Source organism: Arvicanthis niloticus, chromosome 11, assembly GCF_011762505.2.
Source record: "Arvicanthis niloticus isolate mArvNil1 chromosome 11, mArvNil1.pat.X, whole genome shotgun sequence".
NCBI lineage: Eukaryota > Metazoa > Chordata > Mammalia > Rodentia > Muridae > Arvicanthis > Arvicanthis niloticus.
The window spans coordinates 9,903,358-9,964,305 of NC_047668.1; the positions used below are offsets into that span (position 1 = coordinate 9,903,358).

The window sequence follows — 60,948 nt, forward strand, 5'->3', positions numbered from 1 at the left end:
TTCTGATCTTTCCCAGGGGCATCAAGAGCTCTTGATCACTGAGTCAACTCTCCAGCCCCTTGGCTTGAGTTTTTGAAACACTCTCACTAAAGTTGTAATCATTATGCTTCGGCCTCCTGAGTGAAGATATTACAAGCATGTGCCACTGGTTTAGAGGATACAATATGACTTAAAATGATATATTACTTAAAATATTCTTTGCTAAATAAAAAAGTGAAACACCTCCAAATTCATTTAATGAAACCAGTATAAACTTTATTATAAAAAAATAATTTAAGAAAAATAAACCTTAAAAATGCAATTACTTCAGAGGCAGGTGAATTTCTGAGTTCGAGGCCAGCCTGGTCTACAGAGTGAGTTCGAGGACAGCAAGGGCTACACAGTAAAACCCTGTCTTGAAAAACAAAACAAAACAAAAAAACAAAAAAACAAAAAAACAAAAAAACAAAAAAAAAAAAAAAAAAAACCAAAAAAGCAATTACTTGTTTTAGTTTAGTTTTTAGTCAACTTAACACAAACCTAGACATATCTAGGAAGAAGAAATCTTAGTTGATAAATCAATCCCATAAGATTGTCCTGTAGGAGCCGGGCGGTGGTGGTGCACGTCTTTAATCCCAGCACTTAGTTGGGAGGCAGAGGCAGGTGGATTTCTGAGTTAGAGGCCAGCCTGGTCTACAGAGTGAGTTCCAGGACAGCCAGGGCTACACAGAGAAACCCTGTCTTGAAAAAAAACAAAAAAAAAAAACAAAAAACAAAAACAAAAACAACAAAAAAAAGATTGTACTGTAGGCAAATCAGTGGGATATTCTCTTAATTAATAATTGAGGTAGGAGGGTCCTGCCTGTCGGGCCTGACATGAGGTCTGATCTCCATTCAACCTGCACCCTTCAGTCACATACACAGGTGGGCGTGATAAACAAGTCCCAGGCCCTAGAGAGATTTACATACTAATAAGGTACCTGAAGGCCAGAGTGTGGAGCCAATTAAGCATTCTTCCCCAGCCCCTCCCCCTTCTTCCCCTCCCTATTTAACTCAGGTCTGCCCTGGGTTTTGTGGGGATGCATCCAGATCCATCCACCATCCATCATGCCAATAAACTGGTTTTGGAAAACCAAGGACTTCCTTGTGTGTTGGGGCTGCGTGGTGAGGAGCCATGGTGAGGTCTTTAGTGAGCAGCTGGGCCTAACTTCCAGCTAGAAGAACCCAGGGCGTTCCCAGACAACTACCCACAGCCTGGCGTGAGGAAACCTGCAGTTCCCCAGCAGATTTTTACCTACACCTGCCCATTGTTGGTGGTGTCCCACTCTCAAGGGCTGATGGTCCCGAGTGGTGGAAGGAAGCAAGCTGATCAAGCCTTGGGGAGCAAACCAGTAAGTCAGTGGTTCTCAACCTTCCTAATGCTGAAACCCTTTAATATAGTTCTTCATGTTGTGGTGACCCTCAAGCACTAAATTATTTTCTAACCATAAAATCATAACTGTAATTGTGCTACTGTTATGAATTATAATGTAAATATCTGTGTCTTCTGGTGATCTTAGGTAACCCCTGTGTAAGGGTCATTCATTCCAAAGGGGTTGTGACCCTAAGTTGAGAACTATGCATGAGCAGTGTTCCCCCATGATCATCAGTTCTTGTCTCCAGGTTCCTATCTTGAGTTCCTTCCCTGACTTTCTTCAGTAATGGACTACAAGATGAAATAAACGCTTTCCTCAACAAGTTGCTTTCAGTCATGGAGTTTTATCACAGTGATGGAAACCCTAATGAAGATGTTCCACATATAAAAGCAGTGGAATATAATTCAGTGTTATAAAGAAAAGCTACAAAGCCATGAAAGACAGGGGGGAAGCTAAGCACATCTTACTATTGGAAGCTTTCTGCTATTTTTTTAGCAGAAAGCGGCTATCAGCTTTGCAGCCATCTTGAGCCATATACCCTGACATGAGATTTAAATTACAATAGCCTACAACAGCTGAGAACACTCGGATAATCTTGGTTTAGATACCTTGAGATTAAAGGTGTGTGAGATTAAAGGTGTGTGAGATTAAAGGTGCGTGAGATTAAAGGTGCGTGAGATTAAAGGTGCGTGAGATTAAAGGTGTGTGAGATTAAAGGTGTGTGACTTAATAGTATACTTAGAAGTATAGAGATCAGAGTTAGAGACAAGACCTAAGGGCATGATTAAAGGTGTAACTTAGAGGCGTGGCTTAGAAGTGAGACATATAAAAGGCAGAGACAGAACAGATCAGAATTGAGACGATAGAAGACATTAGTCAGATTATAGAAGACAGAACCAGAGATCAGAGAATATAGACGGAGATCAGAGACTATAGAGGGATCATCAGAGACGAATCTCAGACATTAGGTAGAATCTGCCGTCACCCTCGCTCTTGCTGAACCCCCGACTTGAAGACCGGAGCGGCAGCTTGGGCAGGGATACAGTGGCCACCCAAACGTGGGTCGGCCCAGGCCTCAACATTTTGCTCAGGCCAAGACATTTTTTGGCCACCCCAACGTGGGACTAGTGCGGTCCCCAACATTAGCTAGGGAGATGGGAGGTATAAGGGGGCAGGAGAGTGGGGGGAGTGCAAAGGCCCTATGGAAACCTGCTACTTTGTAAGCCTATTAAAATTGTTGATGGTGGGGGATGTATTGTTGATTCTTCCTGGTAGATCCTGCTGCTCCTAAGAGCCACAGATTATTAGACAAAAATCCCAAACCCTTTCAGTATGGAGCAAAATCACTAGCACTGCAGGGTATTCTGTCCAGATGCTTTTTATTAAGGAATAAAATTACAAAATTTGAAGACTGAATTTGCCATCAAACCAGATAATCTGAGTTTGGTTTCTGGAATCCATGGTGGAAGAAAAGACCTGACTCCTGCTAGTTTTCCTTTAACCTCCACATACATGCTATGGCACGTGCATCCCCCCCCCCCAACACACATACACACATATAAATAAATGTAATTTTAAAGGTTTTTAAAGGGAAATGATGTAAGACAGTGTAGCTTTCTTATGACTCAATTCAATCCACTTCATTAGACAAAATCCAACTTATAAATGGACAGTTAAGTGTTGGAATCTCAAGATAGATCCTGTAAGAATGCTTAGAGATAATATAAGGTCTTAGAAGACCTTTTGTTTAATAGAGGGTCTATACTAGTTTGGTTCTCTGGTGCTATGGTAAGTGTAAGGCCCACCAGGAAGGGAGAAACTTTCTCAGCCCACAGGAATTCACGGCCACCCCAATAACTGCAAGACACCAAACTTGATGCAATTAACACGAGGTATATTTGATTGCAACACGTTGAGGCCGCACTTCAAGCCTGTCCTACACAGAGGCAAGCAATGAAGTACAACCCCCTTAGAGAAGAGGAAGAGCTTTTTAAAGGGAAAAACCACAACCCAGGAAGACGAGGGGGGAAATCATGATTAAGTACCTATAGAAAGCATCTGTCCAGTGTTCAGCTTCTGTGACAGGTTCAAGAAGCGGTCATGGGGAATATCAAACCCTGTCCAATTTGTCTTGTGGTCAGTTCTGTTCCTGGTGTCCAGGGTGCACGGGCACACTGACCTGAACTCCCAGCTCAAACCCTATTCAATCTATCTTGTGGTCAGTTTTTAGTTCCTGGTACCCATAGTGCTTGTCACACTATCCTGAACTCCCAGCTCTGAACTCCTAGCTTATCTATTTTGTCTTGTGGATAGCTAGTATCCTAGGACCCAGAGTGCAGAACAAGTTGATCTGCACCCTTGACTCCATCTATGGAAAGTTTAAAAATTTTTAACTCTTTCATAAGCATCCTTTGGAAGGAGTTTATCAGGGGAAGCCAGGTCAGGAGCTCACGACAGGAACCTAAAGGCAGGAAATGAAGCAGAAGCCATAGGTTGTGCTGCTCCCTGCTTGCTCCAAGGCTCACATTCTTTTTCTTTCTCCTTTAAATTAAAATGTAATTTCATCATTTCTTCCCTTTTCTTCTCTTCTTCCAGCTCCTTTCATGTCCCACCTTGTTCTCTTTCAAATTTATGTCTTCTTTATCTTTTACTGTTATTGTTATAAGTATATATATATATATATATATATATATATATATATATATACACATATATAAGTGCATACACACATGCATATGTGTGTACACATGCGTGCATACTGGTTAACCTATTTACCATTGTTTCTTTTTTGTTGTTTGTTTATTTGTTTTGTTCTCTCTTTTTTTCTTTTTCTTACTGTTGTTTCTATGTATATTGATTTCTGGTCTAAACAATTGGTATTGGATCAACTAGAGGGCTCATCCCTATTGAAACAGGAGAGACTATTTCTCCTGCTCTCAGCAGTCTGTAGTTACTTTGCCTAGAAGTGGGGTCCTGTGAGATTTCCCCTTCTGTATTAGCATGTCTTCTCTAGGCAGCCATATTATTGAGGTGTCACAAGTAAATCATCCTCATTATTTCTAGAAGATACAATCTTACAGCAAATCTCCATGTCCTCTAGCTCTTAAAAGCTCTCTTCCCCACCTTCATCTATGTTCTCTGAGCCTTAGGTGCAGGAGTTGTGTTGTTTATGTGTCAAGTAGGGCTGGGCACCCAACAATCACTTCCTCTCTGCATTTTGACCACTTGTGGTTTTCTGCAATGGTCTCAGTCTGCTGCAAAGAGAAGTTTCTTTGACGTGGGTTGAGAACTACAATTATCTGTATGTATAAAGCTAAATATTTAGGATGCAGTTAGGCATTCTCTTCTAAGACATAGTTCCCTAATCCTGGATAGTTGGCTAGGTTTCCAATTATCAGGTATGACTTCCCTCTTGTTGGGAAGGCCACTTAGACAGCTGTTGATCACTGCCAGGACAGTGTCACTTCTGTACCTTTGGGGATATCTTGCCATCCTGGTCATTCATAGGCATCATCACACCAGCTATTTGTCTTATTCACTCCAGACCCACCTTCTTGGATGATACCCACAGTGGTCTGGGCCCTCCTATGTCAATTAACAATTAAGAAAATGCACCCATAGACATGTCCACAGGCTGCTTTGATAAAGGCAATTCTTCACTTGAAGTCTCCCCTTCCCAGGCTTGTCAAATTGACAACCAAGATTAGCCATCAAACATGCTACTCCCTAAACATCTATTTTTAAGATTAATTTTTATTAAAGTGTGTATGTATGTGTTTGTGCTGTGCACGCGAGCGCGAGCGCACACGTGTGTGTATGTGTGTGTGTGTGTGTGTGTGTATGTGTGTGTGTGTGTGTGTGTGTGTATGTGTGTGTGTGTGTGTGTGTGTGTACATGAGTGCAGGTAACCACAGAAGCCAGAGATATTGGAGCTCCCTGGAGCTACAGGCACCTTTTGGATATGAGCCACCTGACCTAGGTTCTGGGAACCAAACTAGTGTCCTCTGAAAGAGCAATGCATGCCATCTGAGCCACTGCTCCACACCCTCCCTAAACATCCTCTCGTGTCTGGGTGAGGTCTTAACTAAGGGCTTACAGTCACCCTCTAGGCTTCCTATTATGCCATAATTTCCTGACAAGACCATAGATTAGATCTTCCACAGCCTTTTCTTAATTTTAGAATTGTCTTGCCATCTGGAGGAACTGGAAAAAAAGAAAGTTTTATTTTCAAACCCCACCAAGTCCCAGCTCCTTTATATTTAACAATTCTTTCTTTAGCTCATCCCTCTCTTCCTTAGCTCATCTCTTTCCTATATTTTTTTTCTGTAAGCAGCAAGAAGTCAGACCCCTTACACTCTCTCCCTGGAAAGAACCTTACTGAAATTTATCATAGCCACGCCCTGCTTGTCACATCACCACAGTGGGATGTCGCTGAGCCTTCTGCGTTGCCATAGTCACCTGCTTCTGCCCACTCTCTTGTTCTGTCCAGCCTAGCCTTGGTCTGCCTCGAGTTTAGGGTTCCAATACAGAGCATTGCAATTTCAGATACTGACATCTATTTCAGTTTCTGTGGCTACATGAAAATTGTCTCCCAAAGTTTTATAGTTGCAGTAGTTAACTTTTCACATCCTTGCGGTCAAAATACGTGACAGAAACAGCTTGGGGGGGGGGGTGGAGATGGTGCAGCAGAGATGACTCAGCAGTTAAGAGCATATGCTGCTCTTTCAGGACACCAGGTTCTGTTCCCAGCACCTACACAATGGCTCACAACCACCCGTAACTCCAGGCATTCACGTAAGACACAAACATTCGTGCAGGGCCTCACAAATAAAATAAAAAATAAATCCTTTTTAAGAGTTGAAGGAAAAGGTTTATTTGTCTAATGGTTTCATACGGTCTGTTGTGGTGAGGGAAACACAGCAGAGCAGCTGTCATCAGCAGTGGGTGGCCAGAAGCATGCAGAGGCTTATCCACATCGCAGCATGCAGGAAGCAGAGGAAGCCAGCCAGAACCTCCAAGGACCCGAGCGACCTGTTGCCCCCCTCAGGCCTCATCTACCAAATGGCAAATCACATTTCCAAACAGTAAAATAGCTGTGGACCAAGTGTTCAGACCCATGAGCCTGAGAAAGACATTTCATATTCAAACCGTGACCTTAGCTCAAAGAAATCCTATTTATTTTGGTTGAGGATTTGCAATTTCAGTACTCTTGTAATCCAAAAGTCCTCTTCAGGACCAGAGTTGTGACTGCAGCACCCTAGATCCCACAACAGGCCTAGAGCTTGAACCACAGGGGCCCCAGAGTTCATGGAGGGTCTGAAGTTTTGACTGGAATGGCCCAGAGTTTTCCAAAGGACTAGAGTTCTGATTCCAGCCCCAGCCAGTACACAAAGTTCAACATGTTACTGGGGTTTGACTTCGCAAGCTCCTATGGTGACTAGCGTGCACCTCTGCTCATGATCTCAGTGTCACCCAGCCAACATCAGATCACCCCACCACAGAATCCGTGATGAGCTTCACCAGTCTCCACAGATGAACTTCACAAGACATCCCTCTGGGAAGGCTCACAGGAAACAAAACAACCAACTAGAGCAGAAGAAGTTAAAACTGGAAGACAAATCAATCTCAGCAGATGCACAGAACATAAAAGAAACCCAATTGCCCACCAGACCTATCCTCAACCTCCCAACTCCGCTCTAATGGGGTTAGCTTATTGTTTCGTGTAGCTTTGGCTACCCCGCCTCAACTCCACAAACGGACTGTGCTCCCGCCCAGAGAATATTGGATCCATGGATGAAAAACACAGACACACACAGTTGTTCAATTTCAACTTGCCTTGACACAATTGCTGGGCGCCCCCAGTCTACCTCGGCTAGAGTGTCCTTCCCAGAACTCCCAGCTCTTCACCCTAAATCTGCACTCAACTTCAGTTGCTCAGCCTCCCTCAGTCCCAGCTCAACATCCCCAACCTTCCGCCTGTAGGAGTTTATAGCTGCTCCCCCTGAGATCGCACATGCCTCTCACGCAACATCTTATATATCCTCTTATGGATAACCCATAGCTCTCTCTCCCTTCAGCTTGTATTTAGCTTGTATTAGAGAGCTTTCCTAACCATGTTTCCCAAATAAGCAACTAACCTCCAAGCGTCTACCGTGTTCTGCTTCCTCCATACTTGGGGCCTCCCATGCATTTGCTCTCTATCTGCTCTCGGGGGAGCAACACTCTGTGAAGGCCAAGATGTCTATTCACTGGACGTTCACTAACTCGTTGTCTTTAAAATGAGAGAGAGAGAGAGAGAGAGAGAGAGAGAGAGAGAGAACTAAAAGCTAAGAAATAAAAAAGATGAATGGGATGTTGAACCACAAGGACACAGTCTTTCAAGCAAGGAGCCCATAATGCCCCTGTGTCCAGTCCCCATTTATTGCTCTTGGAGTGTTCTTACTATAAACCCATTGCTCACCTCCTTTAAACAATGTTCTTTATGATTAACGTATTATGTTGCATGTTAATGATGTCTACTTCAATACTGTAACACACAATGCGCTGACCAAATTCTGCATCTCCTTGTCCATTCTCCCCAGCACACATATATTTTCCTAATCTCTAGGAAATCTTAACATTAGGTTGGCTGTCCCTGCCCATATGAGAAAAAAAAAAAAAAAGATGCAATATTTATCATTCCCTGATATAATGTCTTCCAGGTTCCTCCATTTTGCTGTAAAGAACAGGATTCTCTTCTTTATGACTAGATAATCTTTCATTGTGAGTATACGTCTCGGAGCTGAAACACAAGTGTGATCACAATCCCTCTTTCTCCCTGTATATTTATCACAGTTCATCAAACAGTTTCATACTTTTTTTCCACGTGATCTTCACAAAAACACGGGGAAGTAGATCTCAAGGCTTTTCCAGATATATCAGTTGTATTCAAAAAAATTAAGTCGCCCAGTGTTCTGACCACCACTTCTCTACCACTCCAGGTATTCTTAATTACCTTTGGGTCTGAAAACTCACACAGCCATGTTCCAGCCCATAAATTCTAAGTCATCCAATCTGAATGAGAACCTAGCATTGTTATATCCTACAAGGTTGGCGAAGGATCCTCGTACACACACCGATTAATGACTACTTCATTACAAAGTTCTACCAAATATTATTTCCTTGCTTGGAATGTTATGTTGGCTTTCAAATGTATGCAAGATGCTGCTTGGCATTCAAAGCCTTTGGCCCATGCTCCCATATTGTCTTTCCAGCCACTAACCACAGACAAAGCTGTGCTGTGTACCCTGGCTCCTGGGCCATGCCCCTTCCTTCTGCTCCTGCAGCTCCGAGTGAGGTAATACTCACTCCTCCCCCACACCTCAGCCCAGGATCACATTCCTCCAGGTGTCAAGGGCCAGTTCAAAATCAGGACATCCAGAAACACTTTACATAATTTCTCCTACCCTGTGTTTGGAGCTAATGTTTCTGTCACATTCACCAACTTGTAAACTCCTGTAGACCGGGGGCTATGCTTATGCTGTACTTCCAACCATAACTAGCACCTGCATTATGTAACCAATACATGTAAAATTAAAATTCTGCTTGCTTGCTTGTTCTTGGTAGAACACTACAGCTACCCTATGGTCTGGCAGGACCTGATCAAAGCTCTCATTTACAAAGGGTTTTGAAGGCAGACTAAGCTACCCAGCCACCAGGTCAACATGTCATTCAGTCAACAAATTCTTACCTGTCAGGTCCTATGCTTGCATTGAACAAAAAAAATAAATAAATTTTTTTAAAAAGACAACCAACCAACATATATAAGTTGCAATGGAAAAGGGCCTGGGGGAGAGTTAGTTGCTTGTTTTTTAAAATCCCAAGGAATAGATGTTTTGTATGATCCTGACAGGTGAATGAGTGGTGCATGGCTGAAAAGGCTATCACTGGGAGCAGCCAGAGGGAGTTCCCCAGGCATTCTGTATTTCTAACTCACAGCCACACCTTAGAGAGAAGAAGGGTTGTCCCTAATGTCTATTTCGCAGGTGAAGGTGGTACCAATGTAAAAATTTCCATACACATCTCCTTTAGGAAGTCAACCAAAATTCAGTGAGGCCTGCACCTATGTGAAGAGATTGGAACGGTTTGCAAACGAAGCACTCAATTAATTAATTAATTTATTTATTTATTTATTTATTTCCTCCTCTTCCTTCTTCTCTTCTTCCTCCTCCTCCTTCTCCTTCTTCCTCTCCTCTCTCCAGCCCTCTTCTCTTGACTGTACATTAATCTTAATCTCTTAGTACAAAACACCAAACACCAACAATATGACCTCTGTATTAAAACTACTACATGTTTTCTGCTTGAAGAAACTTTTTATTTCACATCAGCACTTTTTTAGAAGAGATAGAGACAACATTTAAGGAAAGATTGTTACTCTGTAAAATAAATTTTCATACCAAGTCTTTCTTTCCTGTCAGATAAATCTAATGAGACTCCTGTATCTGAAAGAGTCACAATGCTGTCAGTTACTACGACTCAAGCTTCCAAAAGAATCACTGGTGCACAACCGAAGACACACAGAGAGGATCTCAAGCAAATACATGCATAGATAATGGGGGTGGGGGGTGGGGAATAATGTTTTTCTCACAAACTCCAAACATTACTTCCAACCACATAAACCTTGCTCATATCTAAAAACAAGCTTAATGAAAGTTGAACATAATCTGATTTGGTTTAGGTTTAAGCTACTGTCTGTCTTATTATGATTTTACTGATGTAAAAAGATACCAAGACCAAGGCAAGTCTTATAGAGGACAACATTTAATGGAGCTGGCTTATAGGTTCAGTGATTTGGTCTGTTATCATCAAGGCAGGAACATAGCAGCATATAGGCAGGCATGGTGCAGGCAGACCTGAGAGTTCTATATCTTTATCTGAAGACTGCTGGTAGAAGACTGGCTTCCAGGCAGCTAGGATGAGGTTCTTAAAGCCCACACCCACAGTGACGCACCTGCTCCAACAAGGCCACACCTACTCAGCAGGACCACACCTGCTAATAATGCCACTCCCTGGGCCGAAAATATACAAACCAGGCTTGTTCAAACATATGAGTCTATGGTGGCCATACCTAAATATAACATAATGCAAAATACATTTAGTCCAACTTCAAAGTTCCCCATAGTCTATAGCAGTCTGAACAATGTTAAATGTCCAAAGTTCAAAGTCTCTTCTGAGATTCATCCAATCACTTAGCTGCAATCCCCAAAGCAAGACAGGAAACCAGCTGGGCAAACTCCAAAATCTGCATCTCCACATCTGATTTCAAGGCGGTCTTCAGATCTTCAACTTTTTTTCCATCTTTGTTGACTGCAACAAACTTCTTTCTCCTGTGATGGTTCCACTCCCTGTTAACAGCTTTCCTCAGCAGATAACCCATGGCTCTGGCATCTCAAACATCTTGGGGTCTCCATCGAAACTTCAATGTTACAGCTTCTTGTTTCAGTGTCTGGGATCCACACATGATATTCTGGGCTCTCCCAAAGTGTTGGGAGCCAACTTTTAGCAGAAAGCGGCTAGATCATCTTTGCAGCCATCTGGAACCATATACCCTGATAGAGACTTGTTTTTCAAAAGCCTACAACAGCTGAAGCACACTCTGATAAATATCTTGTTTATCCCACACAGCTTGTTTTGCTGTTTAGTGCCCCCAGCTGCATGGTGCATGTGGTAAAATGTCTTCACCTGTGTTCTCCTGCTTGTGCTTATAAATACCCAGGATTTCCTTGTAATAGGAGGTCTATATGGGAAGTGAATAGGGGAAATAAAGGAGTAACCAGACTTGACTACACACTCTGGTTTGTCTCCATTCTTTGAATCTCTTGCCCCTCCATCCCCACTCTCTCTCTCTTGACCAGAGCACTTAGCCCCAAAGTGTGGGGCAGTGCAGACATCAACACCAAAGGGCTGACATAACTTCTCCAGCTCTGGCCTCTGTAGCACTCTAAGCTCAGGATGACTTCACTCTACTGTTGCTGCTGTTCTTGATGATCATCCCATGGTACTGGCATCTCCAATACACTGGAGTCTTCTGCTGCAATAAGGCTTCACCTATAACCTCTCATAGGTTCTCTTCATGGTACCAAGCCTTCCATGGCCTCTAATAATGCCATCCTCAGCTGTTCTTCATGACCCTTTCATGCCTTTAAAACCAGTACCACTGGGTAACTCTTATATATTACCAAGTCTAGCTGCAACACAAGGTAAACCTTGGCTATCTCTGGAACACAGCTTCTTTGTGCTTTCAGAAAACACTTCCCAGAAGATTTCACCTCAGTGATTCTGGTATCTTCTTAATCACCACTAATTTCTTAGCTACAACTAACCAGCATCAATTGTCCCAATAGTCCCTTCTATACTGGACTCTAAAACCAGAGCCAAATTACCAAAGATGCTGAGTTCTGCTGCTTGCTGAGGCTTGAACTTTCTTCCCCCACACCCATTACTTTACCAATGCTGAGATTAAAGGTGTGTACCACCACACCTGGACTTAAGCTTTTCTTCACCTAGAACTTGCTGTCCCATGCTGGCCTTGAACTCAGAGATCTGTTTGGCTTTATCTCCAGGGATTAAAGGTGTGTATCACCATGCCTAGATCTAAATTTAGCTGGGTAGGATCTTGCCCTAAAGTCCTACTCCTTTTATCTGCTATCTTCTAGAATGTAGAAGTCAGCTTCATTCTACTTCCTCTTGCCCCTTTAATATCTAAGCCATATATTTTATATTTTTTTCCTTTATAAGCTTGCTATGCTTGTTTAAAATGCTCTTCATGAGACTTAACCAGAGAAAAAAGTCTCTGCTTGGCTTTTTTGAGACTTTCTTTGTCAGTGCAATTTATCTGAGTCTCTTCACCGTAGACTCAGGTAGACTCTTTGGACAAGGGCAAAAAGCAGCTACATTCTTCATCAAAATAGCACAAAAACAGTCTCTACATCACATACTGAAATTCTTCTCTTCTGAAACCTCTTAATCCAGGTCTGCACAGTTCAAATCACTCACAGCAACAAAGTCTTTGATATTCCTACTAGGATGGCTCATTAAGCCCCACTTAAAACATTTAATGCTCTCTAAATCTGAAGTCCCAAAATCCACATTCTTCTAAACAAAAGCATGGTAAGGCCTATCACAGCAATACCCCACTCCTGGTACCAATTTCTGCCTTAGTCAGGGTTTTACTTCTGTGAAGAGACACCATGACCAAGACTACTCTTATAAGGTAAACATTTAATTGGGTCTGGCTTACAGGTTCAGGGGATCAGTCCCCAAGGTGGGAGCAGGGCAGCACTAGGCAGGCATGGTACAGGCAGACCTGAGAGTTCTACATCTTCATCTGAAGGCTGGTAGTGGAAGACTAACTTCCAGACAGCTAGGATGAGGATCTTAAAGCCCATACCCATAGTAACACATCAACTCCAACAAGGCCACACCCACTCCAGCAGGGCCACACCTGCTAATAGTGCCACTCTCTGGGCTGAGAATGTACAAACCATAACAACAACTGTAGCTGAAAAACTCTATGGCTCTCTTCTTCAGTGTTTCAAGACTGACATGACCACTATTCATTAGTATTTTTCTGAGTTGTGCTCCTACATTCAACCGCCTGCCTGTCTTGCTATATCTACTGCAAGACAACAACAAGACAATGAGAAAGAATCTCATTGTTGATCAAACAGCCACTGCATCTAAGCAGACAAAAAGAAAGCCTTCTTCTCCCCGGAAATAGAAAGCTGAAGAAGATTCATCTGCCCTGTTGAATTATGGAAGTCACAAGTGTACATCGGCTTTCCACAGCTTCTGTTGCCTTGTGTGGTAGCACACCATGAATATCAGGGAAGGGAGAGTGAAAAAATTTGCTGTCACAAACTTGCAAAGAGGAACACCAGTTAACCTAAGTGATGGGACATTGCATGTAAATACTTGGTTTTTTAATTGAGCAATCCCAAAACATATCTAGACATCTATATCACTCTAACATTTATCATTTAAAAATTTTTAAACTTTTCCCAATAATGGGATGTAGGAGGCAAAGCTCATTGCTACCGTTCCTGTGTCATGCTTGTCTGATTCCCACCATGATGTTCATGGCCTGAACTTTTAAAGCTGTAAGCAAGCCCTCAATTAAATAAATGCTCTTTTTCATAAGGAAAAGAAGAAGAAGCTTTCCATAGGTAACTGACCTGGTTACAGCTAGAATTCGAGAACACATTCAATAATCCAATCCTCTGAGCAGCAGCAGCAAGTCACACGGAGATGCACAGAGCCACCATTTCTAAGGCCACCAAGTGCTTCACACAGAAGGAACAACACCCCTCTTTACACTCTTAAGATCTAATGTACGTCATTCTCAGCTCAGAGACCTGAGTCCATGATCAGAGGAAACAGCAAAGTCCAATTTATTTCATTAGGCTATTTTGAAATAAGAAAAATCATATTTTTATTATTTATTTCAGTAGCTTCATATGAGATACTTTTTAAATAAAAATGTCTGTAAAATCTTGTTGTGGAAGGAAATGATTAATGTTCGTTGTGGTAAATGCTAGCTCCAACCCTGCATTCTCATAAGCCTCAAATCCAGGTTTTTGTTCTGGTGAGACAGTGACTCCTCTGGAGTGATGGCCAGCAGCAGAAGCAGGTCCATGACTCCATGACTCTGAGTTCCAGCTTGAGCCAGAGCATATTATGATTTAAAATGTAATGTTCCCCCACAGCTGTTAAAGTGCTTAGTGTCCAGCCAGTGATGCTGTTTTCAGAGATTATACAATCTTTAAGAAAGATAGTCTAGTCTTTAATCCCAGCACTTGGGAGGCAGAGGCAGGCGGATTTCTGCGTTCCAGGCCAGCCTGGTCTACAGAGTGAGTTCCAGGACAGCCAGGACTACACAGAGAAACCTTGTTTCAAAAAAAAAAAAAAAAAAAAAAAAAAAAAAAAAAAAAAAAAAAAAGATTTCAAACTGAGCCTCCTTTGGGACCTATGATCAAGAACCAGTCATAAGACACACAGACTGAAGCCCACTTCCCACAGCCCAAGCTAAACAACAGCCATTGTTAGAGGATATTTGATCACATTGTGAACCCCAAGATTGTGCTATTTACTGAAAAAAATAACAACAACAACAACCCTTTCTAGCTGTGGTGTGGCTCAGCCTTAGCACGCACCTTTAATCCCTCTGGCTGGAATACAGAGACATCCTTAGTGCACACCTTTAATCCCGAACAATAAAGATAAAGTTAGTTTGAAGAAGGAAGCACCCATGTTTGAAAGTGGTATCTAATTGAGAGGCAGACAGAGTGACAAATCAGAAAAAGATGTGCCCATCTCTTCCCGAGAACAGAGAGGAAGGGAAGCTACTTAAGAGAAAGCAGTGCAGAGAGGAAAAGAGAGAGAGAGAGAGAGAAAGGAGGCAGCCTTACCAGGAGAGCTGTACAGAGACAGGTTGTAGAGAGAAAATGAGCTAGACACCAGTGGAGACAGAACAAGCCAGAGAATGAGATGGAGCCAGAAGATTAGAACATAGTTCTGAAGTTAGTTTGAGGCCAAGCAGAGAAAAATACAATAAAATCACAGGCTGAGAGAAGCCAGGTTGAATCAGTCAATTTGGAGAGGAGTTTGAGCCAGACAAGCTGAATTGAACCAGAAAGACAGATATCAGAAAGAACTAAGAAGAAGTGAGCTTATTCAGTAGCAAGTCTCAGAGGCTGAAGAACATTCTAGGCCTAGATTAGAGGTACAGAGGCTAGAAGCTTCCAGGACTAGGCCTAGGTTAGCAGACAGAGGCAGTAAGCTTCAGAGACAACAATTACTTCAAGTGAATAAAAGATGCTATGTAAGCCATGGTAGATAGTCATGGAACAGGAGGTCCTGATAGAGGCAAACTTAAAGAAGCAGGTGACCAGAAGCTTAGCTTCCAGGAGGAAGCTCCAACCTCCAGAGATGACATGTTCGATGGTAACAAAAAGAAAAAGTCTCGGAGCTGGACAGATGAAAGTTCAGCATTTAAGAGCACTGGCTCCTCTTCCAGAGGACCGGAGTTCAATTTCCAGCACCCACCTAGCAGCTCAAAATTGTTGTTGCAAGTGATCTGATACCCACTTCTGGTCTCCATGGGAACATGTACATAAACATGTATGCACACAAGCAAGAGACTCATACACATAAAAATTTTAAAGGAAAAAGATTATTAAAAACAAAAAAGAGGCAGTGTTACAAATCAAGTCAATAATGAGCTCACCAGATACCAGATGACACAAATATTTCCTTCTTGTTTGGTAACAGCTAAAAAAAAAAAAAAAAAAAAAAAAAAAAAAAAAAAAAAAAAAAAAAAAAACAAAAAAAAAACAAAAAAAAACTTCATTTCTCAAATATTCACGGCTGATTTTCTCTCTACAGGCTCGGTCATTGTGAGTGTCACTTAAACTTTTCATGTTTGAACTTTGTTTTTGTTTTTGTTTTTTTTTTTTCAGGACATTTTATCTTACTGTGAACCCTCCGATTATATTATTTACTGGAAAACCCTGCTTCTCATTGTGGTGTGCTCAGTGTTAACACCCATCTTTAATCCAAGAGCTTTTTGCTTGAATATTGTAAACAGGATTAAATAAAGTCAACCATAGGTCAAGAGGCAGAGCAAGCAACCAGTTGACAGGAAGTAAACATATGATTTTTGAGAAAAAAAAAAACATAGAGAGTATGAGGGGGTCAGGAGGATGGATAGAGAAGCACTCATGAAGTAGAAGGGAGGGACATTTAGTTGGAAGGAGGTTTTTTGAGCCAGTATGAGAGAGAGGGAAAGTCAGTTGGGTGTTTTCTCTCCCTCTCTGACCTAGCAGGCTTTTACCCCAACATCTGGCTCCAGACTCTTCATTGGCAAAATTGAACAATAGAGATTTTATTTTTTAAAAATGTTTTAAAATTTTAGCTTTTGAAATTGGTTTGCTGGCTACTATGCTATTGCCAACCACATCCTTAATAAGAAACCAAATTAGATAAAAAGTACAACAGAGAATAATGGAATGGATAAAAGCAGTTTTTAAAAAGAGAACTGTCTCTATCCTGTTCTCTATTGTCCCCTGTCAATACAATCTTAGGCTTAACACGCTTTTCCCACCTCACTACTAAATTTCAGGCATGAATTCTGAGGCCTGGGATCAAAATAAAATTGATATAATTTTTTTCCTGGGAATTAGCCTTTATTTTAAACTATAAACTGTTAATCGGAGTAATTTTTTAACTGTGACAAAGTATACATAAGACTACTATTTTAACTATTGCAAGTGCACTGGGCATACTCACACTCTGTGCCAGCACTATTTATAGAAACCTGCGCATCTTCCCAAACTGAAAATGAGCGGCACACACCAAATTCTTTTTCCCCCTCTCCTCCATGAACTAATTATTTAAAAGTTGTCCTCTCCATGAATTATTGTTAAGTTACCTATGTCTATATTATCTAACTTATTCAATTTGCTACCAGCGTAAATAAATATGTATTGGATGTTCCTTTTGTATATGGAACTAGCCCAGATGCCAAGCAGGGTTGACTCATGTTTATAAAGAAGGCTGCACGATTTTCCATGATATTAGTTGGTTTCCTGGGTGACAGAGTCTTGTCGCATCATATTCTTTATCTTTCATCCAAATTCCAATTAAATGTGCAAAAGGACACAAGCTGTATTTTCATCTCATAGGTTATTGGAAAAATATGTCAGTCTGACTATTTAAAATAAAGATTGAAATGAAATGTTGCTTTCTTGCATTTCACCTCAGATTTTGAGGCCTTAAATGAACATATTTGAAAAAGTATTAAATATGAAATTGATGGTAGCTTGATTATTCTTAAAACCTGAGTAAATTCTTATGGCTGTATCTACTTAGAGCTGACCTGATTTTATTTCTTTCTATCTTCTCTATCATGTTCATTTACACCTCTCTCTTCTCCTGACCTGTTAGTTCACAAGTTTCCTATGGTTTTCTCCATTACTCTTTTGTTTGGAAATCTCACTTTTTCCCGTTTCAATTATCTCTCTGTGGGGTAAAATATCTTTATAAGTCAATATTTCTTAGCTTTTGACTCACAATTCTGCATTTGAAAAATCCTCAAATATGATCTACTATTACTTACCTAAAACAAAGTGTTTATTATTGGACTCAGTTGTTTTTCCATTAACTCTGTGCTCACCCCATCCACAGGTTGATGGATGGGGTGCTGGCTACTCTTACATCAGCTTGACACACGAACTAGAGTTATCTAAAAAAAAAAGGGAACCTCAACTGAGGAAATGCCTCCATAAGACTCGGCTGTAAGGCATTTTTTTCTTAAGTAATTGATGGGAAAGGCCAAGCCCATTGTGAGTGGTGCCATCCCTGGGTTCTATAAAAAAGCAGACCAAGCAAGCCATGGGAAGCAAGCCAGTAAGCATCCCCCCTCCATGGTCTCTGCCTCCAGGTTCCTGCCCTGTTTGAGTTCTTGTCCTGACTTCCTTTGATGATGAACAGCAACATGGAAGTGTGAGCCAAATAAACCCTTTCCCCCACAACGTGTTTTTTACGGTTTTGTCACAGGAATAGAAATCCTATCGAAGACAGATGGATGAGTGGATCAATTGGTTGACTAAAGCTTGGGATAGGCTCAGAGCCTGGCGTATACTAAGCATATGCTCTCTTACCACTGAGCTCCTGGGCCCCACCCCCACCCCTCTATAATGCCACCTGTCATTATCCACGTTTTACAACTAGTGGCAACTCTTTTCTATTCAAAGGGCCACCAAGTCCTTTTCTTGTCCATTTCCGTAATATTTTGCAATGGTAAGTTTAAAAGTTGCTTGTGACAGCCAGAAGATAATAGTAAAACCAGCACTTAGGTAAGTTCTCAAATCAGAGCCTCCCCCCTATGATGATGAAAGCAAAGAGCTTTCATTAGAGATCTCATACACAATCATATGAGAAAGAAGCCACATGGTATAGAGGCACATTCCTCAGTACACACAGCTGGAAGTCACACTAATTCCTACATAGAGTTTTCAAAAATAGCAGGCAAAACTGTCCCGTGGCAATAGAATGGAGCATCCCAATGATAATATGAGTAAATTTTACTGTAGATCACCAAGAAGGAATGAGTTTGAGAACTGTCAGAGTGGCTAAGATCAAAAACTCAGGTGATAGCAGATGCTGGTGAGGATGTGGAGAAAGAGGAACACTTCTCCATTGTTGGTGGGATCAAAAGCTGGTAAAACCACTCTGGAAATCAGTCTGGTGGTTCCTCAGAAAATTGGACATAGCATTACCTGAGGATCCAGCATATACCCAGAAGATGTTCCAACATATAACAAGGACACATGCTTCATTATGTTCATAGCAGCTTTATTTATAATAGCCAGAAACTGGAAAGAACCCAAATGTCCTTCAAGAGAGGAATGGATACAAAAAAAAATGTGGTACATTTACACAATGGAATATTACTCAGCTATTAAAAACAATGAATTCGAGAAATTCTTAGTCAAATGTATGGAACTAGAAAGTATCATCCTGAGTGAGGTAACCCAATCTCAAAAGAACACACATGGTATGCACTCACTGGTAAGTGGATATTAACCCAAAAGCTCGCAATATCCAAGATACAACTCACAGACCACATGAAGTTCATGAAGAAGGAAGACCAAAGTGTGGGTACTTCGGTCCTTCTTAGAAGGAGTAACAAAATACTCATGGGAGAAAATATGGAGACAAAACATGGGACAGAAACTGAAGGAAGGGTCCTCTGGAGACTGTTCCGCCTGGGTATCCATCCCATGTGCAGTCACCAAAGGTAGATGTTGATGTGGATGCCAGGAAGTACATGCTGACAGAAGCCTGATATAGCTGTCTCCTTAGAGGTCTGCTAGAGCCTGAAATATACAGAGGTGGATGCTCACAGCTAACCATTGAACTGATCAAGGGGTTCCCAATGGAGGAGTTAGAGAAGACTGAAGGAGCTGAAAGGGTTTGCAACCCCATGGGGAGAGCAACAATACCAACCAACCAGAGCTCCTAGGGTCTAAACCACCAGCCTGGGAGCACATAGGGAGGGACCCATGGTCCACAGCTGTATATGTAGGGGAGAAAGACATTGTCAGGCATAGGTGGGAGAGGAAGCCCTTGGTCCAGTGAAGGCTGGATGCCCCAGTGTGAGGGAATTCATGGGTGGGGAAGTGGGAGTGGGAGTGGGAGTGGGGGTGGGTGGGGGCACATCCTCATAGAAGCAGGAGGAGTGGGGATGGGATAGGGTGTTCCTGGTGGGAGGAAAATGGGGAAAGGGGATCACATCTGAAATGTAAATAAAATATCCAATAAAAAAAATGTGGAAAAAAAGTTCTTTGAGTTTTTCTCAGGAAGACCTTATCTGAAACAGAAAAACAATAAAGAATTATTAATTAACAGTAATTCTAAAATGTGAAGCTGTTCTCTTCCCCCATGGCACAAACATACATAATTGCCCATAAAGGTACATGCCCAGTCACTACCGCCATCCTCCCACAACCTTTGCAAACTGCAGAGCCTGGGGGCTCATGTCTAGTCCACTGCAACAGTTATCCTAACAATATAATGTTTTCCTTTTTAAAATATGTTATATATACTTATTTTATGTGTATTATGAGTGTGCCCAAGTGTATATATGGGCACCCCATGTGTTCAGGAGATCTTGGAGATCAAAAGAGGCATCAGATCTCCCAGAAGTAGATTTGCAAACAGTTGTAAGCCACCATGTGGGTGCTGGGAACCAAGCAGAAGTCTTCTGCAAGAGCAGCAAGTGCTCTTAACCGCTGAGCTGCCTCTTCAGCCCCAACAAAACTTTCGTTCTAGCACTTAAAGCACCCTCCTACAAATCTTATTTGAAAGTTTATTTTAGATTATCGTTGATTTAATCTCATCAATGACTATCTCATGTTTATTACTTCCTGTTCCCACACACACACACACACACACAAGCCTTGTATAAGTAGTTGGTACTCAGTTTATTGTGTGTCAACAATAGCAATTTAACCATCATCTCTTTTATGTCTGTGTACTTTGTACAACATTGCCCGGTTCTTTCATCATTAAGCAAATACTTGAGTGCTTATTATACGTCAAGGACTCTTGACATTAAAGATATAGAAATCAACAAAGTTACAACCCCTGCTCGCCTGTATTCTAGTGAAATGGAGGGATGATAAATTGGCAAAATACATGGTGTTCTAGGTGATGGCAATTACAAAAGGAAAGTGAAGAAAGAAGACGAGATTCAAGGGACGTAGCTGGAGGTAGAGAGCTTGCCTAGGATGCACAAGCTCCTGGATTTGGTCTCCAGCACCTCAGACACTCAAAGCATAGGCTGTGTCAAGGGGAGGAGGTTGAGATTGTGGATAAAGTAGTGCAGAAACGTTCTTCTGCACAGGTAGCATTTAAGTGAAAGCATGAATGAAGAACGCAGTAGATAAGTGGGGAAGAGGCTTCCGAGCAAATTGTCAAGGTAGTTGAAGATGAACTTTTGTGAAAACCATGTGGATACGTTCTCAGAAGCTGGCACAAGTTTGAGAAATGTGAAGTTTATCTCTGAATGGCTAGACATACCTAGTAGACAGACTTTTCGCTCCAGGCTGAAGGGGGTCTTTGATATGATTTGTTTTCTCTTCAGTTCACCTGGTCTTGAACTGTTTTATTCGTTTCTTTCTACTGTTTGAGTTTTCAGAGATTTCTTTAAGGGATTTATTCATTTCCTCTTTAAGGACCTCGATCATATTCCTAAAGGCTGGTTTAAGGCCTTATACTTAAACTTATACTCCAGCTATGTTGCAGTACTGAGACTTAATGGAGGCATTGTCCTGGCTGTTATTGATTGCCTTTGTATACTGATATCCAGGCATCTGGCCTTGAGATTATCATTCTAGGTGCTGCTATCTGATCTTGTCTTTGTGGGTGATTATTCCTTGGTTTCTATTTCCTCACTGGTTCTTAGGAGAGTGTGGTGGCTGTGTGTTGCCTGATAGGGAATTCTTCTGAGATTCTGATAAGTATTGCCACTGTGGGTTCCAGGTAAAATTTGATTCTGGATAATGAGAGATGACACTTAGAAATGGGGATGGGCTAGGTGTGTGTGTGTGTGTCTGTGTGTGTGTGTGTGTGTGTGTGCATGTGTGTGTGTGCAACAAAAATAGAAAACAAATGCTAATATATTACCACATAAAATGACCATTAAGTTAGACTAGGAATAGAAAATACACATCACTCATATCACTAAGTTTTGTTGTTGTTGTTGTTGTTGTTGTTGTTGTTGTTTTATAACAATCACAGACATTACAAGTCAAACACAATAAGGGAAAAAAAAAACACCTCAAAATCTTCCTCAACATAGCACTATGGCTGGAAATGACCAGGAACCTTCATCCAGGTTGCCTCATGTTACTGGAAATTTGGGGATTTCTTCTTAGGATTTCTAGTCTCCTTAATAATTTAAAAACAGATTTAGAAGGAAGCTTGAGGACAATCTTATTAAAGTTAATAATAAAAACTACAGGGATAGCTCAGCAGCTGCCTGGGGACTAAAGGGGGAAAAGGAAAAACATGGCGTTTGAGCTAAGCATGGATGTTAGCAATGGAGTCAGACCAATCACCATATGGAAGCAACATATGGTGGGAAGGGGAATTTGGAAGGATAGTGAGAAATCCCAGAATGTCCAATAAAGCATGCCCAGGATATAGCAAGTATTTAAAAGAAAAGAGGAAAAAGAGCAAAGAAAGAAGATTAAATGTATGTTGGGAAAAGGAGCAAACATAAGGGTCCAGTAAATCCAAGTTTGTCTTCACAATGAAAGAGTTAAACATCTTTTAAACTTTTTATAGATGGAGTCAAAAGTTCAGATCAGCTTGTTCTGTGCTCTGGGTCCTAAGAAACTAGCTATCCACAAGACAAAATAAATTAAAAAAGAGTTCAGAGCTGGGAGTTCAGGACAGCGTGACCAAGCGCTATGGGTACCAGGAGCTAAAAACTGACCATAAGATAGATTGAATAGGGTTTGAGCTGAGAGTTCAAGTTAGCGTGCCTGTGCACCCTGCATACCAGGAGAGTTTGAGTTGTGCACCCTGGATACCAGGAGAGTTTGAGTTGGGAGTTCTCATCGTGCCCGTACATCTTGGATACCAGGAACTTGGCTGATTACATATAGGCTCTTAGAGAATAGCCTGTTCCTTGTACACTGTCACAAACTGAATAATGGGCTGGGACTTTCCACAGGTGCTCTCCAATAGCCGTCCCTTACTCCCCCTGGGTTGTGGTTCCCCCCCCCCCGAATTGTGGTTTTGGGCTTTAAATTCTCTCTGTCTCCAAAGCCCCGGGGTCAGACCCCATTGCCCCTGCGTGGGCTACAGGTCTTGACCTCAGTATACTGATTAAAATATGCCTCTTGCTGATTACATCAAGTTTGGTGTCTTGCAGTTAATGGGTGGCCACGAATTCCTGAGGCTTGGGTGAGGTCCTCCATTTGTGGAGGCCTTACAATATTCACCCAAACTTTGGTCTTAAATAGAAAAATAAGGGCTGGAGAGTTTGCTCAGTGGTTAAGAGCACTGACTGCTCTTCCAGAGGTCCTGAGTTCAGTTCCCAGCAACCACATGGTGGCTCACAACCATCTGTAATGGAATCTGATGCCCTCTTCTGGTGTGTCTGAAGATAGCAAAAAATTAGGGTGGGAGGGGGAATACATAATTAAGTAGTCCTGGTCAAGGTGTGGTCCTCACTTTTACTATATTAACTTAGGTACTGAAAGATGACCCAGAAGAAGTTATTAATCACTGATATGCCCAAAGGAACTGACTTAGTTTCTTTCCTGTTCCTGCAGCAGAAATGCCTTAAGGTACAATTCAAAGTATCGTCCATCATAGTGAGGAAGTCAAGGCAACAAGAGCTTGAAGCAGCCAACCATTGGATTGTCAATCAAGAGACAAAGAAAAGAATTCTTGCCAGTGCTCAGTTTGCTTTTTCCATTTTATATAGTCCAGGATCCAAGCCAGGGAATAATGCCACCCAGAGTGAACAGGTCTTCCCACTTCAGCTAATGTGACTATGATAATTCACCCAGAGGCCCATCTCCAGGGATTCAAGAATCTGTCAAACTGAAATTACTAGAACAACACAGGCACCAATCCAGTTCTGCCAAGATGATCTACCCCAGCATGTCCAGTTAAGGCCACTTTTGTTCAACATAGAATTATAGACATCTAAAAAATAACTGAGCCATAGTATCTACTGTTAAAGATATATTGCAAGATGGATTTCAGAGTGACTGCAAGGCCTTACAGTATCAGTTCTGAAAGAAGACCTTTGTTCTCTTAATCTTTATTTCTATGTCCATCTATCCAAAGAACCACATAAGGGTCAAATGCTCTAAATCCAGCTCATTAGACAAAAACAGAAATAAATGGATCCTAAGTATCCAATCAAGTCAATTAATGATTTGTGATCTATGTATGTCCCTAAGATAACCAAAACAGATTTTCTCACCAATTTCAACCGAAGACACAGACGAAATCTGTTCATGAAATTAGAAACTATAAGCCAGGCAGTGGTGGTGCACGAGCCAGAGGCAGGAAAATTTCTGAGTTCGAGGCCAGCCTGGTCTACAGAGTGAGTTCCAGGACAGCCAAGGCTACACAGAAAAACCCTGTCTCAAAAAAAAAAAAAAAAAAAAGAAAGAAAGAAAGAAAGAAAGAAAGAAAGAAAGAAAGAAAGAAGCTATAGCTAAATCTTAGAGAGTTGGAGTTGGATCAGCAGTTAAGAGTCCTGTGTAAAATAAATAGCTAAAATGTCTGCAGAGGGAACAGAAAGACTCTGGTACATGGAGACATGGAGAGAGTGGTTGCTGTGAACTTACAAGCATGTGGATGTTCTCAAGTCTTTCTGTTATATCTAGGAGAAAAAGAAAGAGAAGAGGGTGAGCACAGAGGGGAGGGAGGGAATATTTTCAATTCTTCAACTCATTTAACAACGGAGGAAACCAAATTAAAATGACTCCGGGACTGACCCTTGTTAACCAAGAATCATTAAAATTATCAAACCATTAATTTTTAATTATGTATCAAAAATTCTTTGTGGTTGAATAAAATACCTTAAAAACAGTGGTATTTGGGTTTTAATTATATATATTATATCTTTAATCAATAAAATGTACCTCTGAAAGTATCTATCCTTCTCAGAAAAAGGCCAAAAATCAACATTTTAAAATAGTCATACAAGATAAACCTTTTTTTCTTCTTCTTCTTTAAATTGAGTGAGGAGGGTGGGAAAAGTATCTTGGAGTGAACTTAAATGTAGGAATAAGCTAGCAGGCCCAGACAGAAGAATAAAAAGGCATGCCACCCACAGGCTTCACAGGGCTAGGAATTTGTAATTCAATGTCCTAAAGACCAACTCTTGTCTTGTATGTCTGCATAATATTTTTAATGTGAATCAAGCATCAATCAAGAGATTTCATCACTTTAAAAATTGTTTTAAATATTCCTAAAAAAATATGAAACCTGGTGTGGTGGTTTGACTAAAAATGGCCCCCACCAGCCCAGAGGAAGTGGAACTATTCGGAGTTGTGGCCGTGAGGAGTAGACATAGACTTCTTGGAGGATTTGTGTCATTGGAGACAGGCTTTGAGAGTGGCTCACTGTCTCTTTGCAAATGTACAACTCTGTTACCTCTCCAGCACCATGTCTGCCTGCAAGCCACCAGCTTCCTCGAATGATGATAATGGACTAAACCTCTGAACTGTAAGCCAGCCCCAGTGAAACGTTTTTTCTTTATAAAAGTTGCCTTAATTATGGCATCTCTTCACAATATAGGCTGTAACTATGACACCTGGGAACACAGATATACCCACTACTAGTAAAAGACTGAAGGAGCTGAAAGGGTTTGTGGCCCCATGAGGAGAGCAATAATATCAACCAACCAGAGCTCCCAGGGCCTAAACCATCAGCCTGGAAGCACATAGGGAGGGACCCATGGCTCCAGCTGTATATGTAGGGGAGGATGAGTGTAGGGCCGTGAAAGGGGTCTTGGTTTTTGGTAGAAGTGCTGGCTGGAAGTAGCCCGGAGACCCTGCAAGGGACGGGCATCTATTCCGCCGCACTCCCAGAATCCAGGCTCCAAACATGTGGCATGGAACTACATTAACCTGGAGTGTGCTGTTCAGTCAGTTGGACAATTCAGCCCCTCCCTAGAGGGCATGACTACAGGCCTCAGCCTCAAGAGATTTACATACTAATGAGATACCTGAAGGCCAGAGGGCATAGCCAATTAAGCCTTCTTCCCAAGATCCTCCCCCTTTCTCCCTCCCTATTTAACTCAGGTCTGCCCTGAGTTTCACAGGGGTGTACATTCAGATTCAACCATCATCCATCATGTCAATAAAGCCATTATGGAAACTCATGGACTGTCTCCTGTTCATTGGGGCCAAGCCATGAAGAACCAGGGAGAAGGCCTTTAATGAGCTGCTGTAGCCGCAGCTGCTGCAAGAGTTTCCAGCCACCTTACCCACAGATGACAGTGTCAGGCATAGGCGGGTGAGAAAGTCCTTGGTCCAGTGAAGGCTGGACGCCCCAGTGTGGGGGAAATCGTAGGTGGGGAGGTGAGAGTGGGAGGGTAGGTGGGGACGTATCCTCATAGAATCAGGAAGGGGATGGGATAGCGGGCTCTTGGGTGGGGGGGAGAAGGGGATTACCTCTGAAATGTAAATGAAATATCCAATAAAAAAAATTTTTTTTTAAGTCCTTTCCAGAAAGCAACAGCTTCCCATCCTGTCTCACCATATAGGACCCAGTTCTCTCAATGCTCCTGACCAGATTTTCTTGGGATATGAGATACCAATGCCTGTTTTGTCAATGTAGCCCTTGCAATTTCCAAATGTGTACAACCAACTTACAAGTGGCTTACACAGGGTGGGTTCAGATACATACCGGCAACCAGCAGTTCACTATACCCAAACCAAAACACCCGCTGTGGGGTTTTTAATGAAAATGAGAATGGCCCCCGTCGGTTCATATATTCAAGTGCTTAGTCACTAGGGAGTGGAATTGTTTGATAAGGATTGGAAATGGCCACCTTGTTAGAGGAGGTGTGCCACTAAAACTGAGCTCTGAGCCTTTCTCTGCATATGTCTCTCTCTCTCTCTCTCTCTCTCTCTCTCTCTCTCTCTCTCTCTCTCTCTGTGTGTGTGTGTGTGTGTGTGTGTGTGTGTGTGTGTGTGTGTGTGTGTGTAACTCTGCTTCCCACCAAGATAACCGTAGACTAACCCTCTAAAACTTCAGGCAAACCCTGAATCACACACAGCCAGAGTAACCCTAAGACACCAACTCTAGGTCGTTTGTCCTGTGTAGCTAACCACTCTCTAAAGGCACAGTTCTCTTCAATCCTTCACTTATTTTTCCAGTAATAGAATTCTACTAAGAACTGTTTCCATCTTACAGGCTAGGGAAGAAAGAAAGCATATTCAAATTGTAAGATCTATTTTCACAGAAGATCCCTGTGTATATGAGTCTTATCATTGGACAGGGTCTTATGTAGTCCTGGCTGCCTAATGCTAAGCTTCAAATTCACAGAGTTCCACCTGCTTCTACCTCCAAGTGCTAAAATGCTTTTTGTTTGTTTGTTTGTTTGTTTGTTTGTTTTACTATTTTATTTATTTATATTCCAAATGCTTCCCTCTTTCCTGGTTCCCCCCTTCCTGAGTTCTTCACCCCACCCACCTTCCCCTTTGCTTCTGAAAGGGTGCACACACCACACACACACACACCTCACCCCACTAGTATCTCCCCTCCCTGGGGCATCAAGTTTCTACAGGATTAAGCACCTCCTCTCCCACTGAGGTCAGACAAGGTGCAGAGGACCATGGACCATGGACCAGCCCCTGTATGTTCTTTGGTTGGTCTCTGGAAGCTCTGAGGAGTCTGAGTTACTCGATACTGTTGTTCTTCCTATTGGGTTGCAATCCCCTTCAGCTTCTTCAGTCCTTTCCCTATCCCTTCCAGCCTCAGTCCAATAGTTGGCTGTGAGCATGCACATCTGTCTCAGTCAGCTGCTGATAGAGCCTCTCAGAGGACAGCCATACTAGGCTCCTGTCTGCAAATACAACATGACATCAGTAATAGTGTTAGGGTTTGGTGCCCAACCCCCATGGGATGGATCCCAAGTTAGGCCAGGTCACTGGATGGCCTTTTCTTCCATCTCTGCTCCATTTTTCGTTCCTGCATTTCTTTTAGACAGGAACAATTCTGGGTCAAACATTTTGAAGGTGGGTGGGTGGCCCCATGCATCAACTGGGGTACATGACTGGTTACCTCTGGGTAAATTCATCAATGCATTAAGAGATAATGGAAGAGAGCTATGTTGTCTTCACTTGCCAACATCATCTAAGATGATAGACTTGCTGGGGTGGGGGTGGGGGGATAAATTTTTCAAAAAAAAAAAATGTTTGAATTTAGGGAACTGTTTTTTCAGTAGCCCTAAGTATCATAAAATGAATTCTGTCACAGTCAGTTTTTTCTGTTATAAAATTGCCCAGGATTCAGTATTATGAAAATTATATTTAGCTCAAAAGAAGTTGCCAAATTTAAGCAATAATGGGGAGAAAATCCTAATTACCTAACTGGGGAAAAAAAAGCACTAAACTTAGCATGTTTTAAAAAGAAGCATATAAAAACACTGAATACTTAAATTGTCTTTTGAAAAATAAGACAACTAATGCATCTCTACAAATGAGTTATGAGAAAAAAACAGACCCACTGACTGTCAACAGGTAAGTAATTCAATCCAAACCCATCTACCTGGATATGACAGCCCTAACAACCACTGGTTGCCTGGGATTCAAATCCAAGTAAGCATGGTGGTTGCCATGGTGACGAATGCCTCTTTTGGAACCTGGAACTCAGTAGTACTAAGTATTTATGAGCTTCACACCACCAGTGCCTCCTCCACACTCTGAGTCATAGCTCGGGCTCTGTAACTTCATGAAATCTGATTTCATACTGACTTTTGTAAGTCAACAGTGTTCCTTTAGCAATATAATGAGTACATAAATGTCAAAACAATCTAGTTCACTTAATTCGTTAAGTGCATCTACTCAGTAGACAATTAATGATAAGTTCTGTGGCACTATTAAAAACTGCTCTTTTCTTATTGTAACTGGGCATGATCGCATCTTATTACTTAGCTTATGGTTATAGGTAACGGTATTCCTATCTCTAATAAAAATTCAAACATAACACCTAGAAACACTTTTAAGCAAAATATATTTTATTTAAATAACATTCTGAATTATTAAAGCCTAGCCCAAGAAGGCATCAAATTGCTAGTAAAATACTAAAGAAAAAACATCAATTACAAATCAGAGTATATTTGTATTCACAGTTCTTTTTTTCTTTCTTTTTTCTTTTTTTTATATATTTATATTTATTTATTGAAACAGGGTTTCTCTGTACTCCTGGCTGTTCTGGAACTCATTCTGTAGACCAGGCTGTCCTCCAATTCAGAGGTCTGCCTGCCTCTGCCTTCTGAGAGCTGGGCCTTAAGCTGTGTATCACCACTACCCATGTTCACAATTTTTTTGATACATTTTGGTGCTGTGCATCTAATAGACTGCCGATGATATCATGCTGCTACTTCTGGATTGTCTTTTGCTCAGTTACTAGTCTGAATTAAAGAATCATATATTTATAACAGCCTGAACTGGGAACAACCTAAACACCTATCAATTACTGAATGGACAGAACCAAAAAATGCAAAATGGGATGCTATTTTTCAACATAAAGGAACATGAGGTATATCATGAATGAACCTCAAAACATTATGCTGAGTTAAAGAAACCTGAGAGTCATATATTATATAATTCCATCTGAAATGCTCAAAACAGGCAATGCAGACAAAGGTGTACACAGTGGTCTGGGAAATGGTTGAAATGAGGATCAGTCAAACTTATTTGTGGAATGAAAATGTTCTGAATCTGATTTATGGTGTTGGCTGCATCATTGGACAAAATTGCTAAAGATCATCCAGTTACACACTTGGAATAGAAAGTTTTAGGGCATGTAAAATATATCTCAATGAAAAGGTAGGTGTGTGTTTTTAAAAGCCAAAGACCAGGGCTGCAGAAATCCCTTCTCCGATGAAAAACCAAAGACCAAACAGGTTAAGCAACATGTTTAAAGTTCACCCAGCTCCAACACAACAGCAAACTCAGAAGAAGAAGACTGAAACTCAGTTTCACCCTTCCACTCATTTTACTGAAACTGCTCAAGGGTTGGTTTGTTTTTTTTTTTTTTTTTTTTAATTTACTCCTTGTGGATTGAATTTGTTCTTTCACACATACTTTACTGCATTGTTCTCTCTCTGTCTCTCTCTCTCTCTCTCTCTCTCTCTCTCTCTCTCTCTCACCTTCTTTTCTTTCTCCATAGTCCCTCCCACTCTTCACAGATGCCCTTCCAAAATTCATGCTTTTTGGTTTGGTTTTGTGATCACTGTAGCCTGATGGTCCCACTGCCTGTTATGCAACTGAAGGCAAAAACTGTTCCTCCTCCAGAATCCACCATCTCTCAAGGGTAGGATAGGGAGAGAACCTTAAAACAAAACAAAAAAAAACTATAATAATTACATAGAAAAATGTATTTGAAAGAGGATTCTGCAAGTACCAGAATCTGATTGATTTCAAATCTATAAAACATGAGTAAGTGTAATATGCAGAAAAACCAAATCCAAGAAAAATTCATCTGACATCTTCCAAGGTCTTACTTTCAAAATGGGCAACAAAAGTAATTAAGGTTTTTTTTTTTTTTTTTTTTTTTTTTTTTTTTTTTTTTTTTTTTTTTTTTTTTTTTTTTTTTTTTTTTTTTTGGTTTTGGTTTTTCGAGACAGGGTTTCTCTGTGTAGCCCTGGCTGTCCTGGAACTCACTCTGTAGACCAGGCTGGCCTTGAACTCAGAAATCCGCCTGCCTCTGCCTCCCAAGTGCTGGGATTAAAGGCTTGTGCCATCACTGCCCGGCAGTTTGTTTTGTTTTGTTTAATGTTACTAGTTTTTAAAAGAAAACTTCTTAAGTCTACAGAATAATACAAACTATTAAGTGTAGCTACAATGATGGAAAAGGAAGTTACCGCCATTTGAACAGTAATTTAGGCAACAATCACGTTGTCAGAACCACTAAGTGTATGGCTAGAGGAAGAGGGTGACATTTAAGTAAACAAACAAAAATACCAGGTTATTTATTTAATGGGAAAACATAAAACTTAAAAATACATAAAGAATTGCAGGTATGGCCCTTAATTGGATCCTGGTTTGTACAAAATACAAAATAGGTTTCTATAAAACCTATTTGGGGAAATAATTATAATTTAAAATATGAAATGTTAGTAAATATTCAAATATTTTTGCCACCTGTGATGTCATATTTGCAATTTGTTTTTATAGAGGTTTTATTAGTCAGGGTTCTCTCAAGTCACACAACTTATATATATTTCATATATGTGAAATTTACTGGGATGACTTACAGACTACAGTATAACTAATCTAACAATGGCTAACTGTGAATGGAAAGTCCAAGAATCTCATAGTTGTCAATCCCACGGGGCTGGAAGTGTCTCAGCTGCTTGTCTGTATATTCTGGAATTCCAAAGTAGGCTCCCAAGCCAGTGAAGGAATGAATGTGCTACAAGAGAGAGCATTCAGGCAAAGAGCAAAACCTTCCTTCTTCCATGTTATATAGACTTCTGGCAGAGGATGTGGTCCAGATTAAAAGTGTGTCTTCTTGCCTCAAGATCCAAGTCAGAGGTTTGTCTTCCTACCTCAAAGATCCCAACTAGAAGTGAATTTACCCACTTCAAACCAAGCAGAGTATCTTTCACAAGTGTGCCCTCCATTTCTGGATGGTAGTTCATTCCAGATATAGTCAAATTGGCATCCAAGAATCAATGTGTAAACTGAAGTGAAGCTCCAGTAGTCTATAGTTCTCTTCAAAACACGGCGATGACTTTGAAACTGAAATTCAAATCTGTCTTAATTTCCTAATTTACTGTTGCCACTTAATGTTTGTTGAATGCTTATAAAACAGTAATTACATAGAATTTTACAGACAAGGGTTCAAAGAAATGACCTATCTGGAATAGGTTTTTTACTCAAAGTACCAACTGAACTGATGTAAATTTAGAGGTAAAAGGATACTATTATCGGTACCTTACTAGATTCGTGACACCAAACTGTATTTTTTTAAATGTGAACAGAAGGGTCTGCTGTCATATCATAGGGCTAAAAACACCTAGAGTAGCTAGTTCCTTAGTGTGTGCAAGACACTGTTCCAATGATTTGAAGCAGCAGACATAAAATCTCTTAACCCTTTAGATATCACTTTCTTACAACTTGAGTGAGCTACTTCATATGTGGAGAACTTGAAGGGCTGTTTTTAAAATCTCTTTCTTTGGGGGCACCAAACTAAAGAAAAGCTCTCCTCTCCAACTTGTTTTTAGGAGTATCAGATAATATTAAAATAATTACTTTATTTAATTCATGTTTCTTTTGTATACAGGGGTGTGTTGTTACATTGGTGAATATACACTGACGATCTGTGTCTACAGCTCTCTTCAAATGGAAAACACTTCAGTGACTTTAAGAAACTGAAAATTAAAACCTGTATTAACTTCCTAATTTGATGTTACCACTAAACGATCGTTAGCTATTAATAAAACATACTAATTACACAGAACTTTTGCAGACAAGGGTTCAGAGAGCCTTTAAGTCTGGGTATCAGCCCTAAAGATGAAAATCGTTAGCCATTTTTTTCCTGCCCCTCTAAATACGAGGGGTGGCGCTGTCGTCTCTCGTTCCGCATTGGGGCGTGTGCGGCCCCTGCACGTCGGAAGAGGAAGGTCCGCGTGCCGCCACGACCCGCCTTTCGGTAGCCGATTCTGTCCGACTCTGAACAAGTATGATGTAAAAAGACGCGGCGTGTGAGCCCTCGGGCGCCGCGACCTCAGGCCAGCGAATGAGAAAGCGTCGGGGCTTCGCGCAGCACGCCGGAGCTCCGCCGCGAGCACGCTGGAAGGCTCGGACCTACCCGGCGAGGGACGCCTTGAGTGGCTCCGCCCCCACGCCGCTAGCCCCGCCCCCGGGTTGCTGGCGTCCTCGATCACGTGCCACGCGATCCAGGCAACCGGGAGCTCCCCGGTTCCGGAAGTCGCGCACAGCCGCGCCAGGCTCCGCCCATCGCCGCTGACGTCACTCTCAGTCCCTACCACTACCGTGCCTCCGCGTCCCGGTCCGGGGAGAGCCGCGGTTTCCTCTGAAGCAGCGCGGCCGTCTTCAGGCCCCTGGTCCGTTCGAGAGAGGATTTTGAGGTTGCTTACTGGCCTGGCCGGGGAGCACTTGCGAGCGGTACAGAAAGCCGGTGGCGCGCAGGCCTCCCCGCCCAAGCTTTTCCCCCTCTCAGCCACTCGCGGTGCACTTGGTTCCGCCGAGGCGCACGACGGTTCCGCCCCCTTCTTCCTTGTCATTGATGTTGTTGTTCTTGTCAGTGCCGCAGCCCCGACCGCCGGGAGCGCGAACCCGAGCCGGGGCCGCCCGGGTGGTGCGGTGGCGGCGGCGGCAGCGGCAGCGGCTGCGGCGGCGGCAGCTGCGCCGGCTGCGGGGGCTGCTGCGAGGACTGCGCGGGCGGCCGGGGACGGGCGGCCGGCGGCGGCGGAGCCGGATGGCTCTGTGCGGGCAGGCGGCCGGCGCCGCGTCGCTGCCCAGCGAACTCATCGTGCACATCTTCTCCTTTCTGCCGGCGCCCGACCGGCTGCGGGCCTCGGCCTCCTGCTCGCACTGGCGGGAGTGCCTCTTCTACCCAGCGCTGTGGCCCCAGCTCCGCATCTGCCTCCGCGTCTCGCCGGCGGAGCAGCCGCGGCTGGAGTTCCTCATGCGTAAGTGCGGCTGGTTCGTGCGGGAGCTGCGGGTTGAGTTCGCCGCCGAGAATTATCTGAGCGGAGGCGGCGGCCCAGGCGACGGCGGCGGTAGCGGCGGCGGCACCGACGCGGGCACCGGAGGGGAAGAAAGTGAGGCCCTACAACTGTCCTCCCGCTGGCTGGAAGTGCTGCGCATCTACTTGGAGCTGGTGTTGTGCGTGCTGCTCAGCATCCGGAACAACAGGTAGGCTTGCGTGGGGACCACGAGGGTCTCCCCTTGGGAAGATCCCGTGGGGTGTGCCGGCCGGCCTCAGGATGGCCTTGTGTAGGTGCAGCTATCGGTCCTGACCGGACTATTTCCGGAGACAAGAGGTGATAACGGGACTTGGCGAGACACTGTATCAAACGCCGTTCCTGGAGCCTCTCGGGCATGCTTTCATTCATCCGTTCTTGGCCGTGGGATAGAGCTACTGGGCAATGTCATTATCTTAGTGCGTGGGAAAGTTGTGAGTTAAGAGGGAGGCCTGTACAAATAATAAGACGGCTTTCTGATTCTGAATTTGACCATTGGTGTTAGGTAATTCATAGTGACGAGGTGAGTAATTTTCCTGCTGCTGTCCATGATTACAAGAATTAACCTATAAGAATTCCTTAACAGTCCTTATCTGAAATAGTTTTACTAGCCTGGACCATGCCCAAAGACTGGAGGAGTACTGGTTAAAATCATTGGGGGAGAAAATTGTCAGACTTGAAGCTGCACCCCATGCGCCATCAGGCTGAACTTATTCCCCATGATTCACACAGAAGTAACACAATATAACTTGGAGTGGGGTAATGGATCTGGGCAGACTGTGGGGGCTAAATTTTCTGTATCTGGATGTTTATTCCAACCTTAAAATGGTACTCTTAATTTGGAAGAAAAATAATTGCAGCAGTTTACAAATAATTTAGTGATTTGACATTCCAACACTGCTAGGGTCAAGGCAGAAAATATTGTCCCACTTACAGACCAGAAATGGTTGCTTAATAGGTCAAGTGATGTACACACTGTATATGGCACTGTTTTTCTCTAAGTGTCCTTCCTTTCACAATCATTATCCCACCATCTTTATGTTAAAGAGGATTGAGAATAGATTGTGATTAATACTAAGCCATATATGTCTTAAGTATAGATTACATTTTCCCCCATGATCTATAATTCAATCAAGAGTTTAAACAGGGTGTTGGTGTCACACACCTTTAATCCTAGCGTTTGGGAACCAGAGGCAGGGGGATCTCTGACTTTGAGGACAGTCTGCAGAGTGAGTTCCAGGACAGCCAGGATTACACAGAGAAACCCTGCTTTGAGTACATTAAACTGTAAGTATTACAGCATCATACTGTGTATGGAAGCCAGGCATGATACAGATCTGGAATCCCAGTAGGTGGGAGCTAGAGGCAGGGAGCTTAGGAGTTCAAGGTCATCATCTTCTGCGTAGCAAGTTCAAGGCCAGCATGAGCTTTGTGAACTCCTGTCTCAAGAAAAAAAAAATATAAAAAAATTGTTTATGGGAACATGGCTCCATTTTTCCAGGGCCCTGATTGTTTCCTAAGCTTTTCACATAAAGCCATTCCACTTCCTTGTTTTCATTTTATTTGTCAAGATAACTAAGGCTAAAACTTTTCTTAATCAGGTTGGGGGCTTTCTCTCAGAGTTGAGCATGGCTGGAGGCCAGCTGATTTGTTCTGGAATCAACCAGTCCTGGGGGAAAAAAAACAAACACAGGAGGGGAATGGTGGCATAGTGCCTTTGATTCAAGTAAGAACTTCTCACAGTGCCTAGTTCTTGTGGGTATTTATTAAATCTATGGGTAGATCTATAGCATGTATACACGGTAGTACTGTACTGCATTTTGTTTTTAATTCTTTCTTTCATCCATACCATTTAAGTTTCCATCCTAATGTACTTGTTTGTGAAGTCATATGTGTCTGCTATCACTTCTCTGCTAACAACGGTCAGATGTCCATGATGGTAAGGTTTTCCTTTCATCTGCTGTAGTGAGTATACTGTAATGCTTTGGTAGCATGTTCATTGTGTATGTACTATTGCTGTCTCCTTTAAAATTAAATCATGATGGACTGAGGTGTAGCTTAGTTGGTAGGTGCTTTTCTGGAATACCGGAAGTCCTGGCTGGGTTCAGTCCCCAGCACCATTTAAATTGCCAGTGGTATCACACACTTGTACTTCAACACTCAGAAGAAGCAGAAAGATCCAAAGTTCAAGGTCAGCCTTGGCTATGTAACTAGTTTAAGGCCAGAGTGGGGTACACAAGATCCTTTTTAAAAAAAAGTTTATATGTCTAGAGATAAGTCAATGTCATCTTTATTTTTGGAACTGTCTAAATACTCTGATACTGGAAGTATTTAAATGATAAAAAATATAAACGAGACTTTTTCTTAAAGCTTTAACAAATTAAAAACACTTTAAACTAACTTTCCTATTGATTATCTTCAGTGAAGGCTGTGGCTTTTTTTTTTTTTTTTAACTTAAGAGACACTTGTGATTAAAAAACTACAAACCTAAAACAGTGTATTAACAACGTCACTTAGTAGTTTTTGGGTTGCTTTTCTAGTGTTGAAGTACAGGTGTGTTTTACCACTGCCAATTCAAGTGCCACTGGGAACTGAACCCAGTGCTTCCTGTATGCCAAAACTTAATAACTAATGAGAAGTATAAACGTTGTATATTCTTTTAATTTATAATGCTCTTGCTGTATGATTTCTGCCATTTTTAAGCAGAAGAGTATGAATTATACTGTATAAGACATTCCGCTTCCAAGCCTTGTGCTGAATTGCCTTATACAATTCATAGTTACTTTGATTTTCTTCCATGTATGCTCATGCCCTACAGGAAAAGGACTAAAATGTTGACATAGAGTTGTAGGATATAATCAGTGTTACTGATCTTCTGAGAGAATAGCTGTTGGTTTGTTTTGATTTGAATTACATATACTGTCAGAGTGATTATGGCTGCCATACTGGTAGCAAGTGTGTTAGGAACAGATGATGATCAACAATGAAGAGTACCTCTTTGCCAATAAAGTACAGGGTTTCAGAAATCCTTCTCTAAAGGAGGCAAGACCTCCTGCCTTGTCTAGAACTGCAGTAAACGCTCATTAAAATGTTTTATTTGGGTCTTTTTGTTGGTGGTGTTTTTTCTTTGTTTTCGTTTTTCAAGACAGGGTTTCTCTCTACAGCCTTGGCTGTCCTGGAACTCTGCAAACCATGCAGGCCCCGAACTTACAGAGACCCGCTTACTTCTGTCTCCAGAGTGCTGGGTTAAATGTGAGCCCCACCACCATGTGTGTTAAATGGGTTAAATGTACTGTGCAGTTGTTCTGAAAGACGTCTGCCACATTGAAACAAGTTCAGAAATACCCTGGTAGCTTTTAGCCAAGGTGTCATACTTAGCCTTGAAATGCTGTATTTCATACTTAAGAGTTATCAGTGGACTTGGAATAATATATAGTAGGCTCACTTATTTAAAAATACTCTCTTTAGGAGCATTCCCTGAATCTCATGTATCATAGGCAGGTGTAGTTTAACAGTAGATGTTGACATAATGATATTGTATAATTGATATTTACACATTTTGTGTAAGCATTTTATTTTATGTATACGAGTACACTGTAGCTGTCTTCAGACACACCAGAAGAGGGCGTCAGATCCCCTTAGGATGGTTGTGAGCCACCATGTGGTTGCTGGGAATTGAACTCAGGACCTCTGGAAGAGCAGTCAGTGCTTTTTTTTCATGTCATTTTTTTATTGGATATTTTATTTACATTTCAGATGCCATCCCCTTTCCCCATTTCCCCTCCCTAGAAAACCCCTATCCCATACCCCTTCTCCTTTTTGCTTTTATACAATTTTTTTTAATGTTAACCAATGGCTTTATAAATTTGGTAATGCTCAATATCAATCAGAAGTGTAACCTAATACCCAACCTAGATATATCAACTATCTTTGACTGGCAGAGACATGTGAACCTCTGCCTCCATGTCTGGCCCCCCTCTCTCATCACCTAGCTCCTCCTCTCCTTACTCCTCCCACCTTAGCTCCTCCTACATATCACCCTTCCTGTTAAAATAAAACTTTTCTCTCAAAATACAGTTAGAGCATAACTATACCAATTTATGTCAATAAGGTGCACAGTCAGTGCTCTTAACCACTGAGCCGTCTCTCCAGCTTCGCATGTAAGCTTTTCTGAATTGGAACAGTGCCTGCCTTTTTTTTTTTTTTTTTTTTTTTAGATTAAACATTGCACCAGTCTAAAGAACATATATGTGGGATTGAGTTTTCTTTACAATTCTAGGCTTTGCCTCTCCTTCCTAGTTTGTAGACTGGCTACTTTATGGTTACGTCTCCTCCATTATCCTGTGTGTCAGTCAGCTTTTCTTATTCCTATAACATATGTTTCAGTTAAATTAACTGATGAAAAGAAAGAGTTGTTAGACTTGGTGGTGTGTGTCTTTAATCCCAGCACTTGTGAAGTGGAGGCAGGTGTATCTCTGTGAGTTTGAAGCCAGCCTGGTCTACAGAGTGAGTTACAGGACAGTCAGGGCTACATAAAGAGCCTGTCCAAAAATAATAATTTCACTTACTGTTTTGAAAGTTTCAGTCTGTTGACCTATTTGTTGGCTCTAATATTGTTCTGTCTGTCCAATATGGTACCACTAGGCACGTAAGTTTATTTAGATTTTAAGTTAAGTAAATACTGTTAAAATGTTGACTGGCCCCACCATGCTGTAAGCAACCCTAGTTAAATGCCCCTGGCCAATTGCCCTATTGCTTTTACACCTATCCCATCTTCTGAATTTTCCACCACCACCCAGAATGTTCAAGCCTACTTTAACCACGGACTTTGAGAATAATCCACATCTAAATTTCAGCACTCTCTCACTTAAAAAAAAAAAAAAAGTCCATTAATTCAACAAACTTGAGCCTTACTTTTCTTGAATATGTTCTCCAGCAACTAACAAATAGTGTATGAGGCAGCTTTCATTTTGATGAGCTCACTGGTTATTACTTGCTTTAAATAGCTCATTATAGAATAAATATACTATGTGGGAACTGGCCATTCATACTACCCAAGGAGTAGTGCTTATGGAGAAAATAGATGAGTCTGTACATTCCAAAACAATGCTGTACCTTAAAGTGACTCGGTAATGGAGTCCCCAGAGACAGCCCTAAGATCACTGTGAACAGAGGCTAATCAAACTTCCCAGGAGAGCTAAATGAGAATAAAGCCTCAGCCTTGCTTTTATCTGAGATACTCTTTCTTCTACTTGATCTACTGTGCTTAACCCCTGGGATCATAGGATATGCAGTCCACTGGGCTGAATTTGCTTTAACAAATTTGTTTTCAGCTTTGCTGAGCTTTTTTATTTCCAAAGTTTCTGTAAGGGAGGGGTAGTGTTGAGTGGGTTTTAGAATCTCCCTTGGCTGAATTGGTTATACAAGTTGTTAAATTTTTCATCCTTGTCTAGAATTGGCTTCCTTGTGTCTGTTTGAGTCTTTTTTTTCATCTTGAATATGTTTAAAACTAAGTGTTTTAGTTCCTTAACATTTCAACCATTTGAGTATATTCGACTCGGTTGTTGAAGAGTGAGCTTTTAAAGCATTTATATTGCCCTTGTGTTTCTTGTGTTTCTTCACTGCAAATTTGTACATCTGTTGGGATCTGTGTCTTTTACATAGGGCCTTAGTCAAAGATTTCTCTTGAGGTGTTAATCCCAATTTCCACTCAGAGGAGAGAAAGCAGACATGATAACAGCAATTCAGAAACAGCCCAGATATTTCATTAAAAGCATAGAAAAAAATAAAAACAATGCCAGGTATGGGAATATCTTTAATCCCATCACTCAGAAACCAAGACAGGTAGACCACTGTGAGTTCAAGGCCAGACTGGTCTACAAATCAAATTCAAAGACAGCCCAGGGCTATATAGAGAGACCCCATCTCAAGCAAGAGAATGAGGAGGGAAAGAAGGACAGATAGACAGACATCAACTGTGGTAAATGTTTTCTCATACCAGAGGCTCTCTGTGCTAATGTGGGCATGGCATGGAAAATGCTTGCAAAGCAGCTGAATTCTACCACTTGTCTCTCAGACCTTGAAGACAGAGAAAGCAGCAAAGCCAAAGCAGTCTGTGTTGACAGGTCAGGGCACAGACACTTAAAGTGTTCAGTCGTACCCATCGTTTAGTCTCAGTCCCAGTATAAGGGTCTTCCACATCCCTGTGTGGTAAAGCCCCTACACTTTCCTCACATAGACTTGTGTCTGTGAATTAGTATCCTGGACATAAGCAGTTCCCGGGACACACTCTGACTTGTTGCTTGGTGCAAAGAGACTTTGGGGCTTGTGGATATAAAAATGTAGAGGCCATTGCTCTTACTGGAGTTGAAGTTTGACTACAATACGTCTCCTAAGACAACTCACCACCACAGCACCATGGGTAACCTAGTTATTCCCTTCTCCAGCACTGCTTGCTGTACAAATAACACACATCTCTCTTTTTAAGCTGTATGTAGGTTTTCTTTTAAATCTCAGTTGTATGTATGGGTATTTTGTCTGCATTATGTCTATGCACTATGTACATTCAGTGCCTGCAGAGGCCAGAGAGGGTGCTAGGATCCAAATCCAGTGAAACCTTCCTCAAAAAAAAAAAGAAAGCTTTGGGGCTGGAGAACTGGCTCAGTGGTTAAGAGCACTTGTTCTTGCTAAAGGATCCAGGTTCAGTTCTTATCACCCATATAGAGGCTCACCACAGCCTTGGGCACCAGATACACATGTGCTACACAGACATACACCAGAAAAGCACTCAACACACAAAATAATAAAGGTAAATCTAAGACAAAAAAAAGTTAAAGATGAATACTTTTTTCATTTTTTTAAAAGTAATATTTTATTGGATATTTTATTTACATTTCAGATGTGATCCCCTTTCCCCATCCCCCCACCCAGAAACCCCCTATCCCATCTCCCCTCTTCCTGATCCTATGAAGATGTGCCCCCACCTACCCATTCCCACCTTCCAGCCCTCGAATTCCCCCACACTGGGGCATCTAGCCTTCACAGGACCAAGGACCTCCTCTCCCACCTATGCCCGACAAGGTTATCCTCCCCTACATGTAGAGATGGAGTCATGGGTCCCTCCCTATGTGCTCCCAGCCTGTTGTTTTAGACCTTGGGGGCTCTGGTTGGTTGTATTGTTGCTCTCCCCATGGGGCCACAAACCCCTTCTGCTCCCTCAGTCTTCTCTCTAACTCCTCCATTGGGAACCCCTTGATCAGTTCAATGGTTAGCTGTGAGCATCCACCTCTGTATAAATCAGGCTCTGGCAGAGCCTCTCAGGAGACAGCTATATCAGGATCCTGTCAGCATGCACTTCCTGGCATCCATATCAAGTGTCTACCTTTGGTGACTGCACGTGGGATGGATACCCAGGTGGAACAGTCTCCAGATGGCCCCTCCTTTGTCTCCATGTTTTATCTTCATATTTGCTCCCATGAGTATTTTGTTACTCCTTCTAAGAAGGACCAAAGCACCCACACTTCGGTCTTCCTTCTGGGGGAACTTCTTGGGCAATCACCATCCCTGACCTAAAGCTGTACTACATAGCAATAGTGATTAAAAAAAAACAAAAACTGCATAGTATTGGTACAGAGACAGATAGGAAGATCAATGGAATAGAATTGAAGACCCAGAAAGGAACCCACACACCTATGGTCACTTGATCTTTGACAAAGGAGCTAAAACTGTCCAGTGGACAAACAGGATAGCATTTTCAACAAAGTGTGCTGGTTCAACTGGAGGTCAGCATGTAGGAAAATGCAAATCAATCCATTCTTATCTCCATGTACAAAGCTCAAGTCAAAGTGGATAAAGGACCTTCACATAAAACTAGATACACTGAAACTAATAGAAGAAAAAGTGGGGAAGAGCCTCAAACACTTTGGGCACAGGGGAAAAGTTCCTGAACAGAGCACCAATGACTTATGCTCTAAGATCAAGAATTGACAAATAGGACCTCATAAAATTGCAAAGCTTCTGTAAGGCAAAGGACATCCAATAGAGGGCTAATATCCAGTATATACAAAGAACTCAAGAAATTAGACTCCAGACAACCAAATAACCCTATTAATAATGGGGTACAGAGCTAAACAAAGAATTCTCAACTGAGGAAACTCGAATGGCCAAAAAACACCTAAAGAAATGTTCAACATCCTTAGTCATCAGGGAAATGCAAATCAAAATGGCCCTGAGATTCAACCTCACACCAGTCAGAATAGCTAAGATCAAAAAATGCAGGTGACAGCAGATCCTGTCCAGGATACTGAGAAAGAGGAATACCCCTTCATTGTTGGTGAGACTGCAAGCTGGTAAAACCATTTTGGAAATCAATCTAGTGGATCATGAGAAAATTGGAAACAGTTCTACCTGATGACCCAGATATTGAACATTTCTTTAAGTGCTTCTCAGACATTGGAGATTCCTGGGTTGAGAATTCTCTGTTTAACTCTGTACCCCTTTTTTTTTTTTTTTTTTTTTTTTTTTTTTTGGTGTCCTGGAACTCTGTAGACCAGGCTGTCCCGAACTCAGAAATCCACCTGCCTCTGCCTCCCAAGTGCTGGAATTTAAGGCATGCGACACCACTGCCCAGCTGTACCCCATTTTTCCCCTCCTGGAACTCACTGACAAGGTGAGACTGGGCCAGACTCGAACTCAGAGACTGCCGCGTCCACCTCCCAAGGGCGGGCACTCAAGGAGTGCGCCACCAGGCACTCACTGCTATTCCCCATTTTTAATAGGGTTATTTGGTTCTCTGAAGTCTAACTTCTTGAGTTCTTTGTATATTTTGTATTTGTATATATTCTTTGTAATATTCTTTGTATATTAGCCTTCTATTGGATGTAGGATTGGTAAAGATCTTTCCCCAATCTTTTGGTTGCCATTTTGTCTTATTGACAGTGTCCTTTGCCTTACAGAAGCTTTGCAATTTTATGAGGTCCCATTTGTCAATTCTTGATCTTAGCACATAAGCCATTGGTGTTCTGTTCAGGAACTTTAACCCCGTGCCTAAGTATTCGAGGCTCTTCACAACTTTCTCCTCTGTTAGATTCTATTAGATTGCATTGAATCTGGCTTTATGTGCAGGTCCTTGATCCACTTGGACTTTGAGTTTTGTACAAGGAGATAAGAATGGATCAATTTGCATTCTTCTACACATTGACTGACAGTTGAACCAGCATTGTTGAGAACCAGCATTGTTGAAAATGCTTTTTTCCACTGGATGGTTTTATTTTTTTTATCAAAGATCAAGTGACCATAGATGTGTGATTCATTTCTGGGTCTTCAATTCTATTCCATTGATCTACCTACCTATCTCTGTATCAATACCATGTGGTTTTTATTACTATTGTTCTATATAGTGCAGCTTTAGGTCAGGAATGGCGATTCCCCTAGAAGTTCTTTTTTTATTGAGAATGGTTTTTGCTATCATAGGATTTTTGTTATTCCAAATGAATTTGAAAATTGCTCTTTCTAACTCTATGAAGAATTGAGTTGGAATTTTAATGGAGATTGCATTCAATCTGTAGGTTGCTTGTGGCAAGCAATATTAATTCTGCCAATTCATGAGTACGGGAGATCTTTCCATCTTCTGAGGTCTTTGATTTCTTTGTTCAGGGACTTGAAGTTTTTGTCATATAGATCTTTTACTTGCTTGGTTAGAATCACACCAAGATATTTTTATATTATTTGTGTGTGACTATTGCAAAGGGTGTCGTTTCCCTAATTTCTTTCTCAGCTCATTTATCCTTTGAGTAGAGGAAGGTTACTTATTTGTTTGAGTTAATTTTATATCCAGCCACTTTGCTGAAGTTGTGTATCAGCTGTAGGAGCTCTCTGGTAAAATTTTTGGGGTCACTTCTGTATATTATCATATCATCTGCAAATAGTGGTATCTTGACTTCCTCCTTCCCAATTTGTATCCCTTTGACCTCCTTTTGTTGTCTAATTGCTCTGGCTAGGACTTTAAGTACTATATTGATTAGGAAGAAAGAAAGTGGGCAGCCTTGTCTTGTTCCTGATTTTAATAGGATTGCTTTGAGTTTCTCTCCATTTAGTTTGGTGTTAGCTATTGGTTCGCTGTATGTTTCTTTTATTATGTTTGGGTATGGACCATGAATTCCTAAGCTCCAATACTTTTAACATGAAGGGGTGTTATATTTTGTCAAAGGCCTTTTCAGCATCTAATGAGATGATCATGTGTTTTTTTTTCTTTGAGTTTGTTTATATAGTGTATTACATTTATAATTTTCTGTATATTGAACTATCCCTGCATTCCTGTGGTGAAGCCTACTTGATCATGGTGAATGATCCTTTTTGATGTGTTCTTGGATTTAGTTTGCAAGAATTTTTGCATCGATATTCATAAGGGAAATTGGTCTGAAGTTCTCTTTCTTTACTGTGGCTTCATAGACGAATTGGGTAGTGTTCCTTCTGTTTCTATTTTGTGGAATAGTTTGAAAAGTATTGGCATTAGGTCTTCTTGGAAGGTCTGATAGAATTTTGCACTAAAACCATATGGCCCTAGGCTTTTTATGGTTGGGAGACTTCTCAAAACTGCTTCTATTTATTTCCTTTTGGGTTATGGGACTATTTAGATGGTTTATCTGATCCTGATTTAACTTTGGTACCTAGTGTCTGTCTAGAAAATCATTCATTTCATCTAGATTTTTGCTTTTTGTTGTTTTGATTTTGGTTGGGGTACATCATTTTGTTGCTTTATTTTTCCTTTTTAGGAGTTTTTGTTTTGTTTTCAGACAGTCTTTTGTATATAGTCTTGGCTATTATGGAACTCACTGTATAACCAGGTCTGCCTAGCTCTGCCTTCTGAAAGGTGCAGCTTTCTGTATCCTTAGTTAATGTGAAATAATGTTGGGGTGTTTATTTCATGATTTTCTTTGGGCTGTTTAAATGTAAAATGCTTCTAGCCTTCACTGAGATGCTGTCATAAATTACTAGAAAGACTGGTTTGAAGCTTTTGAAGGACAAAACTGAGTGTCTCTATTAATCCTTCTAACATTTTCCTTAACATTATTCTACGTTGGTTTTAATCATCTTTATAGATTAAACAGTTATCGTTAAAGTTATCCTGTTTTAATTTTTTTTAAGATTTTATTTATTTATTTTACATATATGAGTACACTGTAGTTGTCTTCAGGCAAGCCAGAAGAGGGCATCAGATCCCATTACAGATGGTTGTGAGCCACCATGTGGTTGCTGGGAATTAAACTCAGGACCTCTGGAAGAGCAGTCGGTGCTTTAACCACTGAGCCATCTCTCCAGCCCAGTTATCCTGTTTTATGTTAAGGAAATCTCTGATTACTACTACCACCACTTAGGAGTTCATATCTTAACTATTTGTTTTCTTATAATTTAGAGTTTGCTGTTAGAAAAGTATTTTATAGCTGAAATTTCAAACTTTAAAGATGTTTACATAGTTTTTTAAAAATATCCTTTGACAATCTAAATGTGGTCACAAAACTGGGGAAGATTTTCTTTATATTATTTAAGTGCATTTCTTACAAAAAATAACTTTTGGGCAGTGCCCCATTTTTTTAGCTGTGTTACCTAGTGAAGAGACACCATGACCACAGTAACTCCTATAAAGGAAAACATTTAACTGGTGCTTGCTTACAGTTCAGAGGTTTAGTCCATTATCCTCATAGTAGAAAGCGTGACAGCTTGCAAGCACATATTATGCTGGAGAGGAGACGTCTGGATCAGCAGGCAGCAGGAAGAAAGACAAGGTCTGGCGTAGGCTACTAAAGTCCCAAAGCCCACCCCCAGTGACACACTTATGCCAGTACAGCCACACCCATCCCTGTCAAGAAGCTCTACTCTCTAGTGACCAGTATTCAAATATTTGAGCTTTTGAGGGCCATTCCTACATTCCTGTACGAGAAATTTTGGTTGGTTGATTGGTTGGCTTGATTTGGTTTAGTTTGGTTTGGTGTTGGAGTATGGGGGTTGTGGGTGGGGGGCTGTATTTGTGTGTGGATGTGTTTTATGTTTTTTTGTTTGTTTGTTTGTTTGTTTGTTTTTTTTTTTTTTTTTTTTTTTTTTTTTTTTTTTTTTTTTTTGGTTGGTTGGTTGGTTTGGATTTTTTTGCTTCTCGAGACAAGAGTTTCTCCATATAACAGCCCTGGTGGTCGTCCTAGGACTAGCTTTAAAGAGCAGGCTGGCCTTGAATGCATAGCCTGTATCTGCCTCTTTAGTGTTTAGATCAAAGGTTTGGGCCACCACCCCCGGCTTATTTAAGTTCTTATGATTGACATTTCTGATAACTTAAAGTGTTTCTGTTCCCAGTGTTGCACATTATTCACACCTAAGGCCTGTGAGCTCAGTATTTGGGTTCAGTCACTCTTTTCCACAGTCAGTAAAGCTTGAGGATGAACTTTTTACCTGGTCCACCTCCTTTAACATGTGCTGTTTCTCCATACTGTGTGGCTGAATATGTATAGCAGTCAGAAGTTTGGATTCTAAGCAAGTCAGAAAGTTGAAGCTCTTCTAGAATATCCTTTCTACAGATTTTCGTATGTGTATGTATTATTAAACATTTAGAAAATCATTTTAACCCTTTTTTTCCTATAGGAACCTCCAGAAGTTTAGTCTTTTTGGAGACATAAGTGTTGTACAGCAACAAGGAAGCTTGTGCAGCACATACCTCAGCAGAGTGGACCCTGACGGCAAGAAGATGAAGCAGTAAGTTATACAGGAAGCTTCACAAAGGCCTGTGTTAATTAGTCTAGCTCCTTTCTGAAACATCATAAGACACAATCAAGAATGGCTTTTGTCTTCTGAAAATATATGGGACTTGGCAGTTAAGCTCTTAACCCATAACCATGAAGAACCCATGTGAATGCCACATGGGCATGGCAGACTAACCTTGGAAGGCGGAGAGACCAGGAATTCCCAGAACAAACTGACCAACTGGCTAGTTCTTTCAGCAAGCTCTGGTCTGATTGAAAGACTGTCAGATGCACATACATGCACACACACATGCTCACAGAAGGAGGGACGGAGGAGTGTGTGTTAGAGTAGACTATATGTCCTAGAAATGTCTTAACCGTACATTTTAGTGATGGTTATATGATACCATGCATGGCATAAGTCTTTTAGGATAAATCATATAGCTTTCTGGGTAATTATTGAGGTATAAATTCTTACTATTTTACTTTGTGTTTGAGTGTTTTGCCTGAGTGTGTGTGTGTGTGTGTGTGTGTGTGTGTGTGTGTGTGTATACACACATACACATATATACACACACATACATACACATACATACCACATATTTATTTCTGGGTCCCACAAAGGTCAGAAGAGGGAGTTAGAGCCCCTGGAAATAGAGTTGCAGGTGTTGTGAGCAAGTATGTGGGTACTGGGAAATGAACCTGGATTCCTGCAGAAGAAAGTTCTCTTATACACAGTCCCTTCCTGCCATTTAGAGGTGTTAACTTTCCACTTGCCTTTGTTATAAAACAAGTCATGTATCATCAGTCTTTTCTTCCATAATAGTAGTAAAAGAAAATAGTATTTTCCTAAGATAAGAAACATTTCTACGTGTTCAATGTATCTTATTTATTATATTGTAATGTGAATTTTAATTGCATTTGTAGGTTTAATTAATAGAAATCAATTGAGGAAAAAATGTGTCTCAGCACTGAATGCCATGCACTGCCCATTTTTTAAAGTCACCATTAAAAAATTGTTGCTGAGTACTAGTGACAAAATTGTGACATTTTCCTTGTAGAATTCAGCAGCTGTTTGAAGAAATACTGAGCAATAGTAGGCAACTAAAATGGCTGTCCTGTGGGTTTATGCTGGAAATAGTAACCCCAACATCACTGTCGTCTCTGTCTAACTCAATTGCCAACACCATGGAACACCTGAGTCTACTGGACAACAACATTCCTGGCAACAGCACTCTGATCACTGCAGTGGAACTAGAGCGGTTTGTAAATCTGCGCTCACTTGCCCTGGATTTCTGTGACTTTACAGCTGAGATGGCGAGAGTTCTGACCGATAGCAACCATGTGCCTTTGCAGCGACTGTCTCTTCTGGTCCACAATGCTTCAGTGATGCTCAAGTCATTAGACAACATCCCAAACGATGAGCACTGGAAAGCCCTGTCACGAAAGAGCTCCAGCCTTCGGGTCTATCTAATGGTTTTTGATGTTAAAAGTGAAGACATGCTAAAGATTCTGAAACCCAGTATACCACTTGAGAGGGTTCACTTTGACAGCTACGTCACTTGTGTCTCAGGGGCTATTGTTGATCTTATATCCAGGCAGTATGACAAGTTCCTCACCCATTTTATATTGATGAATGATATGATTGAAACATCTGGTTTTCCAGATCTTAGTGACAACCGAAATGAAGATCCATTGGTTTTATTAGCGTGGAGGTGCACAAAGCTCACCCTTTTGGCAATTCATGGTATGTGGTTTTGTTCACTATAATTTAATGTTAACATCATGCCTAAAATATTTTATGCTAGTAAATATATCACAAGTAGAAAGTTGTATCTCAACCCCGAGTGTTGTGTCCAAGCACTCCTGATGCTTTCTCCTGCTACTGCTGAGTAAATAGATTGTGTCTACCTGCCGTGGGTATATCTGTTCCAGTCAGAAGATCCTAAACTACTTAGCACAGAAGGAAGGAAAGTATGGCTTTTATATGTACAGTTTCATCCTTTAGATTCTAGTATTGGTGTACTTACTATATTGTTAAAATAACTATTGGTTAGGTACATGTTTATTTCTTAGGTATTCAACTTAGTGTGTGAACTGTTTCATTTGAATAGAATTGCTATTCTGATAAACTAAGAGAATATTTTACTTCAAAGACAGTTACAAAAATAATCCATGAAAATGACCTAGCTGGGCATGGTATCACGAATAACCTTACTTTTTGAGAGACTGTTGTAGGATTGTCATGAGTTTAAGAGGCCAGCCTGGGCTACATAAGTGAGTTCTAGTCCTGCCTGAACTACAGAGTGAGACCTTGTTTAAAAATAACAAAACAAGCAAAGAAAATCTTAAACTCTTTGTTATCTCTTAAATTGTTTTTGAAACCATTTTTCTTAGTCTACAGTTGTGATTTTCACATCTTCATAATTGGGCCATGCATTACAGATAGTAGCAAGAAACAGATCCATATTAAAAGTAAGGGGCTCTTGGGGGAAATGGTTCAGTGAATTAAATGCTTTCTGTGTAAATGTAGGGCCAGAGTTCAAATCCCACATAACAGCCAGCCAGCCGTGCTTGGTGGCAACCCCAGCTCCCGTACGCAGGCAGGGAAAATTCCTAGGCCAAGCTGACTAGCTAGACTCACCAGTGGAGCTCTGGCTCAATCTCAAGATCCTGCTTCAATGAGTAAAGTATAAAGAACAACCAGGGAAGGCACCCAGTTTCATCTTGGGGCCTCCACAGGCAGGGCTATTTATGTGCACCCACACACATGTGAATTTACATGCATACATTCACCCATACTTACATGCATATGTGCTTATACAATACACACAAAAAAATCTATGAAATAAAATGGGGATCAGCAAATGCCAAGTTATTTAAAAGTTAATTTAAAATAAAAGGCACTGCATCGGCCCTTTTATTATATGTTTTCCTTTCAAGATGTTAGATAGGTAAAGCTTGCCCATCATCTGTCCCCCTTAGCCTTTCCCAGCGTGACCACTGTTCTGAAGCATTTCCATGGCTTCTGATAATGAGCAGTTAACTTTAAAGTTTCAAGTGTCGTGAACTTGAGACTATGACTGTGAGTCACCATAGAGCATGAGTTTTACAATGAAAAAACCGTAGGCTACTGTATATTGTTAATAGAGACCATGCTGGAAATGAAATTTGTTCCTTGTGATAATGACATTATCCAAAGTTAAAGGTTTTATTTATATATTTTAAATGTCTTCTGTTTTGCTGAATGAAATACCAGAATTATATGTCACAATTCTGTGGTGTTCTTAAAGATAGTAAGATAATCTCCTAGACTCGTGTTTCTTTATTCTCAGTGTGTTCTAAGGGAAAGGACCAACGTGCTAAATACAAATGTGAAGCTTCACCAGAATACTAACTGAGGAAAGACTAACTTATCAGAGACAAAATGAAACAGAAGAGAATGACAGAGTTGCCTTTTGCTTATCTTTAAGGTTACACCGTGTGGGCACACAACCTCATTGCCATTGCTCGTCTTCGTGGCTCTGACCTAAAAGTGCTTGAAGTCACCGAAGAAAGCATTGATTTTGACCAAGGTGAACTAGCCGACCAGGATGTGGATCCAGTACATAACCTTATTGAGCAGGTATCCCTGGGCCTTGGTCAACCTTGGCACGCAGTCTTGGACATTGAATCACTCAGTGTCTTCACTGAACCAAATCGTCATTTTTACAGAGAGATGCAAAGCTTCAGCGAAGACGTCTAGCTTTTTTAAGATGTAGAATTCCTGTGGCTACATATGCAAGTAGGGTCCCATTATGGTTTTTTTTTTTTTTTTTTTTCATTAGTGGAAACTAATCCTTTTGTGCTGTGTTTAATCAGTATTAGCTTTATAGAATTCTAAATGTATATTCTACTTCTTGATCAAAGAACGTAGTCGGGTATTGGTTTTAGAAGTTCAAAGTGACACTGAATAGGGCTTTCACGGTTAATGGGATTGTTAGCAAACCTTAAGGACATACAGCCAATGGTTATCTGAGGTTACTGGCTAACTGTTTCTCACTGAGTTACTCTGCCTTTTTGACATTTTTATTCTTTGTTTGTCAGAATCCAGAGCTCAGGAGCCAAATATTTTTATACGTATATATATATATATATAAATATCCATAGCCTGGTGGATTTGTATGCAATGCACTGCATCTATGTATTCTGATAGCATCTCATTGATTTTTGTTTGAAATAGAAGGAAAGATAGTATCCCAAATGAGTTATCTTTAACAGAAAGCTGAGTTTAACTTTTATTACCTATATAATAATTGATATTGCCAATTACCATTCTGAATTTCATATAGTATAAGTTAGACATTGCTTAATCCCTTTTTAAATGTATTTACATAGACACGAACACTCAAATTGCTGGATTTTTTTAAACTATATCTGACAAAATTTTTCATCTGTCATATTCAAGTTAGCTTGTTTAGCCCAGATTTCAAAACAGTAAAGGAAGAAAGGAACCATATTCCAGGGAAACCTCTGAGGCTAAGTCAAAGCACAGAACTGTAAATGCACAGGCTTGCAAACCAACATTAGTCGTGAAATCCCTAACAAGTCACTGGATTCTCTCTGTCAGCGCAAGTGTCAGCTGCCAAAGACTAGACTTACATGAAGAAGTGCCCACACGCTGGCAGGGGCTGGCCAACTCTGGCCAGCCAGATACTGCTAGATTGTAATATTTAAGGTCGACTTTCGACCTGTGGTACACAGCTGTGCTGTGGCTCAGTCAGCAACCTCAGAACTCTGAAAAAAAATATTAAAAAAAGAAAAAAAAAAAGAAAAAAACATGCACCTGTTTCACTGTGAATAGTGAATGTAAAGGAAAGAAAGGAAAACCAAAAGCTTGTTCCATCCCAGGTATGAGCTGCTATGATACATGAAGAACATTCCATGAAGTATGTTTTCAAACCTTGTTATATCTGAGAGGCTTTAAAAGCCAATGTAACTGTTTCAGGGCAACCGCGGTACAGACGTGGTCTCTGTGAGACTTCCACCTGACCCAAGTCTTAAGTGGTACGAATGTTGTGCATTTAATGTTAAGGACAGTCTGCAATAATAAAGTAAGTAGCCAGCGTGGTGCCCAGCAGTGCTGAGACCTGGCTGCTCCATTGTAAGCTTTGGAAACACAACTTATGCAACAGATGTCCAGATATGATTCTATTTATGGAAAAAGTTTATATGTTTTACAAATGGTTTTACCATCTTATATTAAATGACCTTTTGACAGGTGTGCACTGTTTTGTCTCCAGTGAGCACATACCATGCGGATTTTATATGTACATCAGTAGTGTGAATCCACTGGCACAGTGTGTGTAAATGCCAGATGTGGTGAGATTTTATCTTGTATATGTGATCAGATAAAATAACTCCTGACAGAAACTGTAAGGAAACCAGCTGAATGTTTGACCTGATGACTGATGTTGTATGGTTTATGTTAAATGTATATTCTTTTAATCAATGAATAAAGCATTAAAAAGTGACCATTATGATGTATTTTACTGTATACAAAATTCTCAAAGTGTCTATGTTTAAATAAAAAGCTTAGGCTACATAGTTTAGAGATTTTTATTTTCTTTCATTTTTAGAAAAGGCAAGCGTAAAAGCAGATACTAACCCAAGCACTATGACATACTCCTATAACCCCAGCTCTTGGAAAGTGGAGATAGAAAGATCAGAAGTTCAAGTTTAATGTCTTAGTTACTTTTTGGTTGCCCTGACAAAACTCCATGATCAAGGCATTTTATTAAAGAAACTGTTGAATTGGTCTCACGGTTCCAGAGGGTTAAGGTCCATGATGGTGGAGGAAAAGCTTGGCAGCAGGATCATCTGAGAATTCACATCTTGAACCGTAAGTTGGAGACAGAGAGCCGAGCATAGCGTAGGTCTTTTGAAACCTCAAAGCCCCTGTCTAAGTCATTGCTCTATTGCTGTGAAGAGACACCATGACCAAGGCAGCTCCTATAAAGGAAAGCATTTAATTGGGGGCTTTCCTACAGTCTTAGGGTCAGTGAATTATCATGTGAAGAGAATGGGAACATGAGGTAGACATGATGCTAAAGAAGTAGCCGAGATCCTGATCCTTAGCAGGATAGGGCCAGTAACCAGGGAGTCACTCGGCTTGGCATGGACTTTTGAACCTCAAAGCCCACCCCCAGCTGCAAACCCCCTCCAACAAGGCCATATCTACCAGTTTTTCCAAACAGTCTACCAACAGCTAAATATTCAAGAATGGGGGACCATTCTCATTCAGACCACCACACCCACCCTCAGTGGTAGCCACACCTCCTAATCCTTCCCAAATAGATCTATCGACTGGAGACCGAGTGTTCAAACAGGAGCCTAATGAGGCCATTCTTACTCAAACCACGAGAGTCACCTGCTGTCGCATAGTGAGTTTGAAGGCAGCATGGACTGCATGCTGCATGAGACCCTATCAGAAGATACTGAACTGATAACAAAATCCCGTTGTACTGTGCATTTAGTACATGTTATTGATACTGCAAACTTAAAGGCGCTTCTTATTTTTTAAATTGCTTTATCAAATGCAGAAATAATTGCCCCTGTTAAATGCTCGCTAAGTCCCTATTACTGCTGTCTCAGTGTGATCTCCATTCTTGGTCCTTGAAATGAACAGCCTTCATTCAAAGGAAAAGAAAATGGCTTCTTTCTTTTTTCCATCCTTTCTTTATTGTTGTAGGCACTGGCTCTTCAGGCACTGATTCCTCTTGGAGTCATCTGGTGTCTTTGAGTCTGTATTTCTTAGACACATCTGATGCCTGTGTTCATGGCCCCACGTGTGTACAAAGGGAAAGACTTTAACAGCGATCAGCATCGAGGTGAAGAGTGAAGTGCTGAACTCAAAAGGCTCTTGAGTTCTGGCTCAGCCTGCTTCAACGTAAGCTTCTTTGTCAGTTTCCATATCTCCTGAGTAAGAATGGGACTTGGTGATGTATGCTTATAATCCTAGCAAGCAGGTCTCTGAGCTCAAGGCCAGCCTGGTCTACAGAGCTTCTAGGACAGACAGCACTACATAGAGAAATGCTGTCTCAATAAACCAAAAGAAAATAACAGGCAAAAATAGAATAGGACTTGGTTATCTCATACTGGTCTTCCCTTTTTGAAAATCTCAGCTGCTTTTAGCTTAACAGCTTATAGACAAATAAGATCATCTTTAAAAATATATATATTGATTTATTTTCAACATGGTGATCTAAACTGCCTGTTTTACTGGCCTGAGAATAAACCTTAATTATAAAGTGTTTCCCTCTCATGTGCAAAGGCCATGCATTTCACCCCCAGCACTGCCAAAAAGACAGTGACGACAAAATGAATAAGGCCATCTTTCCGTTTCTTCTTCCACCCTGGGAATAAAGAAGTTAGGGCCCTGGTGGGAGGTGAGGGGTGACTGGGAAGGACACTGTGCTTATGGTTAAGCACAAAGATTCAGAAAGCATCTTGCTTGAGCTTGTTACATGAATCAGTGGCTCTGTCCTGGAGTAGCATACAGACATGAAAAATATGCAGGTGCCACCCTACGCTGTCATTGCTCTCTGACCTCTCTTACATTCTCACACAGAATGCCCTTCCTGCCCTTCCCCACTAGCCTGTGACATTTGCATTTTCTTTATAATAACTAAATGTAATGCAACCTTTTTATAGAGAACTTTTTTTTTTACATCAGCTCTGTCCACCTGCCACCGGGAATGTGTGGAGGTCAGAAGACAGTTTACCTTGTGAGTCCCAAGGATCAAACTCACATTGTAAGGCCTAAGCAGGTGCCTTTATCTTACCCGCTGAGCAACCTCCTGGCTGTGTAGATCTTTCAGATACAACCACATCCATGGTCAACCTCTTCAGACATTCAGTGCTGCTCTCGTGCCTGCTCCCGGTTCAGCTCATAGTTAAAAGTGCAAGGTTGTATCTAGTTAGCTCGGTTGCCCATAGCAGCAGCATAAGTGTAGTTAAAACTAAGACATTTAACAGTTTGTTTGCTTGCTTTGGTAGCTATGTTGGAATTTCTTAGTTTGTGAATTTTAGTTTCAAGTGGATTGTTTCCTTGTAAGTATTTTGAAATAACAATGCTGCTACAGGCAGCCCAGCTAACTAGGTATAACCTTCCACTCTAACTATGAGCGGAGATGGGAGCAGCCATCAGTCACTAGCAGTTGCTTTAGGAGAAAGTTCCAAATGGGCGATTTAAATTCTGTCATGTGGAAGCAAAAAAAAAAAAAAAAAAAAAGGTTCTGGTTAAAGGGTACAGACTTGGGTTGGTTCTGGCCATGTAACAAACACGTAGCACAGACTGTGATATAGTGATAATGTATACTTCAAATCTGCTAATATTACACCTCAAATCTAACTGGTGTGCACACAAATTAATGTATTGTGACACATGAATTAGCCTGATTGCGCTAACCACCTCACAGTGTATACATCTGATGAAATATGTACAGACTTTTTGTTTGTTTTTCCAGACAGAGTGTCTTTCTGCAGCCTTGACTGTCCTGGAACTCACTGTGTAGACCAGGCTGGTCTCAAACTCACAGAGATCTGCCTGCCTCTGCTTCCAAAGTGCTGGGATTAAAGGCATGTGCCACCACTGCCTTGCATGTATAAACTTTTGACAGTCATGCCTCATTAAAGTTTAAAATGCCCCTGCAGTTGACATAATATTTCAGTTTAGGGCGCTTCTGTCATCCACGTAAGTGTATTTGATGCAGTCTACAAAGGATGCAGAAGTAAACACAAGACAGTAGAGATGGGTGAGTCCCTCAACAATGCCACCCTGAAAAGCCATTCATACTTCCCTTTAGCTCATAATTAAAATAAGCCTGTTACTAGTTCCTCAGTCTGCAGTGAATGAGAGCAGAGGAGAGACTGGCATAGGGTCACGCACCTACAAGTAAGCGACACAGCTCATCAGGATGCCTACACCAAGGCTGAAATAACATGGTTAAATGAATATAGAAATATTGCATTGTGTCTGTCTGTCACCTTTTCACCCCTATGACTTCAATATCCAATAGAAACAATGTAAAGAAAGTGTCTGGCCCACCAAAGGACCTACTTCTGCCAACTAAGCCCCACTCTACCAAGTCAACACCATCAGCTGGGGAATAGGTGTTCAGATCATTGGCCCTGGGCAGCTCAGTGGCAGTGCACTTGGCCGAACATGTGAGGCCCAAATCTAATTCCTAGTACAACAGTTACTTAACAGTTTCTAGTACTTAAACAATTCGTGTTTAAAAGAATGGCCTTAATCAAGATTGAAGAAATTCTGGTAAAGTTGTCTAGGAAGTGTCTGGACACCCATGCACTATTGACTGTGTGTGAAGCACTGCCTTTTACGTGCTTGAGTAAGTAGTTGCTTATTTAATTCTCACAGCAACCCTGGAGTCAGTACCATCTCATCTCCATTGAAAAAGGAAAACTGAGACTTAATAATCTTGTCTAATTCCAAGGCCAATTAATGAGAATGAAAACGTAGGCTCCTATATTATGTCACCCCATCCTACCACTCACAACGTCTCACTGTGTAGTCCTGGCTAGCCTGAAACTTGCCATGTAAACCAGGCTGGACTCCAACTCATAGAGATCAGTTTGCCTCTGCCTCCCTGGGTGTAAATCCTCTGCTGGGATTAAAGGCCTGTGTACCCCCCTAACTCCCATTCTTGGCCACTTCCTGCCACTCTCGAAGCCTGCAGTTACACCCCTGGTGAGAAGATTTTGCTGTCTTTCCATTTACATAAAAGTGTTAAACCGCATCCGGGTTCATATGCCAGTGTTGGCCAAGCGTCCTGAAGTGCATTATCTGCGCCTGGTGTGATTGTATCAGTCCACTGAACTGCAAGAGGATGATTGGAGGTGCACTAACTTAGGTCTACAGAGTATCTGTGAAGACATAGCGGAAATGGAAATAGACTAGATAGGCTTATAATTTTATTGTTTTTAATAAGAAGAGTCATATTTGGTATGCAGTCTGCCTACTGTTAAGCAGCTGTAAAATTTGGACAGCGATACCTTGTAGTTATATTTCTGTAAGCTAAGAACTCTGCTCACCTGTGATGATGTATTTTTAAAGATGGTTATCCAGTACTGAAATAAAACGCGATTTTCTACTTTATGAGTATTTTCTTACTTATACTTGTAAATCAGATAGATGGAAACTATTTATCAAAGGCTAGCTGATCAAGTTTGTTAACATACTAGCTGACCGCTCTTGTTCCCTTCTAAATTATTAAATAAATAAACTATTTTGGCACCTTATCAGCCGTAGGTCATTATGTGACCCGTTTCTCAAAAATAAGGAAATTAAATTCTTTTGACTTAGCATAGTCCTTGAAAACATGTTAATAACTAGACTATAATTTTTATTAAAATACTACATAGAAAAGTGAGACCTTGAGATTTCTTGGAGTTAATGCTAGAATAAAACATACTCTTATGGACAAACTATTTGAACATGTAAAGTTAACACATTTAGTTATTTGAGAAATAATCAAGAGGGACTTAAATGCCCAATCAGTAAAATGGGAATAGCCAATTGCCTCTGATGGGATCTGAGATCCAAAGGAGGATAATCTGTATCTAGCACTGGCATCCCAGTCAGAAGTCTGTGGCCTGGGAGCAAACAGGCCACAGACGCTCACTCACAGGAGGGAGTTCAAGTCTGGTGGAGTAAACAGGGTCGGAATCCGAAAGCCAGACATCCTAGACATTGTTATTCTCCTCAATGGACATCTGCCATATGAACAGCACATGGCCTTCCAAATAGTTATGTGTGTATCATAGGTGAGCACTGCTCTCTGCTTTGCTTAGAGGATGTCCCTTTTACCGTGGGTAGCAGTAACTGCAGAGACTCACAACTTGTCAGAGTGGTAAGTGGACTGCTAACGGCTCAACCATTTAGCTCACCTCTTCCAAAACTTGGAACCTCACAGAAGGGTGGGAGGGGTAAGAGTTAAGAGCCACAGAGGGGGGTGGAATCAGGTAGAACACTGTCTTCAGAGCACGGCTGTCCTACCTAATCCTGGCTTGAACTGAACTCACTACAAGAGGTATGAGAACTTTTCAGAGCTGATAACATAACACATACAATTCAACATGAGACTACACACCACGCCATCTGTTAGAGTAGCCATGAAGTCAGAGTCAAAACCAGCTCAAATTCAAACAAATTAAGAAGTCATCTTAATGTCCATAACCCCAAGCACTGCCTGACCTCAGTACTTCAGAACATGTTGGTCACATGCAGCAATGTTGATATTAATATTCTGGTTCAGTGGATAATTTTTACAGCCTTTAAACACAGTACTTTTGAGTGGTAAGAAGTGTGATCTTGCTGTTTTCCGTGGTTTGTGTTCCTAGCACATTTTCCCCAGTTACCTCTGCCACATGCTCATAAATCTGGCTGGAAAGATGAAGTGACTTTAGTTCATGCTGAACTACATCCTCTTGAGCTTCAGTTTTGGCTCTAAAAAGCAAATTACAAAGACCTGCTTCCTAAGGCTAGATCTAAAACAAAAATGAAAACGCCAGCTGTAACTGCTTTACACAGTTATTTTGAAAAGTATGAAACATCAGACACAAAAATAAGTTTCTCCTAACATCCAGAGACCTAGAGGTGTGTCAGCAATCTCGGTTACGACTCCAGCCTCCTGTTACATAAGCATCTTTCCAACAGTTACCCAGCGCCCCTGTGACCTCTGAACTCTGACAGGAAGAGGGCAACTTCCCACTGCTTACTGTTTGGATACAAAACAAATTCTCTAAGGATAAACCTCTATTTGCTCTAATTAATCAAGACCTCTGCTTCACAGGTATGTGCATAAAGGAGTTACATCATTTTCAGTACACTTAAAACCTAAGATTTTTCCGATATATCTTTTTCCAAATAAAGACTTTCTGATTTTTTTCCCAACTAAAACTAATCACAAGGCCAGAGACCTGACTCAGCATTTAAGCTCTCCAAGCTGGTGTAGAGACCTCCAGTTTGACTCCCAGCGGCCTAATCAGGTGGCTCACAAATACCTACAACTCCAGTTCCAGAGGATCCAACACCCTCTGGCCTCTGCAAGCACCTGCACATTCATGGTACATGTAAATTCACTCAAACAGATATACACATAAATAAAGAAAATATAACAATAATACTGTGTGCATTTAACCATCCTTTAGGTAAGACTCTTAGCTCTCTGCCCAGTCACTTCACCCCATGTATACACTCAAATACTGCCGGAAAAGCAAGGGCCAACCTTAGGCTAAAATTTAAATTAAAAAAATAAATGCTGGTGTTTGACACACAGACTAAATACTGTGTAGCTTGAAGATGTGGCATCATCTTGGGAAAATACTAAGCCTGAGGAGGACACAGAGGCAAGTAGGGCACGGAGCAGCCCAGGAGAGAGCGGCCTCCGGTAAGACAGCTCATGCCACTACACACTGGAAAGCTTTGCAATTCTTCCACAAAGAAATATTCGAAATGAGTATTTCTCAAATGAGGCTGAATCTCATCTCTGACTTACAAACAAGAGCCCCCTCCCTCATCATGACACACAGTAAGTTTACGATCTTCAGAGCTTTAATTTGGGGGCTCTCAAAAGCAAAAACAAAAACAAAAAACCAACCCCCCCCCAAAAAAAAAAGTTTTCAAACACTCTTACCAAGTTCTGTGAAAATAGCTATAAAAAAGAGAAAAAAAAAAAAAAAAAAAAAAAAAACAGGTGATTTAAGTTGTGAAAACTAAGTCTAAAGTTGTTTCTAAACAGGCTTACGGTGAACCTGGAACTACTACTGCAGAGACAATTGTCAACAAAGTTCACAAAACAATTTTATAGTTTCCTAATCCTATCTGTTGCAGGATATTTGATTACACTGTGAACCCTGGGATTGTGTTCTTTACTAAAATAATAATAATAATAATAATAATAATAATAATAATAATAATAATAATAATAATAATATAATGTTTCTAGTCGGGTTGTATCTCAGCCTTTAGCACAAGACTTTAATCCCAAACAATGAAGTAAAGTTAGTTTGTGAAAGGAAGCACCCATGTTTGAAAGCGATGAATCAGAGAAAGATGTAACAGAGCAGGATAGACTCAAGATACCAAGAGAAGAGCACAGGGAAAGAAAGGGAGAAAAGCTATTTTACTGGCAGCGTTTTACAGAGACGGGTTGCAGAGAGAACAGGCTAGACACAGGTGAAGACAGAACGAGCCAGAAGATGAGAAGGAACCAGGAGATTAGAACAGATTGTCAGAGTTAGTTTGAGACCAAGCAGAGCAAAGTCAGAGGCTGAGAGAGAGAGAGAGAAGGCAGATTGAATCAGTCCACTTGGAGAGGAGTTTGAGCCAGAACAGCTGAGTTGAACCAGACAGACAGAGATAAGAACAAGAAAAGATGAATTTATTCAGCAGTAAGGCTCAGAGGCCAAACACATTCTTGGCCTAGACAAGATAATACAGGGATTAGAAGCTTCTGGGGCCAGCCATTAGTTAGCGGACTGAGGCAATAAGGCTCCAAGATGACCATCACAATGAGGCAAATTAAAAGATACTCTCGCCGGCGGTGGCGCACACCTTTAATTCCAGCACTTGGGAGGCAGAGGCAGGTGGATTTCTGAGTTCGAGGCCAGCCTGGTCTACAGAGTGAGTTCCAGGACAGCCAAGGTTATACAGAGAAACCCTGTCTCGAAAAACAAAAACAAACAAACAAACAAAAAAAAAACAAAAAACTCTCACACTTATCTACAAATAAAAGTTTAAAAGGCTTTTCAACAAACCTACTACCAAAGAATATAATTTTTTTCTCACCCCAATTCTAACAAATTCCTAAACTGATACAAAACACAAGAATGTACTACACAAAGTATCACACGATCTTCATTTTTAAAAAATTTTTTGGGCAAAGAATATTTTATTATAGTTTTGTGGGGGTTTTTTGTTTTGTTTTGTTTTGTTTTGTTTTTTGAGACTTAGTCTCACTATGTAGTGAGTGTTATCACTTCAATTAGTCAATGAATAAAGGAAACTAAAAGGTGTCACTGTTTTAGGCTCTTTATGCTTAAGAACAAATTTTGATTGAGCCAAAATTGTGTCACTGGGAGTCACAGAGAAGGAAACAGAAACTTAGTATGTGATTTATTATTGTGCTGAATTAACACTTATAAATTTGCATATATTATGCATATATTTATATGCACAATAAATTTAATAGCATACGTGAAAATACAAGTACATAACTAACAGAAAGTAAAATACTGGTCCAGGGAGAAAAAGAAGAAAAGTGGGTTTAAAACAGCAATTCAAAGATATTAAGCTTACAAAGGATCAGTATAAAACTTAAATGTGGGCGGGCAGTGGAAGTGTGATGGAAAAGAGTGGAAAATGGAAGAGCAGAGCAGTGCATGCACTATGGTGAGAGGTGTGACAGCAGTGACAGGTGTGAGGACTCAGGGTCTGTGGGGTGGCTTGCTGTAGCCTAGAATGTATGGAGATGCAGATTCAACCCCACCCCCAACCATCCGCCAACACACTGCAACACCATAGGATCACCCTGGTTCTGGGCAACTATAAAGGCCTGGGATGAGGAAGGTTCACTTTCTGGATTTGTCCTCCTTGAAGGACCACCATGATCTGAGATGCCACCGGAGACCATGCTGGTGGTTCACGCTGGTGCCTCAGACCTAGATGAAGCCCAAGATCCATATGGCCTTGGTGATTGGGTGGGGGTAGGGAGATACTCATGTGAATGTTAGATACTATGTAGCCAAC

At 41.1% G+C, this 60,948-nt stretch overlaps 1 protein-coding gene across 1 annotated transcript; it reads left to right on the forward strand.

The window, feature by feature from the left end:
- The first annotated feature begins 32,954 nt into the window (after positions 1 to 32,954).
- Positions 32,955 to 51,652, forward strand: Fbxo33 (F-box protein 33). Its single transcript, XM_034514339.2, has 4 exons — positions 32,955 to 33,586; positions 46,042 to 46,152; positions 47,201 to 47,886; positions 49,613 to 51,652. Exons 1-4 carry the CDS (start codon positions 32,955 to 32,957, stop codon positions 49,882 to 49,884), a joined length of 1,701 nt encoding a protein of 566 aa, XP_034370230.1. The 3' UTR covers positions 49,885 to 51,652.
- The last annotated feature ends 9,296 nt before the right edge of the window (positions 51,653 to 60,948 follow it).

Excerpts from the sequence above, each read along its gene's own strand:
- Fbxo33 (XM_034514339.2), top strand. The coding sequence starts at position 32,955 with ATGTTGTTGTTCTTGTCAGTGCCGCAGCCCCGACCGCCGGGAGCGCGA. Across the intron at positions 33,587-46,041 it reads CTCAGCATCCGGAACAACAG|GAACCTCCAGAAGTTTAGTC; the intron begins GTAGGCTTGCGT and ends TTTTTCCTATAG. Across the intron at positions 46,153-47,200 it reads GACGGCAAGAAGATGAAGCA|AATTCAGCAGCTGTTTGAAG; the intron begins GTAAGTTATACA and ends TTTTCCTTGTAG.